This window comes from Podarcis melisellensis (genome assembly GCF_964234715.1).
Source record: "Podarcis melisellensis genome assembly, chromosome: 17".
Classification (NCBI taxonomy): domain Eukaryota; kingdom Metazoa; phylum Chordata; class Lepidosauria; order Squamata; family Lacertidae; genus Podarcis; species Podarcis melisellensis.
Window position 1 is genome coordinate 17,052,444 of NC_138534.1, and position 60,948 is coordinate 17,113,391.

Consider the following 60,948-nt stretch of genomic DNA (forward strand, 5'->3'; position numbering starts at 1 on the left):
TCCACTATTTGGATTCCATTCTTAGACCGAAGTAAAGTTCCCAAACCAAGACACTATTTCCAGTTTTGCCGAGTTCGAAAACCAAATCATTCGTAAACAGGGCTGCTCTTAAACCGAGGTATGGGGCATGGGGGTGGGGCAATCTATGGCACACCAAATGTTGTTGGACTCCATCTCCCATCCAGCCCAGCTAGCATGGCCAATGGTCAGGAATCATGGGAGTTGGTGTCAATTAACACCTGGAGGGTCACAGCTGTTCCTGATCTAAGTTCCTTCTTCCCATCATCATTCCACTTTCCATATACTCACATAAATCGCGCCCAACTTTTCACAGGGCCATTTTACATGGATGTCTGTGTAATTAAACTGTGTCCCCTTCCCTATTTTTGTTGTTCCAATTCTCCCCTTTTCTTATTGCTATGTTGATAATGCAGAGATGAACCTGCCTTCCTTTTGAAAAATGAGAGGGCATGCACTTCTTACTGATCAACCTGCAGCCTTAAACACATAGAGCTGTGAACACAGCAGGTCTTAATTCTGAGTAGACATGCTGGATGTAGCCCATTATGCAGATGGTAAAAGCTGTAAGGAAGATTTTCTCATGCTAAATGCTGTGATAATTGCTTCACTGTGGAGTACGGCGGGATTGGGAGAACTCATTCACAGTAGGTTGCGATGTGTGCAACATCTTTAAAATGACCACCATCTACAAACAAATGTGCACAGTTATTTGTAAAAGGCTTGAAAATGCTTTACTGGGCATAGTGGGTGAACCAAGAGAGGATAAAATACTGTTTAAGTATGCAACAACTGGGGCAATAATTCTCTTAGTCCAAAAATGGAAAAAACAAGAAGTACCAACGAAAGAAGTGGCAGGTGAAAATGATGGACTTTGCGGAAATGGAGTTGCTGACAGAGAAAATCCAAAACCAGCAGAATCAAGTATTCCAAAAGGACTGGAGTAAATTTACACAATATTTAAAAGACTATTGTAAGCAATTAACATCACTTGCAGGGTTGTCTGAAGACTTGTAATGAGGAATTTCCTCTCTTTTTATTTTAGCGTAAACTTTAATGCTTTTGGTAATGAGTGAACTAGAATTGGAAAAGGTATAAATTGCAATGATATAAAGGTTAACTCTGAAAGCCATGAGGCAGGAGGGAAGGAAGTCGATGGGCTCTGAAGAGGTAAAGAGGATAAAAATGATGTGATTATATATTATTCAATGGAAAACCAATAAAAATTATATTTTAAAAAGAAAAGAAAATGCTTTCAAAAAGATGAGGCAATGGCTTGGTTGTGGTAGACAAAGGGTCAGAAGTAGCAGAAGATTCTAACCATAGTAAACCATGCAAAGTACCATCAAGACCTGTGGCATGCCTGGATTTATTTTAGTATCTTTGTTCAAACCTGCCAGTTGCTTCATTAGGAGCAACCCAACAGTTCCAGAAACCATTTCAGCATCCTTATTGTGTAGAAACAGGCACAGCACCAGTGTCCGGTCAGGTTGGGCACTGACTAAGAGCCCCAGGGGCTTGGAAGGTCCCTCACTGATTCAACTTGGCCACACCATTGCAGTCATCATCTTCCCCATCAATGTTCTTCAGAGATGGATGGCTGTACCACTTTTGTATGGAAGCCAGGCTGAACTGTCCACCACTTTAAGTTATCCAAAATGTCATGCACCAGGCAGATGATCTAGGAAACGTATTGCCTCCCAAACCTGCCCCAAACCAAGAACTCTTGGCTCTGCTCCAGAAATGCTTCTGTTTAAACCAGAAGTCTTGGTGCCAGGCTGTATTCCAGACCCTCCAAGTGTCCCTATTTTCCAGGGACAGACCTGGATTTACAGAAGCCACCTCGGTTTCTGATTCGATCCCAGAATGTCCCACTTTTCCTTAGGACCTCTCTATTTTCATCAGAAACATATTGGAGGGTATGGAGTTATCCAACCCCTGAAAGCAGCCCTGTAGAAGGAAGTTTTTAAATGTGTAATGTTTTATTATGTTTTTATATGTGTTGGAAGCCACACAATCAGATGGGCACAGTATAAATAGTAAAATTATTATTGTTGCTATTATTATAGAACATTGTTGTTGTTTAGTCATTTAGTTGTGTCCGTCTTTGTGACCCCATGGACCAGAGCACGCCAGGCACTCCTGTCTTCCACTGCATCCCGCAGTTTGGCCAAACTCATGCTGGTAGCTTTGAGAACACTATCCAACCATCGCGTCCTCTGTCGTCCCCTTCTCCTTGTGCCCTCCATCTTTCCCAACATCAGGGTCTTTTCCAGGGAGTCTTCTCTTCTCAGGAGAGAAGTATTGGAGCCTCAGCTTCACAATCTGTCCTTCCAGTGAGCACTCAGGGCTGATTTCCTTCAGAATGGATAGGTTTGATCTTCTTGCAGTCCATGGGACTCTCAAGAGTCTCCTCCAGCACCATAATTCAAAAGCATCAATTCTTCAGTGATTAGCCTTCTTTATGGTCTAGCTCTCACTTCCATACATCACTACTGGGAAAACCACAGCTTTAACTACACGGATCTTTGTCGGTGAGGTGATGTCTCTGCTTTTTAAAATGCTGTCTAGGTTTGTCATTGCTTTTCTCCCAAGAAGCAGGCGTCTTTCAATTTCGTGGCTGCTGTCACCATCTGCAGTGATCATGGAGCCCAAGAAAATAAAATCTCTCACTGCCTCCATTTCTTCCCCTTCTATTTGCCAGGAGGTGATGGGACCAGTGGCCATAGAATCATAGAATCATAGAGTTGGAAGAGGCCACAAGGGCCATCGAGTCCAACCCCCTGCCAAGCAGGAAACACCATCAGAGCACTGCCATGATCTTCATTTTTTTGATGTTGAGCTTCAGCCCATATTTTGAGCTCTCCTCTTTCACCCTCATCGAAAGGTTCTTAGGACGTCCCTATTTTCATCGGAGAAATGTTGGAGGGAATAGAATTCTGCTTAGGACAGAATTCTGCCTCATCACTCTTAAAGAACCTCTCAGCCATTCATTTTTCCTGTCCATGTAACAATATGAACTACTCATTCTGCACCTCTGTTTGTTTTCCCCCCATTTATCCTCCACCTCCCAATCCTACTGTGCTTCAAAGGTTCATCTGCATTAATCAGAAACCCGTCCCCGTCCCCTACCTTAACTTAACAAGAAATCTTCATCGAAGCAAGAAAAGAGAGTTCTAAAGCTGGGCAGAGAACTTCATTTCTTTTAAAGGAAAACAACCCAGCTGTTTTGTCTAGAGTATCTCCCATAGGGTGTTATGTTTTATGTGTTTTGAAATTTCATTTCTCCATCAGCCATTTCTTGAAATTAAAAAAAAACTTCTGTTGTGGATCTGCAACTAAAGGCTTGCATACTACCTCAGCAGGTATTCTACCTTATTTTGGTGTGGTTGCTTTTTCCACTTGTATATTTTATTCTTCAATTCAGTATTTATTGATTTCTTCCTATCAGCCCTCTCCTTCAAAGTCTTTTGAGAGATTTTTTCCCCCATCTAAAGACAGTAAAAGGAGTTTGATGGAGTTGTGGAAATTGGGGCCTTTTGATCCTATTTAATTCAATTTTGGATAGTTCAGTTATTGCTTTGCTTGCAGAAATAAACATGCACGTGCAAGCACGCACACACACCAGCTGGCATTTCTGAATAATCAAGAAAATGCAGAAAATGCAGATATATGGAAGAAGGATAATACACTTTGCTTTCCACAGAGAAGCCCTTTATCTCCAAGATATGAACAAAGAAAGGTAGCAAATTCACCCGGCAGTTTTGTTCATCGGGTTGATGCCTCCACGTGAAAGCAGCCCATTGTTTTTGTTAGAGAGATATGCTCAGTGTTTAACTAAACCCAGGGGTGGGAAACTGAATCTGGCCGGCAAGCCTGAGCTTTATGTTTCCCAACCCTCATGGGCTGCCCACCTGTCAATCACCTGATGTCACCATGACATCACGTATCATGTTTTTTTTTCGCCTGAAGGGATTGGAGTCCACCAGCACATGCAAAGTGACAGCACTATAGCAGCTGATACCATATATGATGTCAGGTGCAAAGCAGGGTGGCGTGGCTCATGGAGCAAATTTGGAGCCCAGTGGACCAGACGGTATATGTATATGCTGTTGGAGCATGTGCAGAGTGCCCATCTCGATGCTAGCAGAGTGTGCCAAAAGAACAGAGAAACACCAAACTGTTCTAGGAAGAGGCAGTTGCTCTACTGACAGTACAATGCAGTATCAGTTTCATGCGGTTCTAGATCCAGTTTCCTTACAGAACAGAGACTAGGCTCTGGTCAAGGGCAGGGGCCAAACGCCCTTAAACACAACAGCATTTAGACTGTAGATTGTGCTGAGCAGGTACAGGGCAAAGCGCACCCAAATTAAACAGCATACCAAAATCAAACCTTTCTTGTCCTTTTCCTCTGCATGTATAAACCCTTATACATTAACATATGCAACATGTAGATCATAAATAAGAATTTTGGCATAAATATGCACAGAAGTCTATGGCTGGCAGCCAGCCAAGCAGAAAAGTGTTAGGCCATAGTCCTCCATTGGAGCTAGTTGCCAGAAATGTGATGGACCAGACCACCCACAGCCATTCATTTTTTATTTCAAGAGTTAGCAAACCCAAGAGAGTTTCTGGCTCTATTTAAGCCTAATAAGAAACCATGCTTTGGCAACAAGCCTCAGCTTCACACATTCTCCCCTCTCATTCTCTTTTGTGCTTGCAAGATCAAAAGCCTGTGGCTTCAATCTAGCCACAGTCCCCCACGACCCACAAATGAATGGTTTTAATGGCGGAACAAACCAGTATGGTTGCCCAAATTCAGGTGTCATGCAAAACAGTGGCTGAAGATTTCCATCTCCGTCTTGAAAACATGGACGATGTTCTTGTAACACCAGATCATCATTTAGCCGGGGTGGTCAATCTGCTGCCTGTGGCCTAATTTCAAGCAGGCAGCAAAGAAGGGGGAAGTGGAAGAGAGGGGTGTTACAAAGAGTGGGAGAAAGAATAGGGTGGCAAAAGAAAGGGAAGAGGAAAAGGGTACCAGAAAGAGTGAGGGAGACAAAGGGATGTCAGGGAATGAGAGAGTGTGTGCTACATACCCTCCAACTTCCCTGAAAATGCAAGGACGTTCCGAAAACCCCCTAGCGATCACAGCTTCTCATGGTGTCACAGAGAGTCCCAATTAAACAAGCAGCCATCCCTTCAGTACAGTGTTTCATCCTGGGAGTTCAGATCCTTGCATTCTTAGGTCTATGCTTCCTGCTCCTCACCCTCCGACTCAAGAAGCATCACTTCCTGTGTTTATGAAAACAAATTCTGGGCAGAGGCGGAGCTAGCTGCTCCAGCACCTGGAGCAGTGCAAATGCTGTGCACCCGGGGACGGGGCTAGCTGCCCGTGGGGGCAGGGCTAGTGTCCCAGGCGGCGAGCATCTCGGGGGTGCGGCATGATGATGTCACCCCCCCCCAGGGATGACACCTGGGGTGGACCGCACCCACTGCACCTCCTTCCTCCATCAGTGGTTCTGGGTCACTTGAATGCCCTTAAGAAAGTCTTGGTTCCGACTTGTTCGTTCAGCTTCTGCATCCCTGCCCCAGTGTGCTGGGCCCGGGGGTAACCCGAGCAACACGGTCCAGGTCCGGTCCTGAAGCCAAGGGTTCTGTGAGGAGTCAGTCCGACAGGGCCAAGGCAGGACACAAAGGCAGCAAACCAGGCAAGGTCAGGCACAGGATCATTGGCAGGTTCTGGCAAACAGCAATGTTGCTCCTGCAATCTGGGGCGGGGTCCAGCAGCCTTTTATCTCTGTCAGGGTAACGGCCGGTCCTGATCCCCCGGCGACTAACCCTAACCCGAAGGCGAGTACTCCTCCTGCAAGTACTCAGGTATCTCCTTCTCTCAGACCTTAGTCTCTGCAGCTTGGGAGACATTGGTGGGTTACTAGACCCAGGGGCCGCCTCAGCCTCTTCTGACCCAACTGGTAGAGGAGCAGCTGTAAGTGATTGCCCAGCTGAAGGCAACGAGGTAATCCCCGCATCTGGAGCCAGGGCAGGCTCAGGCCCCTGACTCAGCCCAGCTGGTATTTGTTGCAGGGGAACCTGTGCAGACTGGGGCTCTTCAGAATCAGGCCCCAGACTAGGTTCAGCTGCCGCCTGAGGCAAAGGATCCGGTGCGGACTCCGAGTCCGAGCCTGAGTCCAAGGCCATCACACCCAGCCTCGTAAGAAGGGGGGCACTATTTTTATTTGAGGTATGTTGGTGTCAAGGAGTTGACAAGCAAACCAGGTCAACTTCAGGGCAGGCACACACACCGGAGGCACAGAATGCAATTGGCTGTTTATCGACAGAAAATATCAACACAGTGGAGTTCTCTGGTCTGTCTTAAGCCAGCTGAGACATTGCTGAAACTGACAACTATTTCTGCTCTTCTCACTCTACCCTTTCACTTTAGATCCTCCTCAAACAGACGTAGGCTGAGTCAAGAGCATGGGCTCCTCCTCTGGGTAGCAAGGGCAATCACAGACTCCTTTCTGTGACTCTCTAGCCCTGCCCTGGAAGGTCCTCCTTCTCCTGAGCCCCCTTAATCATGTGACCCACCCACCTCTGCTTTGAGCACCTCCAAGCTCATCCCTTCCACAGCCTGCTCTTCATGTCCCACCACCAAGATCCAGGATCTAAGTCGTCACCTTTTGCGCAGGCGGTTCCCACGACTCTTCCTCATCCAGCCAGTCCCTGACAGTTGGAGGGTATGGAGCTATAGGGAAGCAGAAAGAGAGAGATGGGGCGACCCAACCAAGCTTTGCTTTTGGTCTTATTCCCTTTCGCTTCAGCCATGCCCACCACTGGTATGTGGCCCCTGACAGATTTACTCATAAGGAATGCGGCCCCTCAATAATGGAAATGCTGCCCATGTTTGGTTTTTCACGTTGGAGGCAGGCCTTTTTGTCTGTCTTTTCAGCCCTGCCCAGACCCCCTGCTAGATGTCTTGTGTGCCACATACGATTCTGTGCTGCTGGTCCTTGCATATCCCCCCCTACCCTCTTGTGTTTTTGTCTGCCTCCCTCCCCTCCACTGCCAGCCTAAGAACAAACCTCGCCTGTTCTTCTGAACAGCCTGAGGGTGACACAAATTTTCATTGGCACTCCTTTTATGCATTTCCATCCTAGCTCCTGGCTCTTTCCTGACACTGGGTAAATTTCATTTTAAAAAGCTATTACGAGTTCTATCAGTAATAGGGAGAGATATGAAGAAGGTTAGACTTCTGTCAGTCAGAGAGCCTGGACTGACTATTACAAATAAACTCCAAGGTATCTGAGCATTTCCCCAACACAAAGCTATTTATCCAGGGTTGCTTTCACTGTTAGGCTGTTATTAGAGATGTATGCTTAACATTCGCAGCCCAAGTCTGAAACTTTGGGCACCAGATATTTGCCTCCTGAATCCATCCCAGGGACACATTCGGAATAATTCTACATCGGACCTTTTTGCACGGACGGTTCTCTTTAAATTTAATTTCCTTTAAAATATTTACATCCTGCTTTTCAGCCAACGTCCAAAGCAAATCCAACAAGAGATCTAATTGTGAAACGGCACAAATGTCAGTAATCAAATCAGAGAAAGCAGCAACAGAGAAAAGCGGTGGGCGTGCAAACGTCTCCATCAAAAGTCCAGGGAAAGGGCCATAGCTCAGAGTTGTTCGGAGGATGAAATGAGATAACCCTCCTTTGTAGGGTTGTGCCTCTGGTACAACCTGGGACACAAGATAGAGTCCTGACTTAGTAGAATGGCGCATATGTCAGGAACGTGGCCTCCCAGAGCACAGGGGATGAGTTAGACTCAGAGATTGAACTAAATGAATGAGGGACTGACACAGTAGAAGAGAACTGGCTGACAGAGTTGAGAGAGAGCAGCCCTACCCCCCTTTCCAGGGAAGACTCTATTAGCAATCAAGAAGAGGAAGAGTTGGAAGGCAGCCTGAGCATTGCTAGGCAATCAGCAGATAAGCAGAGGTCTTAGTCAGCCTCTCAGTCCCCGTTCTAGGCATTTGGATAAAATCAGAAGGCAATGAAAGAGCAAGAGGGGAAAGGCAGGGGTCTGGCATTCTTCCTGCTGTGGGAGGGGTGAAACTTCAGACTGACCAACAAACATAAATGTGAGCAGGTGAGAAGCCGGGCACTGGATGTGTTTTTTTGTAAATAAAGATACATAAAATTGCCAGAGAGTTATTACTTATCAAGGCTGGCTTGCCAGCCAGAGATCATTACAGCATATTGCTTTGACTTCATGTTGAAGCACATGAACCTCTGCTTAAAATAAACTCCCCACAAGTCGATAATTAGTATCACAGGAAGGAGACTGGGACCATCCCTGATGTGCTAGTTCTTTAATGTTTGCTGGGAGTTGAAGATGCCACTTCATGCCTGCAGGCCACCATTAGATTGTCTAGCTCATTCTGGTGCATTTGTAGATCAAGCCTTGATGTAGTAAGGGCGATGTGAGCAAAGCCCTAATGACACTTCCCAACTTCTGCGCCTGGGCAGAGCAATTGTCCTAGACTGCAGGAAGCATCAAATCCATAGTTGTACTTGGTTTGTGCTGGCAGGGAAGAAGGTGTGTGGGGAACGGTGGTTTCTCTCTTCCACTGGCATTTTGCTTATTGTTCAAATAGGTATCAAGGAATGTGTCAAGGGAACAGGAGGGCTTTGAATCCAGAGACCAAAAGTCACCCCTCATCTGCCCCTGGGATTTAAGCCATTGGACCTCTGAGTTTCCCATGCCTTCTCCCATCATGGACCACCAGTGGGAGGTGGACCAGCGGGAGGACAGGGCGGCCTGCTTTAGTTCCTGTAGTTCCTGGTATACCCTTCCCAGGGACCACTGAAGTGTACTCTAAACGAAGGAACACAGGCAGCAGACTTAGGAACAATGCAAAAGACACGGAAGGAAACTAGATGACTCCAGAGAATACTTTTAACTCTGGTTCTTAAGTCTTGGTATCTGAAGGTGTACATAATCAACTTGTCTCTAAATCCCATATTTATCTTAATCCTTAGAAATCCAGGAAATTACTTTTTAAATCCATGATTGCAGAGGTTCCAAAATTTACTCAAAGAAGGGCAGAGCTATACGGCCTAAAGCCTTAAAGGAAACCGCTGTGGTACTGTTCCAACATAAGCACTGCAAAGAGTTGTTTGCCCTAAGCCAACCGGCTGAGAATTGTGGACTGAGTGGTAGAACTTCACACAATCCTGCTCTGCTTATTCAAATACAAAAGTGCCATGCCTTGCAAAACCCTTTAGCAGTTAATAAGGAGGTTCAGAAGAATGTCACTTGTGGCCCGGAGATCCAAGTTATATATCTTCTTAAGAGAGGGAAAGAAAGAGGGCGCCTTTGGACTTGTCGATTCAAGTCACGCAATTACCGTTGAGAGGAGGCCCTGTGCCACAAAGCTGCTTTCCTCAGTGATTGGATGTTTTGTGTTAAGGAAAGTGATGAGGAAATGTACTGGGAAGGGTGTTAGAATTCCTGCTCCGTGATTGCAGTCATGGGATTTTTGTCTATCACATGACGGTGTGTGTTTTGACTCCACAGAGTGGGAAGTGACGGAGACAGGATGCTTGTGTTACTGTGTTCCGTGAAGTGGGACTTTGTTCTTTCTCTTTGCTAGAGAAAGAGGGAGCCATGTTGCAGTGCTCTGTGTGTGTTTATATGTAAATAAAGTAGATTAGCCAAAATGCTGAGTTTCTGAGGTATGTTACGCAAACTCTGCAGATCCCCAAGTGTGCCGGTGTCGGTCGGCATCGGTCGCTGTGATGTTCGGGCTGAAGGAAGCTTTTGAAGCTCTCAAACGATTGACCAGAAGGAAGAGAACATGCCAGTCGGGCATGTGTCTCTGCCAGGGTCCTACTCGAGTGTAGGACAAGCTCCTGACAAAGGGTGGGATGACACCAGCATGAGGCAACATTGTTTCTGTTCCCCACATGCAAACAGCCAGCATGTCTCAAAACCCCTGCAAACCTCTGGGATGAATGTTCAATGAAGATATAACCTGAAAGTGCCCAGATTGAGCTGGCAGAGAGGATCTCTGTGTGAGATGAGAATCCCATCAGGATCGATGAAGGAGCAGGACTAAATAGAGAGCAGGCTGAAAAAGAGGAATCAGAGGCCATGGTTTGTAGAGGAAGCATGGAATTCGAAGAGAGAATGGGCCAGGGGAGAAATATGGCCTGGAAGTGAATCTCTCAAAGACTATCATCAGAAAGGGAGCAAAGAGACAAAAGAGGCCAAATGAGTAGCTGGGGGTGTTGACAGCCTGAATTTCGCATAATCATTCGTAGCAGCTGTTGACCAGATCTTTGGCTGAAAACCTTCACAGTCACAGATGTCTATAATCTGGGCTATGTTGAAACCTGTATCTCCTGGGTTGATTGGAACATCAATACCCATAAACAAGCAATTTTCTGTTTGTCAAAATTAGGCAAAGCAACATACTCACAGCTATTTAAAACTCACACAATTATCACAGTGGAAAAAAAGAAATTGTACACTATTATTGCAATCCTCATTATAAATGCTAAGCTCTCACAAGCCACACTGGAGTGTGGCAGCATTTATGATTATTGTTTTATTCCCTTCATTAATAATTAGAATCATTGTTGCGTTCGTACCTTGTGACAGCTGTCCTGACAACATATTTGTATTCTGTTTATTTCTGAACCAAATTAAATTAATCCAAAGTTTAAAAAATTCTATTAAAACAACAACAACACCCAGTTATATGAATAGCAGGCACAGAACAATACCAAGCTACAGATGCCCAAAAGTTAATTATCTGAGGGCTGTATACAATGGCGCCTTTCTCCTCGCAATAAGGAGCTGATGTTTGCACAAGGCAACACAACCAACGCTTTCCATTTCTGCACTGCCTATTTCAACTCAGGATGGGGGAGAAATTGCTTCAACTTCCTTCGCACTACCTGAAATAATCTGTGAGCTGAAACACAACTGCCCTTCAAAATTCACACTTTTCTAAATTTTCTGGTGCAGTTCTCTTTTTTAATATATATTTTTTGAAGATTTTATTAATACATTACAGTGGTACCTCTGGTTATGTACTTAATTCGTTCCGGAGGCCTGTTCTTAACCTGAAACTGTTCTTAACCTGAAGCACCACTTTAGCTAATGGGGCCTCCCGCTGCCGCCGCACCGCCAGAGCATGATTTCTGTTCTCATCCTGAAGCAAAGTTCTTCTATTTCTGGGTTAGCGGAGTCTGTAACCTGAAGCGTATGTAATCCGAGGTACCACTGTACAATAAAAAAATCCAATTTAAATGAAAACAAAAGGAAAGGGAAAGAAGGCATACAGAGTCCTCTTTCACAGGTAAATCTTAATAATTTATAATTTGTACCCCACCCATAGGGGATGCAAGGGATGCGGGTGGCGCTGTGGGTTAAACCATAGGGCCTAGGGCTTGCCGATCAGAAGATCGGCGGTTCGAATTCCCGCAACAGAGTGAGCTCCCTGCTCCTGCCAACCTAGCAGCTTGAAAGCACATCAAAGTACAAGTAGATAAATAGGTACCGCTCTGGCGGGAAGGTAAACAGCATTTCTGTGCGCTGCTCTGGTTCGCCAGAAGCGGCTTAGTCATGCTGGCCACATGACCCGCAAGCTGTATGCCGGCTCCCTCGGCCAATAAAGCAAGATGAGCGCCACAACCCCAGAGTCGGTCACGACTGGACCTAATGGTCAGGGGTCCCTTTACTCTTTACATAGGGAATGCAAACGAAAGACAAAATTTCAGCAGGCTGAATATTAGGGGGAAAGGCTGCATACAAATGCATATGTTGAATAATAAGTATATAAAAGTGTATTAAAGTAGGCAAAGATATGTATATTAGAAAAAAAAATCAGACTAAAACGTGAGGATTTTTAAAAAAATAAATAAATCAGAGACTCAGAGAAATAGAAGTTGGCAGGTTTTTCTACCCCTACCCCTAACTGAAGTCCTCTGTGGCATATTCTGTTCCACAGATCAATACTGAAGAGCAGCTTTACACAGTGGCGTAGCGTGGGGGGTGCAGGGGGGGCCAGCCGTACCGGGCGCAACATCTGGGGGTTAGGGTTAGGGGGCGCAAATCCACGGGTTAGGGGGCGCAAATTACTTGCCTTGCCCCGGGTGCTGACAACCCACGCTACGCCACTGGCTTTACAGAGGGAATGAGGGCACAGTGGGTGGAAGGATAAGCAAAAATCTAATGCTCTAATTTGCAGAAGCTCTCTGCTCTCTGTCATTCGACAGAAATCTTCAGAAATCTTTTGAAATATAAGTCCAAAATGTCCAAAATGAAAGAAAAGCTCTAAAAAGGGAAGAGAAGAAAACATAAGCCCTATTTGCAACCTGACACAAGAGAAGGGGGGGGGGAATCCAGAGGTCTTTTGCTTCTAGTACAAACAGCATCTCCATTGAAGTGTCGCAATAGGAATCCTGCCCTCCACTTACCTTATTTAAACAAATAGTTTACTGAGTTTTAATTTCAACTATTTAAAAATTGAACAGAGCATAAATGTCAATAGAGATAGGAAATAAGGCAAACTAGCTGTTCTCTAGTTCTGCCAGTAAATTATATAAATCACAAACCACCTGCATGATCCAACGGGCTTACTATCATTGTTATCGTTTACTGATTTATATACCGCTTAGATGTCTATATGTCTATTTATATACCGCTTAGATGTCTATATGTCTTCTAAGCTGTTTGCAAGTGTGAAACCAATTGTAGAAATATATCTGCACATAATTAAAATACATAACAAAAGAATTTCATCAAGGCGTTTAAAACAGCCATAATTAAAATGTGCAATAATGAAAGCCCATTAAGGCATTAAGGCATCATAACTATTCAAACAGCTAAGCAGCAATTAAAACAGATGGTTTAGGAGATATGGGGAATTATTGTCTAAACAGGAGCATCTCCTCAAAAGGTCATCCCATTGAGTTCAATGGGGTTTACGCCCATGTTAGTGAGTACAGCATTGTAGCATTAAAGTATCGCTGCTTGCAACGGAGCATATTTACATCCCAGCCCAACTCTCCCACTGTAATTCAGTGAGGCTTAAAAGTACTTCACATTGGCTGGATCATGCCCAGGTCTTTTTTCATTCAGAACTCACTGGAACTCATTTCCAACAACTCTCAGGTAGGCATCATTGCCATTATAAGAGAACAAGGGGAGGTGTTCCTGGTGAGTTCTGGCACCTCTTTTCTAGAAAAATAGCACTGATCATTCCCCAAATACAGTGGTACCTCGGGTTAAGTATTTAATTCATTCTGGAGGTCCATACTTAACCTGAAACTGTTCTTAACCTGAAGCACCACTTTAGCTAATGGGGCCTCCTGCTGCTGCCGCGCCGCAGGAGCACGATTTCTGTTCTCATCCTGAAGCAAAGTTCTTAACCTGAAGCACTATTTCTGGATTAGTGGAGTTTGTAACCTGAAGCGTATGTAACCTGAAGCATATGTAACCCGAGGTACCACTGTACATAAATTATACAGAAAAGTTTTTCTTCTTCTTCCTTGGCGATCACTCGTAGCCGAGTAAGATTGTCTTCCATAGACATGGTTTTAACAATGAGTCCATAAGTGACTGTGGAGGCCAGTTCTGGATCCACACGTCCTTCCACAGTGGGGACATTGGTTTACGGGCAGGAGTTGATCACAGTGTGGATTTGCCAAGCATGCCTTCCTCTTAGCAAGTTTCTCCCTTTCGTCCTGAGTTCAAGTGTCTTCAAAGCCCATGACACCTTTGGTAAAGGCTGTTCTCCAATTGGAGCACTCGCGGGCAAGTGTTTCCCAGTTGTTGGTGTTTATACTACATTTTTAAAGATTTGCCTTAAGAGAGGCTTTAAACCTCTTTTGTTGACCACCAGCATTACACTTTCCATTTTTAAGTCTGGAATAGAGTACTGTAGTTGCTTTGGAAGATGATAATCAGGAGTCTGCACAACATGACCAGACCAACGAGGTATAATACAGACAGCCATAAAGACATTTGGAACTGAAAGCAAAGTTTCTCAAAATGTATTAAAACGCTAGCTTCTCATGAGCTGCAATCATACTTAAGCTTTTTATATACAAGTATGTACATAGGGGGAAATTGGTTTTCTGTGGTGCAAAGCAAATCAATACACCACTGGCCCTTAATACATTGAGGAATTAGGAAGTGAAGCAAATCCCTTCTCAAGTCCTTATACCTGGACAAAAGAGTTGTGAAGTTCAGCTGGACACACATTATGCAGGAAAACCCCCTTGGGTTTAGGGCTCACATTCAGTGAGGAGTATCAGACAGTTGTGGCCACATGGTCCACATGGATGGTGAAAAATTCATGTTTTTTTCTTGGAACAGTTGTGATAATGAAGAAAATCCATAGAAAAAGTCTCTTGCACATTCACAGTGCGACAGAAATGATCACAATCATAATATACTTGCAAGCTTGAGCTAATAGTCAGAAATCCATAATGCAGCTGTAAAAGGGAATAAATCCGAGAGGAGTCAAAGCAGAGATTTCTACAAAAGGCTAAAGTTATCACACTTCACTTCAAAGGCTTCATCTAGCATTCAAAAGTTGTGGGAGCGGGCGAGATTACCAGAATATAGCTCAGGTTGTTTGAACTAATGGCCTCTCTAGTCTACTTAGCATTTCATTAAAATAACATTATATTACACCTTCTGTAATTGAACCTACAAAACAGATGAGATGAACAGAGAGAAGCAATGTTAAAAAGGGAGTTATAATATCTCAACACCACACCAGCAGAGGATTTCTTTTTGAAAGATTACTTTTGTAGGCTGTCTGTATGAAGTGAGGGGGGGGGGAGCCAAAGCAAGGAGATGAGTCGAATGGGGGCGATAAAAGGAGAGTTATAACCTTGTATCATTAGAATTACTCTTAAGATTCAATTAAGCCAGGCTGCATTTTGACTAGGTGTACAGAACTGCCTTGCGAGCTGGACCCCATTGAGGCGGCTTCTAAATGGACACCTGAATGCAACCCTGCTCAGTTCTCGAGAAAAGCATCCAAGCATAAAAAATGTAGCATTTTGAAACATATACTGAACCAGATTGGTGTTTAAAAGGAGATGCCGAAATGCAGTGGGCAGCCTTTTCAGCAAACCTGGCATATGTTGGATTTGAAATATGAGATAGTGCCAGCTGGGTGCACATTCAAGTGTGTGTGTGTGTGTGTGTGTGTGTGTGTGTGTGAGAGAGAGAGAGAGAGAGAGAGAGAGAGAGAGAGAGAGAGAGAGAGGGAGGGAGGGAGGGTGTAGCTCTGTACCAGTGTTTCCTAAACTTGGGTCTCCAGTTGTTTTTGGACTACAACTCCCATCATCCCTAGCTAGCAAGAACAGTGGTCAGGGATTATTGGAATTGTAGTCTGAAAACAGCTGGAGATCCAAGCTTGGAAAACCCTGCTCTGTTCCTTGCTCTTGGTGGGACTTTCCTCTAATCCACTCAGCTGAGGGAAAGGCATGTTCCTGTCCAGGTGTGCCAGAAACACCTGTTATCTGTTGCCACGTATGACACCAGTGCTGCAGGTGGACTCTTCAGGTGTTAGGTTATATACCTAATCTTAAAGTCGCAAGCTTGCACTCATTCTCTGTTTACCTCATCAGTTATTATCACCATAATCCTAGAAAGGGTTGGTGGTGGTGATGATGATGATGATGATGCAGGGCTCCAAAATCAAAGAGCATAGATTTCACTCCAGCTTATAAACTTCATCGAATAAAGACCAGAATTAAAAATGTACCGAGAATATCCCTCACTGTTGCTGTTGAGTGACCATCTGCCAGTAGCAACTAAGAAAGGGGCTAAAACAAGCTTGCCCATTTCCTGTTGGATGAGTATAACAGCTGTTGTCAAAGGATCATTATACTCATTATATTATTGTTGCGTGTTCTGAGCATTTTGTGACCTGTGATCAATCCAATGAATGAATGAAGGCGACTCTGACCATGGTATTCCTTGCAGGCCATTCAAAAGACAAGTCTTTTTTTTTTTATTATAAATATTTATTAAAATTTTTAAAGAAAAAAGAAAAAAATACATTAATAATAAACAGTATTATTTTGCTTTAACAAAGTTTCCTGTCATCTTTGAACTTCCTCACGCCTCCCGCTCCCATTTACGTCATTAATAAAATTTTTGTCAAGCAAATTATCATCTTATTTCCAACTTGTATACCAATAAAATACATTAAAATGATTGTCCTTCAACTTTGTTTCTCTTAATCTCTCTTGTCATCATTTCCTGATCTATTTTAGTGATGGCCAATTGTTTATAACCAAGCATCTTTCTTAACATTCCATTAAATCACAATATTTTTGTAAATAAATCTTAAATTTCTTCCAGTCCTCTTCCATCCTTTCTTCTCCCAGGTCTCGGATTCTGCCGGTCATCTCCGCCAGCTGCATATAGTCCATCAGTTGCATCTGCCGTTCTTCCAGTGTGGGTAGATCTTGAGTTTTCCAGTTCTTGGCGAGTAATATCCTTGCTGCTGTTGTCGCATACATGAAAAATGTTCTATCTTTCTTTAACACCTTCTGGTCGACAATGCCCATCAAAAGACAAGTCTTTTGAAGCAGCCCACATGTGACGTTCTTGAGAACATCTCAAGAACTTGCAAGAAACTAGTGGAAATGTGGTATATAGCAGCTAGTGAAAAGGTGATCAAGCACTCAGTATGGATACAAAAATGGAACCATTAGCTTAGTGGTTAAATGCAGGCCTAAGAAACCTGTAGCACCTGTAGCCTTGCTGGATTTGCAAACTAAGTACTAAGACCTTCCAGATGACTGATAGCACCATTTGCATGTTGTAGTAACCAATGTATGGGTCACATAATGTATGGCTGGTTCTCTGCATATGGATCATGGACAGGCTATTAGTAGACCTGTGTTGAACCAGTAGATTGCCGAAGATCTTTTAAGGCCTCATCCAAAGCCACTTCCGAGCTTGGGAGAGGTGGGGTTGCAGGCTTCACGCCCACCCCACATGCGCAGGGGCTGGTCCCAGCCCCCGCGAGATCGGGGGAATCCTCGGCCACGTCATCCACCCAGCCAGCCAATCGGCTGGCTGGGGAGGCGTGGCCTGCCCTATTTAGGGCCAGCGTGGCCCAGGCTCGCCCTCTTTTCGCCGCGCCAGCTGATTCAGTTTCCCACCCTCCCTCCCTTTAGGCAGGCTCCTTGACATTGCTATGGACTTCGGGTGGTCGCCGCAAGGGGCCTGGTAGGAATTTTTTCCAATTGGCAAATTGGCTCCAGCCACTCGGTTTTTCGCCTACCTCGTAGCAACTCGTCACAACTCCCCGGCGTTGGCAGTTAGGCATTGGTAAGGGAGGGTTAAGAATATGTGAGGGGGGGAGGAAGCGCCATCGCCTCCCCCCAAAGCAAAGGGTAGTCCGATAAAGGACTCCAGGGGGCGTTGCCCTGTCCAAAGCCTATGGAGGTGTGGGCCTAAGGCACGCCCCCGAGCGGTGACCCTGGGGGAGTTCCTAGTTGATGTGCATCAGCAGGACTCTCCCTACTGGTGGTTAACCCTTGCCGGTCTTCACGCAATTGGGCTGAAGCTGGCTAGTTGATAGGACCAATGCCTAAGCCAATACCGCTCATTTCCTGGTAATCAATAAAATTGTGGCCTATTTTGCCCATTAACCTAATACATGGTGTCCTGTGTCTTTATTTCTTCCGGGGGGAGGCGGGAACTCGCCACGCAACAGAGGAGTTGTAATTTCTTGTGAAGCAACCGGTTGCTCTGACAGCGAAAAAGGCTGAAAAGACCTCTACAGTGCAGCCTAAACCAGCTGTGGAGTGCATGCAAATTTATGATGTTCGAGAACACACTTCTGCATCACGACATACTGGAAAATTGACTTGCCAGCCTGCTTGTCAGAAACATTCTAGGCAGGCAGTTCTATTCATTTGGGATGTAATTATTCAGAAACCTCACAGCATTTTCCTTCATTTTGTGCAATCTCATACAAGCGTCTGCTGGTATGGTTTGTTCACGGTCACCCTGACATTATGAGTCTTGGGTGGTGGCAGGGCGAAGGAAGCCAGCAGCTCTGATACAAACATGTTTTCCATTGTTTACTTTACGGGCTCTCCACCCTCCCTCCCTACATCGCTTTCCACAGCTAGCGTTGAAGATAGTCACAGATCAAGAGTGTGCAACTTTATATTGGAGGAAAGCAGGGTCAAGTGGTCGTTGGTTTTCAAGAGCGCATAGCTCTGTTGAGGCAGTTGAAACCTCACACATGATGGAGAGTGGGTCTGAGTGTGCTAGTTCCACCCTTGCCATTATCATCACTGTCACCCTCCATGCAAAAATAACATGCATGCATTCTGAGATGGGAAGCTTTTTCTACTTGGGTAGGCTTCCTGTACAAGAAGCTCATTGCTCACCACTGCTGGTGTGATGGCCATGACGGTTGTAGTGCACACCTTGGAGGCTGGATGTTCAGCCTCTTGGTTGAACAGAAGGCACAGCTGGTTTCCTCTCACCCCCAGTTCCTAATGTTGATTTTGATTTCAGTCCCCCTGCCCCTTGTTCCTGAGGTAGATCTTCACTCTACTCTTCTTCACTGGTGAGGGAGACCGTCATGAATTCTACCCATATTGATCCAGAACAGATTCCTATCTATCTATCATCTATCATCTATCATCTATCTATCATCTATCTATCATCTATCTATCATCTATCATCTATCATCTACCATCTATCATCTATCTATCATCTATCTATCTATCTATCTGTCATCTATCTATCATCTATCTATCTATCTATCTATCTATCATCTATCTATCTATCATCTATCTATCTATCTATCTATCTATCTATCTATCTATCTATCTCTATCATCTATCATCTATCTATCTATCTATCATCTATCTCTATCTATCATCTATCATCTATCATCTATCATCTATCTATATCTATCTATCTATCATCTATCTATCTATCTATCTATCATCTATCTATCATCTATCTATCATCTATCTATCTATCTATCTATCTATCTATCTATCTATCTATCTATCATCTATCTATCTATCATCTATCTCTATCATCTATCTATCATCTATCATCTATCATCTATCTATCTATCTATCATCTATCTATCATCTACCATCTATCTATCTATCTATCTATCTATCTATCTATCATCTATCTATCTATCTATCTATCTATCATCTATCATTTATCATCTATCATCTATCTATCTATCTATCATCTATCTATCTATCTATCTATCTATCTATCTATCTATCTATCTATCTATCATCTATCTATCTATCTATCATCTATCTATCTATCTATCTATCTATCTATCTATCTATCTATCATCTATCATCTATCATCTATCTATCTATCATCTATCATCTATCTATCACCTATCTATCTATGTATCTATCTATATCTATCTATCATCTCTATCTATCTGTTTTTTAACATATCATTTTCAACAGTAATTAAACATACTTTTACATCTTATTCAATTTTTTTGACTTCCATCAGTCCTGTCTGAAAATTTTCCAATCTAATCTCTTAGTATGCATTTCTTATTTTCCCTATTACATTTCAAACTCATAACCGATATCTCTATCTTTTTCTACTTTGTAACACTTTGTATATTTCTCCTTACAAAACTTCTTGTAGTCCTACTGGCATAATTTGTTGATTACAGTTGCTCTTCAAATAATTCATATACTTCTCCCAATCTTCTGTAAATCTCTGGTCCCGCAGGTTTCAAATCCTTCCTGTCATTTTGTCCAATTCTGCATAGTCCATTAATTTCGTCTGCCATTCTTCTTTCATCGGAATTTCTTCTTGCTTCCATTTCTGGGCTAACAATACTCTTGCCGATCCAGAGCAGATTCCAACGTAAAGTTAGCAGAGCCAAAACTTAAACATGTTGCAGGATTCCCAAAAAATAGACCAGAGGCAGTTCATCTGTCATCCAGCGGAGCTTTCTTGCTACTGAAAGCAAATGATCATAATGGTCACAAATCCTATACATTCAGGATTGACACTGTCCATAAGAAATCTAGTTGCAGCAGACTTAACTTAAACTTACAATAAGACTAAAACCTTAACGCCAAGCATACTATATACAGAACACCACACCAGAAGGAAAGAGAGATAGAAAGTAAAACTCAGGCTCCTTCTGGCCTTATTATTATAGTCAGCATGACCTTGACAGAAAGACAGAACAGAACAGATCCTGGTCCGACTGCACTGGCTACCAATTAGTTTCCGGGTCCAATTCAAAGTGCTGGTTTTCACCTATAAAGCCTTAAACGGCTCAGGACTGCAATACCTCAAGGACTGCCTCTTTCCATGTGAACCTACCCGGACCCTGAGATCATCTTCTGAGGCCCTCCTTCATGTGCCTCCTCCTTGAGAGGTCCAGAGGGTGGCAACATGAGAACGGGGCCTTCTCTGCAGTGGCTCCTCGTCTGTGGAATGCTCTCCCCAGGGAAGTTTTCCTGGTGCCTTCATTATACATCTTTAGGCACCAGGCAAAAATGTTCGTTTTTAACCAGGCCTTTGGAGACATTGTCCAAGAAAACTTTCTTTCAGAAACTAATTACATGCTTCCTGTTGTGACAAGTAGAACATCACTTTTGTGTGATCTGGTTTTTTAAAAAAAGGTATTGCTTGTAGCCAAAGGTTGTCACAATCCAAAATAAAATGATAATGCAATTAAAAATTATACAAATTATACACATATATTATAAAAGCAACATCAATACTCCCCAATGCAGATTATAGACAAATAAACCTGTGGGATGAGCATAAGCTCCTCTGTGGCGTATTTCAATGGGTGGGAACAGCTCTCAACAGGTTCCTCAGAATACCAGGCACACCCTGTTCCATTGAATAATAATAAAAAGCAACACACAGGAGCACAATATGGAGCTTAGGAAACAAAATAACATTTTGTCATGTTTTTATCTCATCACACACTATGGACTTCCTGTAACTGTCTGCAAAAAGACAGCTACAGACAAAAAACTGTCTGTAAAAAGTATGGCTTACTAAGAAGCCGCCATGATTATTGCCAATTAGGGCAGACCCCCCACCAAATATTTGTCCAGTTTAAGCTTTGAGATGTGAGCATGCATAATATAAAGGAAGCGCTTTTACAGCAAATGGTTTATGCCCCCATCTGAGAACTTTTTGTTCTAAACACAACAGTATATCTGTGTTGTCAGTCTTGACAATAAAATTGATATTTTTCTCCCCCACTGTGTTTTGCCAAATAGTTCTTGGATCGTGGGACCACACCAAAATCTCTAGGTTTCAAGATGGAGTTTATCTCTCAGATTGCTGCAGGGGGAAGTGTGAGGCTCTGTTATAGAAAAGGGATTGCCTGTTAATTCTCATTTCAGAACGAAGATCGATGGAACTCTGCAATTGCCTATGCATATACATCTGCTAAACACACCATTACAATATCTAAAGCATTTTACATCTGCTAGATCTAAAGCATTTTCTCCTGTTTTGGAACTATTCTTTCATTCTGAACAAAATAATGCAAAGGCACTGTACAGCAATAGCCCAAAGTGCCTCAAAGACTGAGTTCATGCTGTTAATTTTTTTGGTTATACTTCATTTGCTCATTATAATTACTTTGTGAATCATCGGGTCCTAGTCATTCATTATTTAAATTGCCTTCAGGTGATCAACACAACAACTTCATTTGGAGTTTTCCCTTTCTCTCTCATGCTAAAACAGCAAGTGGAATTCAGATGATAAAAATCAGAGAATTAAGATGTGCCCAAGCCTGGCATAGCCCAGAGAAGTTTGTTTAAACAAGTAGCAAAAGCAAATATACAAATAATCTCTGAACGCTAAGGAGGGGCAGTAAACTGAGATTTATTGAAAGCAGAATGAGTAGGCAAACAAATGGAGATATGATACAAAATCAGACCACTGGTCCGACTAAGACCTGAATTGTCTACGCTGACTCCAGTAGTCCTCTGAAACCTCAGGCAGACATCTCTCAACAGACCTGCATAGCCAAATAACACAGGCTTTTACAAGTGGGGCCTGCAACAAAAAGTTGCTGTTTATGATCATCAACAAGGATGGGCAACCTGCCTCTCTCCAAATGTTGTTGGACTCTTTCCTCATCTGTTGACCAACTTCCATCATCCCTGACTGCTGGCCATGGTGGCTGGAATCCAGCAGCCAGCATCTGGATGGCCACAGGTTCAGGTGGCACTGTGGTCTAAACCACTGAGCCTCTTGGGCTTGCCGATCAGAAGGTTGAAGGTTCAAATCCCCGCGATGGAGGAGCTCCCGTTGCTCTTTGCCAACCTAGCAGTTCGAAAGCACACCAGTGCAAGTAAAATAGGAAAAATAGGGGAGAGAACAAGGATGATATATTTTTGGATAATAGGTAAAGGTAAAGGTACCCCTGCCCTTTCGGGCCAGTCTTGCCAGACTCTAGGGTTGTGCGCTCATCTCACTCTATAGGCCGGGAGCCAGCGCTGTCCACAGACACTTCCGGGTCACGTGGCCAGCGTGACAAGCTACATCTGGCGAGCCAGCGCAGCACATGGAATGCCGTTTACGTTCCCGCTGGTAAGCGGTCCCTATTTATCTACTTGCACCCGGGGGTGCTTTTGAACTGCTAGGTTGGCAGGTGCTGGGACCGAACGACGGGAGCGCACCCCGTCGCGGGGATTCGAACCGCCGACCATGCGATCGGCAAGTCCTAGGTGCTGAGGTTTTACCCACAGCGCCACCCGCATCCCCTATTTTTTTTGGGGGGGGGATAATATTTATTTTTTTGTATAATATTTTTTTGGATAATATGTCTTGTTATAATTTTGAATATTTTTTTTTAAAAAAAGAAGGGCTTTTGGATCCATCGGAGTATCGTGTGAGACACATTGGTCCATCTATCTCAATATTCCCTACACTGACTGGCAACAGCTCTCTAGGGTTTCATGCATCATTCTCTTCCTCTCTGAGCTTTACCCTGACATGCCAGCAATTGATCCTGGGACCTTCTGCAAGCGAGGCAGATGATCGACCACTGAAGAAGGAGATCTCCCCTGGCCTGCCCTCCCTCCCACTCTGACCTTACGTTTATTGGCTCCATAGTCCTAATGAGCTTCATGGCATTCAGTGCACAAAGTTTGCAATAATCCGTCCTGACAAAACAAGAAGAGGTGGGGGAAGAGATAAAGCCCGATCTACTTTGCTCAAGAAAATGGAGTGTATATATTTAGGACAACCTCAGGGAGACAGGAGATCTCAGGGAGGGTTATAGCATTCTTGATGACCTGGGCTGACTTGGCCGTTTCTTTTCCTTTCTAGGCCATGTTGACGTGAGATGCAGAGACAGCTCTGAAGTCTGCCAAAGAACCACCCAGGCGGAGCCAGTAGAAAGCGGGATGCCAAGGCCCCTGCGTGTGTTTTGATAGCAGGAGGAGCAAGAATAAAAAAAGGAGAGAAAGGAGGGCGAAAAGGAAACCTGATCTATCGAAGGGCTTCTGAAGGGTCACTTTGAAAATGGTCCCAGGGGTGGCAATGCAGGTGGAGCAGAGAATGGAAACGAAGGGAAGATTTATCTGTCACTTTATCCATCTAGTTCAGGTCACCTTAGGCATGCTGTGCACTGCAGTTCATTCTGTCCCCCTCTTTTTAGCTCAGTCTCGTTTCTCCCGGCTTAAGCTAGCTGCACAAAATGTACCGTATTTTTTGCTCTATAGGATGCACCGGACCATAGGACGCACCTTGTTTTAGAGGGGGAGAACAGGGGGGGAAATTCTCCCCCCTCTGCTCAGTGACCCTTCAGCGAAGCGGCAGGAGAAACAGAGCCCCTTCCATTTCTCCTCCTGCTTCGCTGAAGGGGTGCTGTGCAGAGAGGGAAAACTATGCAGCGCCTCTCCAGTGAAGCGAAGCCTGGAGAGCAAGAGGGATCGGTGAGCACCAACCGCTCTCGCTCTCCAGGCTTCAGGCGGCTATCCGCAAGCCTTCGGAGCACAGCGGGAACTCCTGCTGCGCTCCGAAGGCTTGCGGATAGCTGCCTGAAGTCCCCGGAGTGCAGCGGGAGTTCCCGCTGTGCTCCGGGGGCTTCAGCAAAAGCAACGTGAAGCCTCCGGAGCGCGGAGGGAGCACTCCCTCTGCGCTTCGGAGGCTTTGCATTGCTATCGCCGAAGCCAAGGAACCTGCATTCGCTTCATAGGATGCACACACATCTCCCCTTAATTTTTGGAGGGGAAAAAGTGTGCCCTATAGAGCAAAAAATACAGTACATCGTTGTTTTATCAGGGGCCATCAACTGGCATCTCATTGTGCCAAAGTTGCAAGTTAAGTCCACTTAACTTCAACTAATTTACTTGTCCATTAAACTAATAAGCCATTTATTGAATGACTGTTCTGTTAGGACCAGAATATGGTAAAGGTAAAGGACCCCTGGATGGTTAAGTCCAGTCAAAGGCTATGGGGTTGCGGCACTCATCTCCGCTTTCCGGCTGAGGGAGCCGGCGTTTGTCCACAGACAGCTTTCCAGGTCATGTGGCCAGCAGGACTAAACCGCTTCTGGCGTAATGGAACACCGTAATGGAAACCAGAGCACACGGAAATGCCGTTTACTTTCCTGCTACAGAGGTACCTACTTATCTACTTGCACTGGTGTGCTTTCTAACTGCTAGGTTGGCAGAAGCTGGGACAGAGTAACGGGACCTCACTCCATAGTGGAGATTATATATATACAAATGACAAGAACAGCTATGGATTTGGATAGCCTCAGGATTCTTGTGAATGACCTCCAGTAATAATCTCACCAGGTAATTCTCAGATTACAGTAGACCTTGGGTTACCTCTTAGAAAGAAGGTTAAAAAGCAAAATTCTCATTTCATCCTCTGCTATCAGCCCAGCTCTGTGATCAGTGATATATAATTAACATTCCACGTGACTTTGGCTCACTGCATTGCTGATCAGAATATATATTTCATCTGTTATCACATGAGCAGCACCCTAGGATCACCCAAGTGGAATTAGCCACTGTACTGTAGAAATTAATTATTCAGTAATACAATCCCATGAACTTTCATGTAAATCAGCCACCAGAGTGAGCCAATCAGGATTATGAATCAAGTTGAAAACATAAATACAGAAGTTAATTCATCATTTCACTTGCAAATGCATAAGAAACATCTGGGAACTACGAATCTCCTGCATTGCCAAGCATACCTGGCAGGTTCCAGTGGAAGAAATTAAAATGCCATTTAACAGGCTTTTTAAAGCACTAGCAATGGAACTGAGAATGGGAGGGGAGTAGTTACAGGGTTAAAACATTTTACTAAGGGTTACAGAGTCTGAACCCAAGTCTTGTTTTTTGTTTTTTTTTACATATTCATACCACATGCTCATTCATGTTTGTCTCAGGAAATGAAAATGAGACCTCATTTGTTAAATCCTCTAAGCCTGCATTGCAAAGAAACAGAATTATGTGCAGTTGTAATCCGTCCAGATTGCAGATATGGAGAAAATTAGTTAAAAATAGAAAATTAAAGGTATTATGGCACCACGGTTTCTGTTTCCTAGGTGGAAGCAATTCAAGCTTGTGATGTCATTCCAATCAAGTATAGCTTCCTATAGTTCTTCTGACTATGATGTAAACTTGGGCTGTGAACATCTCCTCCCCACCCACATCAGATTCAGGGCCCAGGGGACACTTCTGAGCAGTCTTGATTGAACCCAGAATGATCCGGGGCAGATGTGCGGCCTGAACCCTAATTCAACATGGGGTTAAGAGGCGCTGAGAAGGCTCTACACATAGGCAGCCTGCTGGGTGGGCCCAATCCAGAGTTGCCTTGACCCAACCTATCCAAATCCCAGCTCAAAGTGGTCTGAGTTCACAATCCGGGATTTGGCCAGAGAAGATACAGAGCCCCAATATAAGCATCATATATACAGTGGTACATTGGGTTAAGAACTTAATTCGTTCTGGAGAGCCGTTCTTAACCTGAAACTGCTCTTAACCTGAAGCACCACTTTAGCTAATGGAGCCTCCTGCTGCCTCCGCTGCGCAAGTACTGTTCTCATCCTGAAGCAAAGTTCTTTACCCAAGGTACTACTTCTGGGTTAGCAGAGTCTGTAACGTGAAGCGTCTGTAACGCAAGGTACCACTGTAACTTACATATGATATAGGCTCAGCTATATTAGTTAAATTACAACATTATAAATGTGTTATAACACTGTGACACCAGACAGCACTGTAGATCTGAAATCTCAACTTGAATGATATTTTCCATTGCATACTTTACAACAGCTGTTTTATGGAGCATTTTTTATAGCTGTGTAGATCTAGACATAGTTAGTGTGATCATTGTCCAAATTATTGAGTTTATTTATTCCTGATCTTGTTGCATTGGCTGTATGTGTGTGTGTGTGTGTGTGTGTGTTTTGTTGCTTGTGTTTTTCATTCTGTTTCACACTAAAATTCCATGATGACAAATCAGAATGGGCACACAACAGACATCTGAGGAATTAAAGGCCGGCTTGTAGCCCAGATCTGTCCCATGCCTTAAAAGAAACGAACAGGGTTCTGGGCAGACAGAGAGCAAACCTGAAGAGAAGCATGGCAGATGCCAGACTAGTGTTTGATGTCTCTCATATTCTATCTAAGAGTAGCAAGTCAGAAGCTACAGTATTATTCCCATTCATTAGTATCTAGTGCCCAGTGCTATATTCATATTTATTTTTCCCCAATATGCATTGTATTATCCATTATATTTGTTTCACAATAATTATAAATAATGATTTAACCTCAATAGATTGTGAGTCAATTACAGCATCGTAAGGGAGGCTGTAGAGAAATGGCCTTCTTAGTGGTGGTTCTACATTTGTGGAACTCCTTCTCAAGGGATATACAGGTATGTTTCGAACCACCAGTATTTCCTTTTAAGGGAGCCTTCTAAATCTATTTGTTCTTACCACTTTTAGTTGGGGATTACTTCAGTTGTTGTTGTTTATGTAATGGTTTATACTAGTGCTGGGTTTTAAATTATTCCTTGGTTTTAACTGATTGTTTAAAAGAAAGAAAGATGAGCTGGGTTTTGAAATTGTTTTTGAAAGGCTTAGGGTTTAGTTTTTTTGCTGAAATCAGATGTTTTAGTTTTTATGCTTCATTTATATACAGCGGTACCTCGGGTTAAGTACTTAATTCGTTCCGGAGGTCCGTTCTTAATCTGAAACTGTTCTTAACCTGAAGCACCACTTTAGCTAATGGGGCCACCTGCTGCCGCCGGAGCACGATTTCTGTTCTGATCCTGAAGCAAAGTTCTTAACCTGAAGCACTATTTCTGGGTTAGCAGAGTCTGTAACCTGAAGCGTATGTAATCTGAAGCATATGTAACCTGAGGTATGACTGTACTGTATTGCCCTGAAAGGTGGCATAGAAAACATTTGCAAGCAAATAAACAAATAAATAGATACATATTAATGAGTGATAATAATTCACTAATAGTTGATTTTATTGATTTATTAACAACACTAATAAGAAATAAAGTAGCAAATAACTTGAGTGTGGAAATTTTTTGTGCCTCCACATACACTGACTCTGCATAAAGGAGGAGAGCAGAAATAGAAAGCAAAGAGGGACTCTCTGGGGTCAAATTCTCTCTCCTCGTGGCCCCTCCCCCATCCCGGCATTCATCCTGGGATTAACAGATAAGAACAGTGGCAAATGATTTGAATGCAGGAGAGCTACTTTAATTAAACCATGAAAGGATTAGGTACTTGCATTTCCCATTTCTCTTATTGAGCCCAAAGAATGTAGGGCTTTTACAAGCTGTGTTTAGAGTGCACTAAAAACCACTATATTATCTAACATCTTATCTGGCTAAGTACTGGCAGTTAACATGACAAAACCATACATGAATTAGGAGCCCTTTAAGATGAGCACCTTGAAAGAAGCGTATATGGAGCATCTAATTCCACCACTCACAAAGCCATGAAGAATGTGTGCGTATCTAGATCTTTTTTTTTAAAAAAATACACTTTTCTGAATCCTATTACCCACATGGAGAGAATCGAATCAGAAGCTATGCACTGAAGGAATCAAAGTGTTCAACTGAATCAGGATAGCAGGGTAGGAGAAAGCCACTTCCGCTTGAGGAGGTGGGGTTGCGGGCTTCACGGCCCCTCAACATGCGCAGGGGCGGAGGCGGCCCCGCACGATTGGGGGAATTCCCGGCTGCATCATCCCCTGGCCGGCCAATCGGCTGGCTTTGGGGATGTGGCTTGCCCTATTTAAGGCAGGATGCGGCCGGGGAGCTTCCTCTTTGCCAGCTGCCAGCTGTTCCTGCTTTTTCCCACCCTCCCGCCCTATAAAGCTTTTGTTCCTTGACCTTGCTATGGACCTTGGTTGGTCACCGTTGAGGGGCCTGGTGTGAATTTTTCCACTTGGCAAATTGGCACCAGCCACTTGGTTTTCGCCTACCTCGTAGCAAATCGTCACAACTTTCTGGGTATTGGCGGTTAGGCATTGGTATTGTTCTGTAGATGGAAGAGGGGAGGTAACGCCATCACCTGCCCCACATATTGAAGGGTAATCTGTTAAAGGATTCCGGGGGGAGTGGCCCTGTCCAAAGCCTAAGGAGGTGAGGGCCCAAGGCACACCCCCTAGCGGTGACCCCGGGGGAGTTCCTAATTGATGTGCATCAGCAGGACTCCCCCTACTGGTGGTTAACCCTTCCTGGACTTCAAGCAGACGGGCTGGAGTCGGATATAGTCGGTTAGGACCAATGTCTAAGCCAATACTGCTCTTCACCTGTAACCAATAAAGTTGTGGCCTTTTTTAGCCCATTAACCTTAATAATTGTGTCATGTGTCATTTTTTCCACCTGGGGGGGGGGGTTGGGAACTCGCCACGCAAATGACTTATGCAGGAGGAGCCTGGACCAGAACAGGAGCTGTCCAGCACACATAAGGAGGAGGAGATGAGTTGCAAGAGGACAGGGACTTTCCTACATTGCTAGTAGACCAGCAGGTGTCACGTTTCAACTAAAGGGTTTTATAGTGGAGCTGGCTGCAGTTGCTCTTCCAAGATCTCAGCAGGTCTCTGGTCTGAAGCACACTCCTGTACTTGCCTCCTTCTCCAGTGAAGGGTTGGGACAAGAGACGTCTTGGGCTGTCAGAAAGGTACTTTGATGCCAGTTCTGAACTTTGGGAGGAGTTCTATTCCCACTGCTTCCGAGATCCCCAGAATGATGACAGAGTGTTGGAACCAGAGGTTTCCCCTTGTCTTTTTCAGTCCTGGGAACTGAAGGAGTCCTTGGAAACTCTATTTCCCAAGGCCCCAGTAGCCAGGATGTTGCTGCAGTATCTGCCAGCCGCATATGAAGACCTATGTCATCGTCTTCTGAACTGTGAGCTCCTTTATTGGCACTATCAGTGACAGGTACATTTGCGAAAGAAGATAAAGTCAGCAACAAGGAGGCTTGTAAGGAAGCCACTGGTCTTCATTTTCCTTCAGGTAATTTCATGAGAACGGCAACGGGCCAAACTTTGGAATGAGCTCTGATATAATAAAAAGAAAAAAAACCATTTGTGGAAAATGTTTTAACTGAGATCTTTCTGAGTTTAGATTTTGAAGTGGGTAGACTTGTCCCTCACTCCTTCAGAAACATTATTTGGGTGATCCTTGCTACAACCATATAAAGGAAATTGGGATTATTCCAGTATTGTTGGTGATGGATGAGACAGACTAGATCATTCAAGGCCCCCTTGCTGAACCAGGGACCGATCCGTCCTTCAGTCATTAAACTTCTCTAAGTAACTCCCATGGGATGTTATTTTGTAACTCAAACTCAGTAAAAGTCTAGAACCATCTGTATGGCAATTAGCCAATTTTATTCCTCTGGGGTAAAGAGACCAAGAAATGGTGTCTATGTTAATCGTTTCTGAGGATAAGGTGACAGTTAGGTTTTAGAATGTGGACAAGATCCACAAACTCATCACTGTTCCTTTCATCAGAGACAAGGAATCGCAAGAGTGAGTTCATTATGCATCTAAACTGCCACACTGTTGAGGAACATGCAAATGGTTTTTAGATTTCAAATGGGGGAAAGCACCCCATGTTTTATTGCAGCTTTGTTTGATTAATAGGCGGTCAACCTTGTACTGTTCTTTCACTTCACTAAAACTGATAATAAAATAAAAACTGGAAGGAGAACACACGAACAAAACACCCCTTTCTCTTTTTAGTGGTGTTTCGTCCCTTTTCCACTTCAAAAATAATTTTGTTTTATCAGCTTGTTCATATATACGTAGCTCCACGAGAGCAAAGCCATTTCAAAGAGAATTTGGAATAAAATTGAGTGAACAGTAAAAATAACTGAATCATCTAATTTTCAGCCCATTTTCCTTTTGTACAAGTCCATTCCATCCTGTTTCTGATCTGCATTTTTTTATTAAAAAACAACACCCCCCCCCCACAAAATTGCATTTCTATCTGTTTCTAAACAGGCTTTGCCAAATATATTTCGATGCATAAAAAGTGTGCTTTATTTCTAAAGTATGGAATCTGGCAAACAGCTGAGTCCTGGTCTTCACCTTGTTCAGAGATGTGGAGCAGCTTGGTGCAGATCCAAATTGGCCATGCTTAAATTCCTCAGGTATCCTGAATGACTGGTAGAATTGTCCTGCCTTCGTGATCAGAGACTCTGACCACTCTACTCACACAGTATATTTAAAGCATATTTAAAGTGCATAGCTTCCCACCAAAGCATCATGGGAAGAATAATTTGTTAAGGGTGCTGGGAACTGTAGCTCTGTGAGGGGCAAACTACAATTCCTGGGATTTCTTGTGCTTCAAATGTATGCAGTAGCATTCAACTGACCTTTTCTGCTAATGCAAAGATGAGCCCCAGCGCTAGAGGATTTCGCTCCCCTCCTTCCCGTGTGTCTATCCTCAATTCTGCTCCCAGGGGTTGGGGGAAACTCTGGGACAGATTTAAGGGTTGCACAGGTTGAGAAATGTAGGATAATGTTGCATCGCACAAGGAGAAAGCCTTGTGTTGATGGAACATTTACCGTATTTTTCGCTCTATAAGATGCACCAGACCACAAGAAGCACCTAGTTTTTGGAGGAGGAAAACAAGAAAAAAAATATTCTGAATCTCAGAAGCCAGAACAGCAAGAGTGATTGCTGCACAGTGAAAGCAGCAATCCCTCTTGCTGTTCTGGCTTCTGGGATAGCTGCGCAGCCTGCATTCACTCCATAAGAGGCACACACATTTCCCCTTACTTTTTAGGAGGGAAAAAGTGAGTCTTACAGAGCAAAAAATACGGTACTTACCTTAGCCCCGCACTGAATGCAATTCACAGTGTAAATGCGATCTACTCTGGGTTTGTGAAGAACCACACAAACCCACTAAGAGGAAATGCAATGCAAGCAAACAACTTAGCAAGATGTTATACGGATGGCAAATTGTCAACCCACCCATATACCAAGCAGCTGGGTACGGTTCCAGAGGGCTTTGGCTCAGTGAAAAGGCACGACTCTCACCATGCCTGGGCTCTCTCAGAACTGCTCTTCCACTGAACAAGATTCCCTGCAGTGGTTAATAGCCCAGCTAAGGCTCACTGACACCAAGTTTTATTTAATTAAATAACATTCCAATTAGCTGATTTGTTTGCAGACATCCTTAATTTAGTAAATGCCAAGGAGCGGGCTAAAAATACCAGGATATTTCTGACAAGAGGCCCCACTAAAAAGTTGTATAATTGATAGCTTTGCCATTTCCTCTGATGGCTTGAAAAAGCTTTTAAACGCTAAATTCCATAATCACATTCATCTCTGGAAATTAGTTTTGCGAAACCACACATTTAGTTCTTGCTGAGAAATCCCATTCTAGTCATTTTAAACATAATTTATAATGCATAAACTAAATTAGCTTTTGTCGCTAAGCTAGCACATTTTTTCCCTTTAATTTTTATCTCTTAATATATTTTTGACCTTGAAAACTGTAATGTCTGTTGGATATTGAAGCCTTCAGAACAAAGGAAATCATTTCCATTCCATCACTATGGTTACACTTTCTTCTGTCTCCGGCATCGAGCCACTCAGAAAGTGTTGAATCTAGATTCCTCAGGAGGGCAAAGGAAACTTCGCGTAATATCATTTAGCTCTGATTAAATAAAAACAAACACACACAATGGAACTTGGAATGTAGCAAATTACCGCATTTGGTTTACACTGCCTAGGAGAGGCGATTGACAGTAGAGGCCAATATGCAGCAAATTGCCGTCCCTTCTGAATTGTCTTTTCCATTCACCAGTTGTGGGCGTGGGCTTGCCTCAAACCACGCTACCAAGCTGCAAACCCCCTCTGAGCATTGTTTAATTCCGCCGGCATCCCTCTTTCACTGTGAAGATGGAATCCGATAAAAACCGAGAAACATGGCTTCTCATTGAGAAGCGGGAGGTTTGTTTACACAGAACAATGCAAGGCACCTGCAAATACTAAAATGGCTTTATTTTACCCGATAAAAGGAGATAAGGATCCAGCCATTCTAACAGACATGAAAAGCACACACTGTTTTCTGATAAAAAGCACATCCTTTCAAAAATGGTACAATGTTGATTCAAGTCTCTTTTATTGCACTTTCGGTCTGTTGCACCCCAGAATACAAAGCGGGCCACATTCTCTGTATCAGTTCCATCGCCGCAGCTCCTCCAAGTCAATGCATCATGCCCAGCGTAGCTAAGAGGGAAATGGGAAATGATTACATTTCTTTCTAAAATAGATCCCTCACACTCTTCTCTCCTGCCTTGAAGAAATCATATCCTGTTGTTTAAGAGATATGAAATATTTATGCAGGCTCATATGGAAGGAACATTTCATTTTTTTTCCCCCGCTCGCTCGCTCTAAGGTCACCGGAATCACAGAGCTAAAATTATTTGCAAGAACTGGGACACGTTCAGAGTATTTGGAGATGAAGATGTTTGTGCAAAAAAGGGAAATCATAGAACATGAGGCACACACTGGAAAAGCAGGCATGTGGCATTTGGGGGGCAAATAAGGAATGTCCATCGGTGTAATTTGCCTGCTCAGGAACCATCCCAAGATATCTGCAGTTGGAAACAACGCAGGAATAGACAGACCTGGAGTGGGGTACACCCTGTGACCCTCAAGATGTAGCTGGGCTCCAACTCCCATCAGCCCTAGTCTGCATAAGTCAGGAATGATGGGAGTTGTAGTCCAGCAACATCTTGAGGGTCTCAGGTGAGTCACCCCTGAGATAGACCCTTGTATGATCCAGGGAGGTTTTCTTTAGGTCCTGGTTAGATGATGGAGAGGGCAATGGTCTCCTGCAGAAAGCATCACATTACTCCAGTACAACAATGCCTGATTCCTTAGAGTACTGACACCAGGGGAAAATCAACTTCCCTATAAATTGCTGTAAACAGACCATTATAATATGTGAAGTAAAATAGACAAGCCATAACAGAGCGGATGTTACTGGGTTTTTGTTTTTGATTATTTTAAAAGGGCACAGGTGGTTTACCTAGTCATCTTATTAAAGAATGATGTTGGAAAGCTGTTTTCCTCTCTGCTTCAGAAATGTCTGATCAGGAACAATGCAAACAAATCTCTCATCCCAGTCAACAGATTCTACGGTAAAACATAAACATTCATTAACATACGAAACAAGATACAAGATTATGGGATGTGCTTCCAAGTCCAATTCAGCACCCTAGTTTTGACCTATAAAGCTCTTCATGGCTGAGGAGCCCAGTATCTCTTGGTATGCCTCTCCTAATATGAACATAAAGGTAAAGGTAAAGGGACCCCTGACAGTTAAGTCCAGTCATGAACCACTCTGGGGTTGAGGCGCTCATCTCGCTTTATTGACCAAGGGAGCTGGAGTACAGCTTCCAGGTCATGTGGCCAGCATGACTAAGCTGCTTCTGGCAAACCAGAGCAGCGCACGGAAATGTCTTTTACCTTCCCGCCGGAGTGGTACCTATTTATCTACTTGCACTTTGATGTGCTTTCGAACTGCTAGGTTGGCAGGAGCAGGGACCGAGCAACGGGAGCTCACCCCGTCGCAGGGATTCGAACCGCGACCTTCTGATCGGCAAGTCCAAGGCTCTGTGGTTTAACCTACAGTGCCACCCGCATCCCTTATAATATGAACATACATGGACATTTAAATCGTCTTCTGAGGTTCTTCTCAAGCACCGCTGCCTACCAAGGGAGCTTCAGAGGGTGTTGCCAAAGGAGCAGGCCCTTTCACCCATAGCCACCATCTGTGGAATGCTCTCCCTGGCGAGGCCCACGTGGCAAATTTAACATATTTAAGCACTGACATATTTAAGCACCAGGCATATTTACTCACCTCCTGCCCCCCGGGCATTTGAGGGGCTTGTCCTGTTACCATGATCCCACAGCTTCCTGTGGCCGTTGCGGCGTGTTTGTCTCTGTGTGTGAGAATCGTAGTTGTTTGTTTGAGAAGGTTAAAATTCCATATGAATATTTGATGCATTCATGTTTATGCTTTAAAATGTAGGTCACTTGGTGATTTTGGCAACAAGCAACTAATAAATCTAAGTGGTAGTAATATCTCTAACAGATAGGGCAGATCATCTTCTAAGGCCCTCCTTCGTGTGCCTCCTCCACAAGAGGTCCGGAGGGTGGCAACATGAGAGCAGGGCCTTCTCTGCAGTGCCCCCCCCCCGTCTGTGGAATGCTCTCCCCAGGGAAGTTTGCCTGGTGCCTTCATTATACACCTTTAGGCACCAGACAAAAACGTTCTTTTTTAACCAGGTCTTTGGTTGATCTTATTGACATCCAATACCCTTTTAGAATGTGGCTCTTTTTTTGGGGGGGGCAGTATTGGGTTACTGCTTTTGGTTTGATTTTATATATTGTGGTCTTGTTGTGACCCGCCCTGAGACCTCCAGGTATAAGGCAGTGTATGTTGAATAATAATAATAATAATAATAATAATAATAATAATAATAATAATTTCCCCAATGTAAATTTGACCCACAATATGTCTACAGACAAATTTACATTGGGGGAAAAATCTTATGCATATAAATGTAATAATAATAATAATAATAATAATTATTATTATTATTATTATTATTATTATTATTATTCAACTTATACACCGCCCTATACATTTTGGATTACTCAAAAAGGGAGGGACGGACTTCTTCACACAGCACATAGTTAAGTTGTAGAATTCATTTCCGCAAGATGAACACCAATTTAGGTGGCATTCCAAGAAGATTAAAAAACTTTTAGAGGATAAGGCTATTATTAATGGCTGCTAGCAGTCATAGTGGGTATGTTCCATCTTGTGATGGCCTGGGACTTGGGCTCGGACTTGGAACCAGAGGAGACTCAGTCTGCTCTGGGTCCTTTGCCTCAGGCATCATCTGAACCCAGTCTGGGGCCTGATCCTGAAGAGTCCCTGTCTGCAGAGGTTCCCCTACAACAAGCACCAGCTGGGCCGAGTCAGGGGCCTGAGCCTGCCCTGGCACCAGATGCGGGGATTACCTTGTTGCCTCTAGCTGGGCCATCACTTACAGCTGCTCCACTACCCGTTGGGTCAGGGGAGGCTGAGGTGGCCCCTGGGTCTAGTAACCCACCGACGTCTCCCGAGCTGCAGAGACTAAGGTCTGAGAGAAGGAGAGACCTGAGTACTCGCAGGAGGAGCGCTCGCCTTTGGGCGAAACAGGGAGGTGAGTCGCTGGGGGATCAGGACTGGCCATTTCCCCGACAAAGATAAAAGGCTGTCGGACCCCCGCCCCAAGTTACGGGAGCAATATTGCTGTATGCTAGATCCTGCCTGAGATCCTGTACCTTTCCTTGCCTGGTTTCCTGCCTTGGCCCTGTCAGACTGACTCCTAGTGGACTGGTCCTGGATCGCATTTCAAGGGTTACCCCTGGGCCCAGCACACACCTCCACTTTGGAGGGCAGTGTGCCTATGATCATCAGTTGTTGAGAATTGCAAGTGGGGAAAGCCCTGTTGTGCTCAGGTCCTCCTCGTGGACTTGCTATGGGCATCTGGTTGGCCACTGTGAGAACAGGATTTTGAACTAGGTGGGCCTTTTACTCAGCTTGTGAGTATCCCAAAGGCATCTTCATGGCCATGCAATTATTCCAGAATGCGGCAGCTAGACTAGTGACTGGGAGTGGCTGCCGGGACCACATAACACTGGTTCTGAAAGATCTGCATTGGCTCCCAGTACATTTCCAAGCACAATTCAAAGTGTTGGTGTTGTTGCAACAACAGCAGCAAGGATACTCATCGCTAAATACTGGAAAACCCAAGATTTGCCCACACTGGAAGAATGGCAGATGCAACTGATGGACTATATGGAACTGGCGGAAATGACTGGCAGAATCCGAGACCTGGGAGAAGAAGTTGTGGAGGAGGATTGGAAGAAATTTAAGGACTATTTACAAAAACACTGTAAACTGTATGAATGTTAAGAAAGATATAAGATTAGCAACAATACGGCACCAATAAGCTAGTTAAAAGGAATATGAAGATAAATGTAATCAAAAGAAAAGATAAATTTTGGATAAATACTATGTTAAAATTAAGTTTTTAAAGTCGGGATCTAAATTATCTAAAATTAGGGATATAATATTGGAAAATTATATTATAAGAATTGAAACAAGGTAATAAATTGCTGGGTAAAGTTTGAGATTTTGGAATGCAGGAATGAGAGTTGTGAGGAAGTCCAATGAGGTGAATGAAATGTGGATACTGAAAAATTATATGTTATTTCGTATGTTTTCTTACTGTTTAAACAATTTTTTAAATAAATATTATTATAAAAAAAACAAAGTGGTGGTGTTGACCTTTAAAGCCCTAAACGGCCTCAGTCCTGTATACCTGAAGGAGCGTCTCCACCCCCATCATTCAGCCCAGACACTCAGATACAGCGCCGAGGGCCTTCTGGCGGTTCCCTCCCTGCGAGAAGTGAGGTTACAGAGAACCAGACAGAGGGCCTTCTCGGTAGTGGCACCTGCCCTGTGGAACACCCTCCCTTCAGATGTGAAGGAAATAAGCAGCTATTCTATCTTTAAAAGACATCTGAAGGCAGCCCTGTTCAGGGAAGTTTTTAATATTTAATGCTGTAATGTTTTTAACACTTGAACGTGAGCCGCTCAGAGTGGCTGGGGAAACTCAGCCAGATGGACGGGGTATAAATAATATATTATTATTATTATTATTATTATTATTATTATTATTATTATTATCATCATCACAGCACATAGACACCAACTTTGCCCTGATTCAGGGACGCAACACTTGTGTTTATTATGTTTGAGAATTGTTGGAAAAAACAGCGTGCGAGTTTCAATAAATAAGGTACCAGGTTCAAATATGCGAGTTGCAATTATTCAGATGTGGGGAGGGAAAAGGAGCATCCAAAAATGCAAGGTCAAAATGTGATTAAGGCTTTCTGTTATTTTCAGTGCAGGAGATAAAAATTCAAATATCCCGAGCTTACATTAAAATAACTTTATAACTTCTCTTCATCCCCATCCCTTGAGGGAACAGGTGGCAATTCACCTATGAGGCAGTTCAAGTATTTTCTTTCAGTGTAGTATATTAGTTGCTTGCAAATTCCTCATGAGCAGGGGGGGGGGGCTGTGTTCTTCATCCAAAGTTATTGCAACCTGGGCTCATGAGAAATTAACAAGTAAATAATATGCCACTTGCAAAACTAAACAGAAATGGAAAAGCTGTCAAAGTTTAAGGCGCACATCACATCCACTTCCTCATCCCACTAGCTACCCCCCTGAGAAAATAAGCTGAGCCACAAGATAATTTGGGCTTGGAAATGATTAAAAACAGCGTTGACCAGGTACACAAATCGTTGCAGTGGTGCAGAAATACAATATAATGTGTGCATCCCTTTAAAGGCTTTCTAGGGGATGAACCTCTAATTATTTGAACTGCTTAGGCATATCCTTTGTGAATATTAAAGATGAACATAATTTGATGGAGTGGTTTCTTTCCAAGTTCTCAAAAAATAAACCTAAAAGCAGAGTTGTGACAATTAGTAGCAATTTGTTTGTCCCAAGCATGTGCAAAAGCAACATATAAGGTTGGATTTAATGATAGTCTTATTCAGAGCAGACCCACTGACATGAATGAATTTAAATTAGTCATGTCCAAGAAATCTGATGGGTCTACTCTGAGTAGGACTAGACTTGGATCCGACCCACTGCACTCAGCATGCTTTTAAAGCATATCAAGTCTTCCCCATACCCAGGAAGGCAGATCAGTTTCCCCCCTATATCATAGATTTCAAGCAATGAGATGCTAAGGTCGAGAGATGGTAGCTTATTTGTGGACACCCACTGTGTTCATCACTGAGCTCATATCTGAACCAAGAATCTGTAACTTCACAGCTCCTGTCCTTAGTTTCCGTACTACAAAAGCACTCCTTTATTTGTGTGGAATAAAACTGTGCTGTACTTAAGATAGATTTCCATTGAAAAGAATATTGCAAAATTGAAAACCCAAGACACTTCTAATGGCTTTCCCCTAAACCTGTGGCTCTCCAGATGTTGTTAGAAACCAACTCCCAGCAGCCTCAACAAACCCAAACCATTATCAAGAATGCTGGGAGTTGAAGTCCTTCAGCATCTGGAAAGGGACACAGATCCCTTATCTCTGGCCTTAAATGCTGAAGTTCCAACTACTATTCTCTCAGTTCAGCAGTGCAAGACTAAATCAAAATAGCCCCCAAAGTTCTTGAAGGAAACAGCAAACCTCCTTTGCATAAACCTGGGGAATTCATTGACACCAGAACCGTTTGGATGGGATTAATAAAATTAATGGGGAGGGGCAGTCCTCATGCATACCACTTGATTTCACCAAAAGCAACACTTGACATGAGTTTTGAGGTTTCCTCTGAAGAATTTCATAAGAAGCCAAAAGAGTTTTGATGAGACTATTTCAGTTTCCCAGGAATAGAAACCAGCAGCAAATGCCCAAAGGCATCTGACTGATCTGGAAATGAACTCCTTTCTTTCTGGTGGTAGCAGCAAAAGTGAAAAGGATCTTTCTATCATCTATCTATCTATCATCTATCACAGGGGTCAGCAAACTCTTTTAGAAGGGGGCCAGTCCAATATTCCTCAGACCTTGTGGGGGCCCCGACTATATTTGGGGTGGGGAAATGAGTGAATTCCTGTGCCCCACAAATAACCCAGAGATACATTTTTAATAAAAGGGCACATTCTACGTATGTAAAAACATGTGGGCCAGATTTAGAAGGCGATTGCGCCGGATCTGGCCCCCAGGACTTAGTTTGCCTACCCATGATATCTCTCTCTCTCTCTCTCTCTCTCTCTCTCCCCCCTCCTCCTCCTCCTCCTCCTCCTCCTTCCTGCTTCTGTTTTCCTCCTGACATGCTGCACCATGGGTTCTTCTTAGGAGACTCAATGGGCTGGATAATGGATCAGGAGAGGGGTTAGAAGCTCACCTCTCATTTAAATCATCCTTCTAAGAACCCCAAAAGTTCATTTCAAAATGAGTATTGGTTTCAGTACTCAATGGTTTCAAGTCACAAGAAAGGAGATTCCAGAAGAACTTTATGATGGTAAGAGCTGTTCGACATTGGAAAGGAGACCCCTGGGAGGTGATGAAACCCTCCTTTCTTTGAGGTTTTTTAAGCAGAGGTTGGATGGCTATCTGTCATGGCTACTTTAGTTGAGATTCTTGTATTGCAGGGTGTTGACATCGATGACGCATGGGGTCCCTTCCAACTCTTCAATTCTATGATGACAGGTTCAGGGGCTCTTTTTGGACTCCACCTCCCATCAGCCAGCCTGATCAAGGGAGTTTTAGCGCAGCAACATCTGAATGGCTGCAGGTTGTCTACACCTTCATTGTGGAGCGATGAACTTTGTACCAGATTCAACACCACATGGGCGTTTGTAGAGAAATATGCTACGTTCACTTAAGAAGAAGAGGAGTTTGGATTTGATATCCCGCTTTATCACTACCCAAAGGAGTCTCAAAGTGGCTAACGTTATCCTTTCCCTTCCTCCCCCACAACAAACACTCTGTGAGGTGAGTGGGGCTGAGAGACTTCAGAGAAGTGTGACTAGCCCAAGGTCACCCAGCAGCTGCATGTGGAGGAGCAGAGACACGAACCCGGTTCCCCAGATTACGGATCTTCCACTCTTAACCACTACACCACACTGGCTCTCATATATATATATATATATATATATATATATATATATATATACTCAGATGCAGAATGCAACCCTTCTTGACATATTTCCAGCCAAGATTTCTAACAGTCAGAATGCTTTTCTGTCTCATCTCCTCTCCTTTTTGTGCTTTAAATTTCTACCCATTATAGCTTAATTTGAAAATCATCAGACTTCCTACGTGGGCTGAGAGTGAGAACAGCCTGGGGAGAAACAGTAATAGCAATTAGCAGAAAGGAAGGTTCTTGTTAAAATGTCAGTTTCCTTCCCTCCCCCCACCAAGAAATGGGGTAATCATATTTTATATCAACATGATTAATCTCTTCGCAGCAAATAGAGATGGGGCCAATTCTCAAGGCAAAGTGGTCAAGGGCTAGTTTCCCCACATAAGATGGTTGAAGGGTGGAAGACAAGACACACCTCACACGTTGCACTAGATGTCATGATAGTAAGATAGGGCTCTCAGTGGCAGCCAGATGTCCTCTTCAGGGGTGCCAACTTGAAGAAAATATTGGGGTGCAGGTAAGCCCCACCCGGCATAATCAATCACAAGACGTGGTGTGTGCACACCATTTGAATGGAAATGCCCATCAACTTGGGGGGAGGGGCTGGCCCCCTCAAATATTTTATTGGGGGACAAAGAGACATCCGCCCCTAGGATTTGGTTCCTATGGTCCTCTTACTGTTGCGAGGTCTCCCTCATTTACAGGGAACCCAAGATAGATGAACTGGCAGGGTAGATGGGTAACAACCTGTCAAAATCTCTACACAAAACCACACGTTTAATGATACCCTCCACAGAGCAACTCAGATCAGCAAGGGATGGCAAGGTGTTCATGGGAGCTACTTCCTAGGTTTGGAAAACCCCTTTCCCTCCAGGGTTTAGTAACATTCAACAGTGAAAAATTAATTTGGGACATTCCAATTCTGCAGCAGTGATGAGCAAAGCAATGTTCTAAGGATCTGTTGAAGCATTTTGACTAGTTTGCAGAAATGTTTTCACTCTTGAGCTTTTGGGTGTCCAAATAAATAAATAAATAAATAAATAAATAAATAAATAAATAAATGCATGCACCAGCTGCTACACATATATTTTTTTTATGCTCCCCTCTTCCAGCAACTTACAAAACCTCTGCAAGAGTTCCCTATGAAGGGGAATTAAACCACTCTAGAAATTGTGGCTCTTTGAGGGGAATTGGGGTCTCCTAATAACTCCCAGCACCCTTAACAAATGCCAGATCCCAGAATTCTTCAAGGGAAGCCATGACTGTTTATAGTGGTATCATGATGCTTTAAATGTATGGTGAAAAGAAAAAGGTAAAGGTAAAGGATCCCTAGAGGGATAAGTCAAGTCGAATTCAACTACTGTATGGGGTGTGGTGCTCATCTCCGCTTTCAGACTGAGGGAGCCGAGTTTGTCCACAGACAGTTTTTTCAGGTCATGTGGCCAGCATGACTAAACAGCTTCTGGTACAACGGGACACCATGATGAGTGCCAGAGTGAACCAAAACGCCATTCACCTTCCTGTCGCAGCAGTACTTATTTAACTACTTGTACTGGTATGCTTTCGAACTACTAGGTTGGCAGGAGCTGGGACAGAGCAACGGGAGCTCATCCCGTCGCAGGGATTCAAACTGCTGACCTTATGATTGGCAAGCCCCAGAGGCTCAGTGGTTTAAGAGCACATTGCCACCCATGTCCAGATGCATGGTGTAAACATGGCCCAAGGCTAGACTAGAATGAAGCTGTCAGGAAGGAAGCCCAGTTTCTTACTGAGCAAGAAATTAATTTAATCAGGTTTTGAGGATGTGCCAACAGTGAATGGCGGCTGTGCAAGTACAGAAACAGGATAGCAGCTTAAAGTACAAATCATTCATTATGAGCAATGTATGTGCTTCACTTGTAATAAAAACGAGGATTTTGAGCCAGTTATTTGCGAACTTCCATCAGTCGGCAGAGCTGGCTCAAATGCTATGGCCAGTGTTCAGTAGCCATGGAAATCCTTTGATGTTGCCTCCAAGAGCCTCTTATCATAACTTTCATTACAGGTATGTTTGTTTTGTTCAAAGCTAGTGGGATGACATTCTTAATGCACCAGGCTAATGGAATACTCTTCAAACAACATTAAATGTTCTGATATCATCGTGAGTATAAAAAGGGAAAGAAATACATAGCGGATATTGATATATTCTAACACGAGGTCAACTGTAAATAGCCAGCCATTTCTAATATTTCAAGTACTCCAGCTCTGAGCATAGAGCATTTCTTAACAAACATCAAAACAAGCAGGTCCTATTGGCTAGATTTTGTGTGCATTGCAAACATGAAAATCAATGGCCCAGAAAACAAATCCAATTCCTCTTGTAATTCTACCTTCTGTTCTGTTTTGAGTTTGACCACCTTTCCTAGCAATATAGAAAGTGTCCTTTCATACTGCATCACAGTGTGGTATGCTGGTTTGACATCATCTGATAGGAAGTGCTTACAGAGGGTGTTGAATACAGCACAAGATATTATGGGCTGTCCCGTGAATCCACTGGATGAAATAGCGGAAGAACATTGCCTCAGGAGAGTGAGGAAATTTTTCAGGGATGATTCACACCCTGGCCGGCACTTTCTTGATCTCCTGCCCTCAGGCAGAAGATATAGAAACATGATTAGTCACACCAACAGGGTAAAGAACAGCTTCTATACATGGGCTGTTAGGCTGCTGAATGAAAAGATACCAACAGGGCAGGCCACTAGGGGGCGCATCGGAAGATGGTTGACAATAACATCTCTCCGACCCACACGAGGTAATTTGGAGGCTATGGTGGGAGTAATTAGCCTCCCCCCCCAGGATGGTGGGGGGGCTGCCCTTGCCTGCTGTGCCCTATACGACCCCCGAATTAGTGGGGATGGGGGCACTAGGCACAAAGCCCTCCTGTGGGATTCCAGCGCTCCTGGACGCCGTCCCTGATCCGCGCCACTAGCTGCAAGAACTTCAAAAGAAACAATTTGGATGAAGGAATGCACATATTTCAAGGAAAGAGGGGGAGTAAAGACTGCTAACAGAAGAGATCTCTGATAAAACAAGACAAGAATAAAACATGAGAAGATACGCCAAGATACGGTATGGCAAATGACTGATGGGGGAAGGGGAAAAACTTTCTTTCCTTATGTGATTAAACAAGAATCCCCTCCCCTCACGAGTCAGAAATGTCGTTTTAAGGACTTAAGCTGTGGATTTAAGGCTGTGTGGAGATAAACTTTTGAACCAAAGCATGTTTTAAGAAGAGCATGGAATGTATAAGAGCTTTGGAATGACGCAGTTAAAAATGCCGTCGCCATATTGGGAAGTTCTGTCAGAGGTCTTGAGTCTGGGAGGAGAAAGAGAGAAATAGAGCTGTTTATATATTGTGGGTGAAACTCCACAGAGGGACTTAATAGCGACAGTTTTGCGAGATTAATGATGGAGAGAGCAATGTTATTTATGAAGGTGATGATATATGGAAACCATCTTGATTTGAGGATTGGAAGAAAGGAAAAATTCACACAGTCCGCAAGGGATTCCCACACAGAGGAGTGAATGTTGCCAGATTTCATGTCATGTTTGCAGAGCTCTGTGTATTGCAGAGTTGGTCCGCCAATGGGCCTGATGCCTGAAGCCAGCTTGGGGATCCTGTCATCTTCCATTATGTGAGTATGGCCAATCCAGCCTAGATGGCGCTGAGACAGGAGTGTGAACATGCTGGGAATGTGGGCCCCAAACCTGATGCACTGTGTCAAGAAGATTTGGGGTCCCCAAAGACACATTCTACGAGGAGCGGGCTTCAGGCACCAGGCCTGTTGTCAGGCCAACTCTGCAATACACAGAGATCTGCAAATGTGGTTCTATACACCTATTCCTGCTAGGAATAGAGTGATGTGGTATCACTCCATTAAAAAGATATGCCCCTGCCCCATTCTTGTATGGGGACTTTTGTTAATGACTTAAAATGCAATCCTAACAATGTTTACTCAGAAGTAGGCCTTGTTGAGTTCAGTAGGGCTTACACCCAAGTTAGGATTGCAGTCTTAGGTACGCAGAGTTTCAGAACATTTGTTTGCAGATTGATGTCCATTCTTAAGCAGATGATTACTAGAATGTCAACGCGTACATTCAGATACATCTATCTCTATACATCTGTATTCCAGACAATATGGCCAATGGAAAAGGATGATGGGAGTTGTAGTTTACCAACATCTGGAGGGCCAAAGTTCCTGATCCTTGACATAATGAATGGCATTTGGAGGGTATTTAAAAGCCAATCATTCGCCGCCACCTCCCTTCGCCTTCTGGAATGTGGCACCCAGCTCTCCCTCAAGCAGTGTGAGCTTAACTAGTCTCTATACTGGGGGTCAAGTAGGATTTTTTCATTTCTTTCTGCAACTGGCAGGCAGCAGGGAATAGATGCACTGGATGTTGATCATCTAGACTGATTGGTTTAAATTATTTGCTCACTTGGCAGGTGTATGTGCAGGAAAGGAAAGAGGTGGACTTGGATGGCAAGTACCATGCAGCAGTTTCAAGTGACTAGTGGTTCCAGAGGCTTGCATACTGGGTGCCAATGCAGTTCTTAAGTTATTATTTAACAAGGTGAGCCTAGTTTATCCTACACATGGAGCTTTGGGTCTCTATTTTGGGTCTCTTAATGACTTGGAACCCTGAAGTTTGCAGTCTTAATCTAGAATTGTTTAATGGTCTCTACTAAACAGCTGGAGGAAGCAGCATTCAAAAATACGAATTCTGACGCAATATGCTTATGTGGCACTGTGTTGATCTGGAAAAATAATTAAAACATATGAGAGAAAGTTAAAGCAAGGCATTCTCAAAGAACCTAAATATAAATCCCAAGATTTCATCAAATGCTTCCAGCCATCAGACCATTTGCAAACTGAAGACAACCTGTTTGTTTCCGCTCTGCTTTATTCCCACATGCACATTAACCTAATTTCACAGCAGAAAACAAACATTAAATAAATAAGAATGATTACTGCAAATACATTACCTTTCATCTCATGACTTTGGAGCCCAGCTGTTATCAGTTGCTTTTTATTGTGGAAGTGGGAAACTTCACAGGCCCCCAAATTAATGAACTGTCATAACACATCCATATTTATTTATTGGCATGTGTAGTCTGCCAATTGAAGTCACTGAACAAATCTGAAAGTGTGTTTAAATCCACAATAATTTATTGTGCTAGAGGGAGCTGCATCGAACCCCTTTTTAGTTAATCTCAGCTGGCACTTTATACATGCAAATAATGTACGAGATTGTCTGCATGTATGAAATAGCACCCTGTTTGTATAAAATCAAGGCCCCTAATTAACAAAAACCAGCATCTGTTTAAGATTCTGGGCTGATAAAATATGCCTTGTGAGTGCCATATCATTTGCATCGTGCAAATCTTCTGAACTTGCTCAGCCAAAAGTACAATTAACTTTTAATCTAGTTATGAAGTTAGTCTCACTTTATACATTATCAGCTCTAACACTGCTCATTAAATTGTTGCAGATACCGCAATCCAAAAGGATGGGAAAATCTCTGGAAAGTCATTACAGATTTTAGAACTCACTCTAGCTCCATAAAACTGCTGTTCTTTCCATGTTTACCATTTGATTAAGCTTCCTGTTGCCAGATAGTTTGATGATGTCACAGAGCTAAGAGGATATGACTTGTAACGGGAAGCAGGTGAGGCAATTGCACATCCAAACATTTTTCAAAGACGGCCTCGAAACAGGACCATCTCATATTTAACAACATGACTTTGTAGGTGCCCAGGCATGAGTCTGTATCATAATAAGAGAGTAACAAAATGCCATCACTGTTATTTGTTGTAAAAGTATGAACTGCTTGCATTATAACTGCCAGCATTAAGGAATATGAAAGCTGCAAACAGAACATTTTTAAATAACTATAAAATTCCAAGCAAGATGTACAAAGGAAGGGTTTTATACAAAATTAATAAATAAAATAACTAAATAATATACCTTTGTGCAAATTAATTGAAACAAAGTATGGTTTCTCTCTTTCTCGTAGTCCCGTACTCAAAACAAACAGGAAAAGTCAGTTGATCATTATGGTGTCAGAAGCCTGCAGCCAATAGAAGGAATGATGTGCTCACCACAATATATTGAGGTTCTACGAGAGAGAGTTATTCCAGAGCTGGAAAAGAGGTATCCTGAAGGTACAGGGATATTGCAGCAGGACTTAGTCCCCCGTCACACATCAAAAGTGGTGAAGAAATTCAGGACAGAGCAGCAAATACAGGTACCTGATTGGCCAGGGAATTCCCTGGACATAAATGCCACTGAGAATTTGTGGGCTATATGCAAAAGTTGCCCCCGTGCTGTAGACTGTACGACTATGGAGAAGCTCATTCAGGTGCTGATTCAAGTGTGGTACAGGGATCCGAAAATCAACAGGGACTGTTCAAAACTAGTAGACTCCATGCCAAACCGTGTTCAAATGCTGATTAAAAATAGCGGAGGTCATATTGAATACTAAAGTACGTATATGTGAGTTTTGTACAATAAACTACATTATTTGTTTCAATTAATTTGCACAAGGGTGTAATATAGAAATTCTTACGAAACACAACTTCTGAGCCCACTGTCTTTGATATGTGCAGGAACTGCGGTCTTGATCTATGCTGTTCCAAGCAGAACTTATTTACATGGCTTTCCAGCATGCTCAGTTTGGCCCTGCCTTCCTCCCGCTTCTGAGAGCTGCAGTTTAGCCCTTAATTTGGAATGGCAGGCTAAGGATAATTAATGAGGCTTCTTCTATTTTTATTCAATCACCAGGTAATTCAGAGGGGAATCACCAGCCCTCCAAACGCACCCTTTACCAGTTAAGCTGAATTCCTTTGTCTCAAAGATCGGCTTGCTTTCAGCAAATGAAGAGGGGAACTAAAGTCCAAAACAATGCCATTCTCTTTGCTGAGCTGCAGGCAATTATCCCTGTCTTTTTATACCAGAGTTAGGACAACCCAGTTTCACATGAGACCCATAGGAGGAAAGCAGAACCTTATCTGTTTTGGCCTTCTGTCCATCAAGGAGAATAGTCTGTTCAGCTTCTCAATAATTTGCTCACACCTCAAATAAAGACATCTTTTTTTAACGCGTGCGTAGATCATACAAATATTTAACAGTATCATTCACCAAGATTGTGGTGGGGAGGTGACAATGGTGGTTTTAAAACTACAATTGAAGCCTTTTTTACCTAGGGATCCATTAGCCACGCCATCCCCTGGACCTCGGAGGGAACAAAAGTACCAGGAAAGCAAAATCTTCTTTGGAGAAAAAGAGTTTATTGAGATCTGAGCACAGAGTCAAGGTCTGTACTCAGAGACAGCCTGCTAGTTAGTTCCTAGAAATACTGGCTGTAAAGCAAGACACTTCAGCAGACTTTCTTATACCCCCAGACTTCCCCAATCGGCTAGCAAATATTGCTTGCTTAACACATTTTATTGCTTGCTAAACATTCCTGTCTTTCTGCTAAGCCAAGCACTCCCTCCCACCTCCTTGTACACGTGTCTTCTTTTGCTAGCTAAGCATTCCCTTCGTATCTCTTCTTATTCTTGCATTACTAAGCAGAAGTAAAGTAGGAAACATCTTGCTAGTGGTTTTCTCGGTTAACAGCAGTTTTCTGGCTAGGCAGGAAGCGACCTTCTGACCTGTAGCTAGCATCAGCAGTTTCAAGTAGCTGGTTAGGCAGAAAACGACCTCCTGACCTGTCTGATTTAGACTTTTGCAAGCAACTGCAATTTTGGGCTGTTTTGACCATCCTAGCAGAGTGCAGGAATTTACTATGTGTAGATAATATTAATGATTAACCGTTCCCCTCTCCCTTCACTCCCTCCTCTTCTTCTGAACAACCTAATACTTAGGTTCGTTCTGGGGTATGGGCCTATACTCCCTCATCACAGCGATGACTGTGGGTCCTAGCTTCCGTGACAGGAGTCTTTGCATCATTTGCTGCAAGCATTGCAATAAGCAGGGTATACAGAAGCAGAAAAGCAATAGAAGCATTATTGGGCCTATTCTCCCCACAAATACGATACCGTTCATGCCAACAGAAATACGAGAGCATCCATACGACAAGGGCGGTACATATCACTCCTACCCACCAAACCCAATATCTCCATGGTTCCTCCCACCAATATTCAGGGGGTGTGCTCATTGTTGAAGAGCCCACTGATATTTGTGCCCGACTACCTGTTGAGCCTCAAGGATGAGAGCCCACCGGTGAGCTGATGCTCCCACTATGTGGGTCAATTTTTCTATTAGCCCTGTTGGGTGGATTGAACTCTCGTGCTGCCTCCCTAGTGACCAGAGCATATGGAAGCTGAAATCCTGGGGTGGCAATTCTTACTGGCACTTGTTTAGTAATTTCAATGCACACCTGGCTAAGGCTCCCACCCCTGCGGTACTTGCATTAAGATAGGTTCCGTCTCATCAATCGCCTGCATTAAGATTAGAACCTGGTCCGCTAGATCAGGTTGGTACAGTGCTCTACCCCCCGGATAACAGTTGACTACCCTCCCACAGCAGCAAGAGCAGTCCAGAACTCGATAGATTTCGAACGTCTCTGCAACTTCCCGTATGAGCACTATCCACATGTGCTGGACAGTGGTGTGGAAGAGGAGCCACAACGGGGTAGTGGGATGTCTTAATATGGTAACCTCATCAAACCCCAGTTGCCAATAGCCAAGGAGCACGCCATCTCTTACCACCGGCAAGACGAACCAGTCGTAGCAGAGGCCAGCAGGCCAATAGGGTTGGTATGGTTCGGTAGGGTCAGGGCAATAAGACATAGAGCAAGTCAATAAAGAAAATAAGAGAGAAAAGAGAAAGTCTTTGTAACTGTCCTTGTGATGATTAGTCGCAGGATCTCGTTGCCCGTGGCCTAACGCTTTTTCCTGGTAGCGTCAGACACAAGGTGATGATCAACTTCAGAGGGTCAGCGGGATTTCTTTTGCAAGTCCAGACACCCTTCTTCAGATGCGTGTGATGTACCCAGGGGATCACCTCGACTACTTTCACTGCAGTTGGGGATGAGGGGGTCGCCAGACGCTGTCACTCAGAGGGACTGGTGAACCGGCTCAGCGAGACTGCCACGGGACTGCAGGTGTACGCTTGAGGGAATACCTGGAAAGAGAGCAAACACACACAACAAACACAGGGATTGCACTTGTTCTTGGGTGATGTGATCTCCCATCTGCCCAAACCGGCGGGGATGCCTCGGACGAAAGGGGTTGGCCTGCCATATAGAAGTTCAAAGGGCGATAGTTCTCAGTCTCTTGGTTGGCGCACAGGGCACATTTTGGGATATAGAATATTCTCCCAAGGTGCGCCTTAGCAGCTGGGCCTCCCAAATGGGTGGGCTCGTGGTAATTCTTTACAATTGTGCTGGCCAGATGTTGGGGCACAAAAACACGGCTGTCCGGTCCTTCCTGGAGCGTTGCTCCTTCTTGGCTGGTCCACTGCTGTTCATCAAGGGTGTAACGTGGTTCCACATCGTCTGGAGTGAGTTCTGGTACCAATATCAAAAGTCCTGGTGGTGCCTCTAAATTGGCTGGAGAACAAATGTCTACGTTGGGGGCGCTGCCTGCGGGCGCCCCTCCCATCCAATTCTTCACCGTGCATAGAGATATCAGCAAGGCGGTCGTCACTGGAGGGGATCTTCAGGATGCTGAGACACAGTCCAATCTGAAGCAGCTTTCTTATGTGGTGGACCCAAGGGGTGGTGCCAGCGACCTTCACAGCTGTGGGTGTGGAGAGCAGATGGGCCCTTCCAGCACGGCGGCAGTGGTGCCTGGGACCGGTCTCATCCACACCACGTCACCTGGCTCAAACTGGTCATGCAAGAAGTTCGGGCCTGGGTTGAGAGAGAAAATCTCGAGAGAGAGACTGTACATAATTGTTCAATTCCACATCTTGAGCAGGGATAGGTGAAAGCATGCACACATAAGGAACCGGTCTCCCAAACATCACTTCAAAAGGGTGACAAGTGAATACGTTTCAATGGGAGGCTACAGACTCTAAGCAAAGGCAAGGGCAACATGGACACCCAATTAGACCCTGTTTCTTGCGTCAGCTTGGATAGCTGATTCTTTAAAGTCCTGTTCATTCTCTCTACCTTTCCAGAACTCTGGGGTCTATAAGCAGTATGCAGCTTCCAGTTGATCTGGAGCGCTTTTGCCAGTCCCTGTAGGACTGCATGAACAAATGCTGGTCCATTGTCAGATCCTATGGACCTTGGCAATCCATAGCGAGGGATGATTTCCCTAAGCAGGCACCTGGTTACTTCAAATGCCTTTTCAGTCTTTGTTGGCCATGCTTCGGCCCTCCGGTGTAGGTGCACACTGCCACCAGCAGGTAGCGGTGTAGTCCACAACGGGGTAATTCAGTAAAGTCCACGACAAGATCTTCCATAGGTGCCGTTCTACTGTGCTGAATCCCTGGGGGAGCCAGTGGTCCGGCTCTGGGATTATTCTTTTGACACAGCAGGCATTTCCTGGAGATCTGGGCTGCCAGTTGGTAGAGGTGGGCTGTATAGAAGCATTTCTCCAGCTGCTTGGTTGTAGCATCTGGTCCTATGTGGGTTGAATCATGGTATCTCTGAGTAATCTGCCGAGAAAGGGACTCTGGAATCCATATCCTGTCATCAGGGGTAAGGTACCATCCTTCTTTGGACAATGTCAGCTCCTGAGCATCTGCAGTGTCCCTTTCCTGCTTCGTGTAAGCTGGCATGTCAGTGGTGCTTAAAATTTCTTCTGGGACCAGTGCTCCAATAACCGAGGCGGGGGCCAGTTCTTGGGCTGCTTCCTTGGCCACTCTGTCTGCCAATCGGTTTCCTCTGGCCACTTCTCCTGGTCCAGTCTTGTGTCCATAACAATGGATAACTGCCACTGCATCGGGCTCCCATACAGCATCCAGAAGGTTCAATAAAGCTTGTGGGTGGGCCACCTGGCTTCCTCTGGAGGTAAGCAAACCTCTTTCTTTCCATAAGGCTCCATGGGCATGTAAAGTCAGGAATGCATACTTAGAATCTGTATAAATGTTTATCTTCTGTCCCTTTGCCAGGCTCAGGGCTCTGGTGACTTGGAATTTTTAACGCGGATGTAGTAGTAGCATCTGACATTTCCTCATTTTAGCCTGGGAGAGGAAATAGGTGCCTTTCGGCAGATGGCACGCTGATTCTTTCCTAAGCGGCCTCGCCCTCCTCTTCTTCTAACGGTGGACCTCCCGTCTTCAGGGCCATCAACTTCTTTGCCTGGTACTTCTTTTTCTTCTGGGTCTCTTTTCCTCTCTGATTATAAGTGGTTTGGGCTATTTTCTAACATCCATTTCAGGGTGTGGCCCATCTGGATTTTTCGGCAAATATCGGGCGCTGCCTGGGCTACAAAAGCAGTTTTTATGATAGGGGCATTGGCAGCCTCATCTGGGTCCACAGGAGTATACTGGCGGTAGGCTTCCTTCAGCCTCTTTAAGTAGGCTCCAGGGGCCTCCTCTGTTCCTTGTACTATTTCTCTGGCCTCCACGAAGTTGGTGAGTTTTCTGGCTGCCCTCCTCATGCCATTTAAGACATTCTGGCAATAAATGGTGAGAGTATTTTGCCCTTCAGTGATCTGATAATCCCAATTCAGTGTATTTTCAGGATATCCTGCTGCAACAGCTTGATCTCCTGCCCCCTGCGCTCTCATGTGTGCTCGGACTTCAGCATGAATTTGCCTAGCCTCTTCTGTAGTTAGCAGGGCATCCATCAAATATTACACATCATAAAAAGTGGGGTTGTATGTTTTAAAAAAATTCCCTCAAACAGCTTAATGATTTTGGCAGGGTTTTCCTCAAATGAAGGGTTTTTGGTTCCTCCAATTACAAACATCTGCACTAGAGAAGGGACATGTTGAACTGTATGAGTTCTATTGGGCACCACCCCATCAGGTCCCGCGGGGGCCAGAGGGTCATACACTCTATGGAGAGGCATCACTCTGGCCGCGCCCTTCTCCTGTGCTTTATGTGCCCTATGGAGGGTCACTCTTTTCACTGCTTTCCCCACTCTTTTGTCCACGGGATTGGGGCTGGGCCATCTGTTCCCTGTGGCGGGGGTGGTGCCAGGGCTGTTGCCGGGGCATAAGGCGGTGGGGGCATTAAAACTTTATCTTCTTCCTTCTCTGAATCCTGGAGGACTGGGGGGTTGTCCTCCTGTTTTCCTGACTGAGCAGATACTGCTGCCTGAGACCTTTTGGCAGCATGACTTCAGCCAGGAGGGGGGGGTTCTTTTCCATATTGGTCTTCCATGTGGAAATGTAGGGGATTTGATCAGGGTGGACATTCAAAATGTTCTGATATAATGGATTAATGAGTTGCAAATCAAGGGTCCCAGTGGACGGCCAATTTGTTATTTTGGGGTGGGCCAATCTAATTTACACAATGTCCTCGTCCTCCCCTCTCATTAGCTTGAATCCCCAAAAGCATTTCAAAGGGGTACTTTTACTTTGGCCAGAACCCATTTCTTCCAGATCCTTCGCTACTATTCACAGTAAAAATTCTCTCACACTTCACACACAACAGACCTACAATTGCTCGGCCAAGGGGACACTAAGCCCTGGCCCACACTTGACAATTCAGTCACTGGAGTATCTTGACATGCAACATACAACATACAAAACACACCAATATAATTTCAACACACTAAACACACCAAAATAACTTCAGCATGCAATACACAAAACACACCAAAATAACTTCAGCACGCAATACACAAAACACACCAAAATAACTTAATTTCAACATGTCACATGCTACAGTTTGTCAGAAAATGCACAACCCTACAATCGCTCGGCCAAGGGGACACTAAGCCTTGGCCCTCATTCAACAATTCATCCACTGGAGTATCTGACACACAACATGTCAACAAAACACTCAATTCCCTCTGCCCCATTCCCTTTCCCAAACCTTTACCAATTCCTTTCCTGGTGGCATTCTTACTGCCGGGCACTCTACTGCCAACTACCAGGTGAGGCTGATCAGGCCTCTGGCCCTTTCCCTCGGGCCCCTAGCCCTTTCCCTCGGGCCCCTAGCCCTTTCCTTCGGGCTTACCTTTCTCCGCTGCGGACCTGTCCCCTCGGCGCCGTTCTGTCCTCTTGTTCTCCCTCAACTAGATGTCTCCGCTCCAGGACGGTGTGGCAATCTCCCCCTACAAACTGGCAGGGTGTGCACCGGAAATGCGAACGCCGATTGGAGCTGTTCACCTTGGTTGAGCCTGGCCCTCCGGTCCGTATTTGGGGAGGGGGCTGATCCCGGACGAGCCCCCAAAGAAATGAAGCCTTTTTTACCTAGGGATCCATTAGCCACGCCATCCCCTGGACCTCGGAGGGAACAAAAGTACCAGGAAAGCAAAATCTTCTTTGGAGAAAAAGAGTTTATTGAGATCTGAGCACAGAGTCAAGGTCTGTACTCAGAGACAGCCTGCTAGTTAGTTCCTAGAAATACTGGCTGTAAAGCAAGACACTTCAGCAGACTTTCTTATACCCCCAGACTTCCCCAATCGGCTAGCAAATATTGCTTGCTTAACACATTTTATTGCTTGCTAAACATTCCTGTCTTTCTGCTAAGCCAAGCACTCCCTCCCACCTCCTTGTACACGTGTCTTCTTTTGCTAGCTAAGCATTCCCTTCGTATCTCTTCTTATTCTTGCATTACTAAGCAGAAGTAAAGTAGGAAACATCTTGCTAGTGGTTTTCTCGGTTAACAGCAGTTTTCTGGCTAGGCAGGAAGCGACCTTCTGACCTGTAGCTAGCATCAGCAGTTTCAAGTAGCTGGTTAGGCAGAAAACGACCTCCTGACCTGTCTGATTTAGACTTTTGCAAGCAACTGCAATTTTGGGCTGTTTTGACCATCCTAGCAGAGTGCAGGAATTTACTATGTGTAGATAATATTAATGATTAACCGTTCCCCTCTCCCTTCACAATGAGAAGCCTTTTTTCAGTGCCTCCTATTATGGGGCTTAATTGCCATAAGTACTAGTCGTAAGATTTGTCAGCCATTGTGCCATAATACCAGCCCCACAATTTGTGTCTATATTGAAAAGATGAGCTCTCAAGTTAACTACTGGTAAGATTTACTAGAGGCCGACTTCTTGAAAGGCCTTCCTTATACATCAGCATTTCCAGATTATATGATGATCACAGTAATCTAGTTTTGATCAAACTCAGCTCCATTTTTCTAAACAGGTACTCGTTTCTAGAACTACTGAAATTCTACTACAAAGCTGTTCTACTACAAAGGAATTTCAGAAATAGACTGGAAAGAGAAGCTGCTGAATTGCAACTTATTACCAAACTTAAAACCATGGAGGGACCTGGTCTGAACAAAGACATTGGATTCTTATCTCATTATACATGACAAAGCCATTTTTCACCTTCTCACCCCTTGCTTTTTCCTGTAAGACCTATTGCAGTCACTAAGAGTCGCCAACAGGCTCATCACAGCTATCTGCCAATCACCCATTCCCACCACCCTTCTGAGTAATACCCCTCCCCACCTTCTCACTATATAGAAGAGTCTGGTGACTTCTGTTTCAGTGTATCTGAAGAAGTGTGCATGCACACGAAAGCTCATACCAAGAACTAACTTAGTTGGTCTTTAAGGTGCTACTGGAAGGAATTTTTTTATTTTGTACTGAAATTCTGTAAGAAAAATGGAATTAGAGGGGATGTATGATGACATCACCAACTTTGCCCAAATTCAGCAGAATAAAAATATTTTTATTCTTTTAGGAAAATATCCAGGTCCAAAGCCATGCGAGTATAGTTGTTTCTTTTTTAAAAAAAGAAGAGTGTGTGAGCTTTTATAGATTATATTAGTCAATGGCTCTGCTGTCGGGGGCTGATGGGAATTCTAGTCCAAAATATCTAGAGCAGAAGCTTCCCAATCCTTTCGCCCAAAATCCATATGAAAATTGCTGGGGGTCTTTGTGGACCACTCAATGATTTTTCCTTCTGTTGTTTCAGTTGCAATGCACTGTGCTAGATGCTTTTTAATTGAATTTTTTTTTTGCTTCTTTTATTTCTTATATACTGCATTTTATTGCATTTCAATCAAAGCATTCAAACTGCAATGTAAGAAATAAAAGCAAGACAAATACAGTTAAAAATCAGAATGAATATTCAACGCAAATATTTAATCCTGTCTTGAACCACAAACCCACACACACACTGCAGACCACCTGAGCAAACTCTGAGGACTGCTGGTGGTTCACAGAAAACAGTTTGGGATCCCATTATCTAGAGGGCCCCAACTTGGTGAAGGCTGGACCTTTTGAAGTCTATGAAAACTCAAGCTCTCAGGATAAAATAAACTAGCCTTAGTTTAAAGTGTTACGAAGTTTATTATTTTGTGTGTGTGATCTTTATGTCTAGCCCAAACCTTTCTGCAGGCCTGTGTTTAACAGCCCTGGCAGGAAGCTGTATGTAACCTTGCAAATAAATCAGAAAAGTAACATCTTGCAGAGCCTCCATTCAATAGCGAAGGTTCAGCGGGCAATACGACATAATCCTGAAACAGATGGATGTGATTCAAATGCTAATCTCATAGAAACTGCCACTGGAAATGCACAGCATGTAAAATAAATGGAAGAGCATTTAGCAGTTCTTTCTTTCTCTTTCGTTGCCTGACGTTTGGCCTTTGCTCTGCTACATCCAGCGCTAACATGTGTATCTACAGCTAGGCCCTATGTAAGAAAGACGTGCCCTTTCTTTGCACCTCAAGTTTTCCAGCAAGTCTTCTTCCTCCTTGCTATATTAGTCATGTAAAGAGGTGATCTAGCAATTAAATTAGAGGCCTCGTCGTCCTCTGCGATGTAAAGGGCAATTACTTATCACAGCAAATATAAAATTTTGCCTTGGTGGACACTTTCATTTCTTACCTGAACACGTTAAGAGACTCGGATGCATTCCTAATCTGGCAGATATCCATCAAGATTGGAATAGTTTGGCCATCACTGACCTAGACTAAGGATCCAACCCAATGTCTTATCTGCCATCAAGTTGTGACAATTGCTATGAGGTCAGCAAAACTCCCAGAAAGGCCCAATCTGCCCCAAGGCAACTTCCTATCTGGACCTGAAGACAGTGACTGAAGACTTCCATAGCAAGATCTTACACAGGCAAACCTACACCTAAGGTGTCAGGTGGGTCAGGTGGCCTGGGCATGGCTGGCTTTTATAGCCAGGGAGTGGACCAGAGGGACAAAGTTTTCCCTTTGGTTCGCTCCCTAAGCCATGCTCCCAAGCCCACCTGTGACTGGCTGCAATTGAGGGTAAGCCTTAGAAGACAGCGCAGCCGGCGGAGGAGGAAGTGATGTCCTCTTCTGTCTGAATCAAAGCTAGAAGGCTGCCCCACTACCACAGCCATTGTCAGGAGTGCATCCAGCAGCCAGGCCCTGTGATGAGTAGGAATTTGCAGGACTGGGGCCTTCCTAAGTTTGTTCTGAGGAGTCAAGGTGCGGCTGCACAGGTGAGGCCGATTGGTAACTCACAGCGCCTGGTGACAAGAGCCAGGAAGGGATATTGTTAAGTTGTGGGTGAACATATCAGACGACACAGCAATTCTTCAAACAGCTCTTGTTTATTCACAGGCCAGAACAGAACTGAACTGAAGGGTTCAGCCAGCCTACTTATATAGAGCTCCACTAGAATGCAACAGTAACCATTTTCTGTAACTATCCAATCACTGAATGTCACTTTTGATCACTTATTTGCATATGTGGACCTGAACTATCTATTGTATCCCCCTGCTGGCCCAGGGTGAGAACTTCAGTACATAACAGATATAAGGTCAGCATTTCCCTTCGGCTCTTTGCCACAGCAACACATTCCCTGCCTTGCTGTGTTTGGCTCCTTGACTCCTTGCTTCTTGATCCTCGGACCCTTGGCTTCCTGGCTTCTGGACTCCCATTCCTGCTCCTACCCCGCCATCTTGCCCCCAGTCCCGACATACCCAGCCGGGACTTTGATCTCCAATGAACCAGACCGTGATAGTCATGCTGGACTATAGCCACTGTTCTCCACCCCCCAGCCGGCAGGAGCCAGTCATTAGCCCTTGTTTGGGGGCAGGAAATAGGTGTGATCAGTCAAATAAGTGTTCAGTTATAATATAAGAAGCACCAAGGGACTTTGATGATCCATCTGTCCCTTTGTTTGTTTTCATAGAAAGCATACAATTCTGCGTAGTCAAGTGTGTCATTATACTTTGCTACCATTTTCATCGATCTAATTGAAAATGCTTTGCATGTATTGGAAAATCCTAAAATTCACAAGGAAGGCGAGATTTGAGGCTTAGCAAATGCACTAGACTAAACAGCATGACAAAATAAAACAAATCCCTCCATTGATTTCAGAGGATAAAAACATCCCAAGGAAGTCAAATTAATTCAGGGGGAGGGGAACTGGAACTCATGTAAAGCCAGAAGAAGTTGTTGCGAACATTAATTTGATATTTTGCATTACATTACAGCAGTTTTACTCAGGGATTACTCCTGGTTTTCTTCTCACAAGCCTTAACACCAGCGGTAAAGGAACACAGGTTTAAGAAAAAAATGCAATTTCAAAGAAGAAGAAAAGTAAATGTAGTTCTCATTCTTACTAAGCTTAACCAACTACACTGTTGGCAAACCCACTGACATACAAAACTTGCACTGTTAAAAAATATATCCACCCCCCCCCCCCGGAATATTGAGAGGGATAGCATTTCACAAAACAGCAGGCCTTTGGATAAATTATGAAAAGATGAGAAATGCTGTATAAAAACTAAAAGCAAGGCATACTGGCCTGCCTTAGATAAAATTATGAGGCCTATCAAATTAAGCAGCTGATCTCCTGGATTTAAGCACGGTAAAAGAATGAAATTAGAGCTCTGCCTTTTAAGTAACATTAGAAATTCCATTTTTTTTAAAGGTGACACTACTGGCTTGGGCAAAGACTATTGTTGGGCTGTACATAGACTTCTATAATTGAGGTGCTGACCAAGGTGGGCATTAGACCGGCGTATTATTAGAAACAGCCAAAATTCCAAACTGGCAAATTCCAAACTACAATCACAGCATGTTTTATATTGATTTTCCTTCCTAAGGTTGCAACTTTTATATTTACATTTCTCATGATTCTGCTATTGCATAGATCAGTGACAGCCAAATGTGGTCTTCCAGCTGTTTGGGGACTACAACTCCCATCATCCCTGACCACTGGTCCTGTTAGCTAGGGATGATGGGAGTTGTGGTCCCAAAACAGCTGGAGGGCCAAGTTTGGTCATCACTGGCATAGATGAATGGAGCTGGACTTACTCTGCATTTCTCACAATTGTTAAAAATGGGAAGGTCAGCTTTCAACAGCCTGGTCATCCTTCGTATGATGTTGGTCTCTACTTTTGATCACCATGGCCAATAGTCAAGGAAACAGCAGTTACATCCAAAACAAAAGATTGTGAAGAGCTGGTAGGGATAATCAGATTTAAGAGTATGTTTGTCTCTTTGGTCTTTTATTCCATTTCATCTTACTACAAACTGCTTTGATGGCTTCCTGCTGCAAAGAGGTTTATTTTCATTTTTTGTAGTAATTTTTATTGAATTTTTGAAAGTTCAGCATATATAAAAAGGTAAGGGACCCCTGACCATTAGGCCCAGTCATGACCGACTCTGGGGTTGCGGCGCTCATCTCACTTTATTGGCCGAGGGAGCCGGCGTACAGCTTCCGGGTCATGTGGCCAGCATGACTAAGCCGCTTCTGGCGAACCAGAGCAGTGCACGGAAACACCGTTTACTGTCCCGCAGGAGCAGTACCTATTTATCTACTTGCACTTTGACGTGCTTCCGTACTGCTAGGTTGGCAGGAGCAGGGACCGAGCAACGGGAGCTCACCCCGTCACGGGGATTCGAACCGCCGACCTTCTGATTGACAAGTCCTAGGCTCTGTGGTTTAACCCACAGTGCCACCCGCGTCCCTCAGCATATATACTTCAATACATAATTTATCTTTTATCGACTTCCCGCCCCATTTTCCATGACGTTTTAATTCCTCCCCCCCTCCCTGCTGCACAGTACCTTCTATTTCTTACACCAGCACACCAATACTGTATTTCTCTAATTCCTTCTCTGGCTCATATTTCAAATCCTGCTCTCGAGTTCCTCAAATGATAAAATTTCCTTAGACAGTCCGAAAAGGGCTTCCATTCTTTTCTTCCACAAAGCAATCACCATTAGATTTTCTTATTTTGGCTGTTAGCGTTGCCATTTCAGCATAGTCCATTTCAGCATATTCATGTTTGGTGGAAACTTTTTCCTTTCATTTTTGTGTGTAGAGAATGCTGGCTGTTGTTGTTACATACATAAGCAGCTGAATTATCTTGTTTTTTTTTTTTGGTACTTCTGTTCCTATAATCCCTAAAAGAAGGGCTTCCTGTCCTTTTGGTATGATCATGAGATTTCTCCATCATAATTCTCCACCTCCACAGTCACCCTCCCTCCTTCCCTCCCTAATTTTCACAAAATAGGGGAACTCATCACTGGCCACTCAGAACTTCTTAGAAGAATTCTTTAATAGAATGTGTGTAAAAAAAATATAGACATGGTTTATGGTTTAATAATGCTGTTTTACAGACTTCAATAATGTAAAGATACGTATTTTCAACATATTGTTTCCATTGTATGTTAGAAATCCATGCAATTGTAAAAATGGATTCCGATTGTGTATTCCAAATCTGTAATAGGTTAGGATCTGGTGAAGTACAATAACAACCTTGTAAAATACAGTGGTACCTTGTTTTAGAATAGAATAGAATTTATTATTTATACCCCGCCCATCTGGCTGGGTTTCCCCAGCAACTCTGGGTGGCTTCCAACAAAGTATTAAAATACAGTAGTCCATTCCAGAAGTCTGTTAAACCAAAGTGTTCTTAAACTAAGGCATTCTTTCCCATAGCAGCGGGGGACTCAATTTACAAAGGAAACACACTCAACAGGAAGCAAAACATGTTCTTATTCCAAGGCAAAGTTCACAAACCAAAACACCTACTTCCGGGTTTGCAGCGTTCTTAATCCAAGTTGTTCATAAACTAAGCTGTTCTTAAAACAAGGTACCACTGTATACCTTTTGGGGGGGTCCCCCTCCCCCTTTATTCTCCCTTCTACATGGGCTCTGTTTCTCTGTTTTATTTACGCCTCACAATGTTTAGTGCACATATAATTATGTACTTTTTGAACTTTCAATAAAGATGTTGAAAATCTTTATTTTTTTTAAAAAAAAAAGTATAAAAGGGGGAGGGGGAAAGAAATGTCCGTGCACCAACAAGCAAATACTTGGGTAAACAGAAGTGGAAAAGAAGGGTAGCAAAATACAGCCCCCCCCCTTTTTCTTTGCTTTGTCCAACAGAGTAACAAATCTGCATATTTCTTCCCCATACTTGACTGTGAGAAGCAGGGGAATGATGCATCACAGTGACAGAATGCCTGATGGCGGATAGAGGTGTCAGCCGGTCTCCTTTTTACAACATCCCCCCTCCTCCCTCCCCCCCCCCGGATATAATCTCTCATCTTTTCAAATGCGTTTAAAAGCAGAG

The 60,948-nt window shown here is 43.9% G+C and overlaps 2 long non-coding RNA genes across 2 annotated transcripts; both read right to left on the reverse strand.

Moving 5' to 3' along the window:
• Positions 1-47,620: 47,620 nt before the first annotated feature.
• On the reverse strand, positions 47,621-54,300 carry LOC309360518. Its single transcript, XR_014164198.1, has 2 exons — positions 53,438-54,300; positions 47,621-49,480 (listed from the first exon to the last, which is right to left on the reverse strand). It is a non-coding gene; the product is annotated as an uncharacterized lncRNA (long non-coding RNA).
• On the reverse strand, positions 51,097-53,021 carry LOC309360519. Its single transcript, XR_014164199.1, has 2 exons — positions 52,903-53,021; positions 51,097-52,868 (listed from the first exon to the last, which is right to left on the reverse strand). It is a non-coding gene; the product is annotated as an uncharacterized lncRNA (long non-coding RNA).
• Positions 54,301-60,948: the final 6,648 nt, after the last annotated feature.